Raw genomic sequence first — 72,089 nt, forward strand, 5'->3', positions numbered from 1 at the left:
GGGGTGAAGTGGTATTAACGATGAGGGAGTGGTGGATGCTATGAGTCGAGGATAACTCATTGTGATAATGATGAGGGAGTGGTGGATGCGGCTGGAAGAAGAAGAAGATCGGACTCTATTTTTTGTTTTGTTTGATTGGGCTTTTTTTTAGTTTTTAGGCCCAAGTCGTTATATGTAAACTTTGACTTGGATTGGGTCCGAAACAAAGTAGGATTCTAACTTACTAGTTCGAAATAAATAGAGCTAGTCCATAATACAGAAGAATTCCACCTTACTAAAGCACAACTTAACACATATATGAATCACGCATACACTTTAAAGCTTCTATTAATTTAATTTTTTTTTTTTTAATAAAAACAATCACTCAATTTATAAACTATTGATATTTTAAATAATTAAAAGCAACTAATCTCATGACAGTAAGAAATAAACTTAACTATACTTAGCTTCTACCATCTTTCTAATACTATACCATAACGACTAAAAATAGATTAATTCTCCGTACTCTTGATACTTCAAGCTCCTTCCCGAACCTTTTGTGGTGATGGGATAGAGAATACATAGATATAGAAAGTGTTGATGTAGTGAACGCAGGAGACGCTACAAAATATAGCTTTATAGGAAAACTTTCAGAAGTGTTCCACGTCTCTACTAGTCCTAATTGTAAAGCTACAGCTTCCTGACGCTGGGCAAATTCTAACTCCTATCTTAACTCAAATTCCAAAATCTAATGCACTCTCCTTCTTTTGCCTTGCATGAACTGGATTAGTTTTCCTGGTTATATTGGAACTTCCCTAGTCCTCTATCATTGTTTAGAATGGATTTGGAGAAAGCTACTCACAGTTAGAATGGAAATATAAAAAGCTCAAGAATTTGGTGAGTTTTTTACTTTATATCTTAAACACAAGTTTAGGTACACATTTATTTTCTCAGTTCGATTTCCTTGTCATGAACTACTGATTAAACTATATATTTAAACTACTTGGGTTGCCTCCCATAAACGCTAAGTTTAATGTCGTCAGCCGACACAAAGGGGGGAAACTTAATTTTCTAACTATCTTAGGTAATTAATTTTCTAAATTTGTGGGTCTTTTAGTCAGATTCCCTAGAATTAAAACTTGTTTGTAATATGATTTTTGCTCTTTTTATCTTCCTCCTTTTCCATGCGTGACCTATACATTTTAGTAGAGGGCGAGCCATATTAATTAAATCTTGGATAAATCTACAATTAAAACTAGCGTGATATAAAGATGCTCGAATGTCTTCTATTTTTGCATGAGGTTGACCAGTGTCTACTGGATGGGTTGCATCTAACAATGTATTAATATGGTGTATAAGACTATCCTTGTTATAATTTGTGCCTAATTGTGATACACATAATAAAAGTGGATCTTTGTAGTGAGTGTTCCTAAAACTTTTATTCGCTATTGTGTCTACTGCACATAGATCATCTATCTTTTCAGTATCATCGTCAAGGTTTCTAAATAATGTAAAGATGTTTATATCTACTCTCATATTCTTCAAAGTGATGGACATGTTCCCATTCCTACAATTAATTAAAGCTTCTGCTGTAGCTAAGAATGGTCTACCCAAGATGATAGGAATTTGGTTTCCATTTGTAGGTAAAGTGTCAAGAACTATAAAATTAACGGGGTAATAAAAATTAGAGACCTTGATAATCACATCCTCTATTATCCCTCGTGGAATCTTAATAGATCTATCTGCTAACTGTAGTATAACATTTGTTGGTTTCAAGTCTTTTAACCTTAGTTGTTTATAAACTGAGTAAGGTAACAAATTCACACTAGCACTTAAATCCAATAATGCTTGATCAGTGTAGTCCTCTCCTATTCTACACGTAACTGTAGGACTTCCGGGGTCCTTATGTTTTACTACGGCTTTGTTCTGTAGAAAGGATGAACAACTTTGTGCAATAAAAGCATCTTTAGGAATATTTGTTTTCTTCTTTACTAGGTCTTTTATGAATTTAGCATATGAAGGTATTTGTTTAATTGCACTTATAAAAGGAATATTGATATGTAGATTTTTAAAAATATTCATGATCTCATTATATTGTGCTTCCTTTTTGTTATTTTTTAACCTAGAGGGGAATGGTGCAGGTGGAATTTTTTCGGTTACCTACTTTTTGGTTTTCTCAGTTTCAACTGGCTTTTCCTTATCTTTTGTTATAACAACTTCATCAGAATCAGGTATGTCAACTTTGTTATCTACTTTCTTTCCTGACCTAAGGGTAGATATCGAGTTAACTCCCTCTGTGGGTGCGAATGAAGGGGTGGTTTCAACTTGATAAACATTTCTACCTTTTGGTTTTTGTTCAGGTTGGCTTGGTAAGGTTCTTTTGGGTCTGTCTTCTAGACTAGCTAGTATCTGATTGAATTGTTGGCTCATCTGTTGAGTTACCTGAGAAATTTGTTGTGTTACTTGTTGAGCCATAAATTCAAATTTTTGGTCAATTCTTTTGAATTCATTCTCGGTTTTGGTGGCTAAAGCTTTTATGGTTTCATCTGTGGTGTTGGGTTGTGTTTGGTAATTAGCCATATGATCAATAACTAATTCTCTGTTCACGTTTGGCTGTTGTTGTTGTTGTGGGTAATACTATGGAGAAGGTACTACTACGCCTCTATTATTCATGTATTGTTGCCTATTGTTCCCTTGATTACCTTGAAAACCATATTGGTTTTGCTGTAGAGACATGTTCTGTCTCCATTGATAATTATTTTGTGGATCTTGGTTATAGTTATTGCTAAAGTTATGGGCAACAAATACTGGACAAACTAGTGTATCATGGTCTGTGGCGAAACAACTTTTACAAAATTGATTGGCACTCATTGCTTGTTGAGGTTGATTATTCATTGGAGGGTTTGAAGTAAATGAATCAAATTTCTTGTTTAAGTTTTCGATTCCTGTGGTTAAACTAGCAATGACACCTTCAAGTTTCTCATTGAGTTCGTTTTTAACCTCATACATACCTGGTTTACTAAAACTCATCCCCCCTATCTACCCGTGCCATGTCCTCATGGTCACTACTATTGCCCCAATCCTTAGAACTCTCAAAAAAGTTTTGCAAAAAGTGTAGGCTTCATCAGGAGTAAGACTTGCAAATCTTCCTCCATTCATTGATTCAATTAACTGACGGTTCATAGGTGAAAGACCTTTTATAAAGGAATGTACTATATTAAGTATGTCAAAACCATGATGTGGACAACGGATAAGTAAATCATTAAATCTATCCCATGTTGTATGAAACTCTTCATTAGGTTTTCCTTTGAAGGTTGAAATAGCCAATTGCATGGCTTCAGTTTTACGTAAAGGGTAATATTGTTTAATAAATTTTTGTGATAGTTGTTCCCAAGTAGTTATAGAATTAGAGGGTAGGGATCTATACCAACGTAGTGCGACATCCTCAAAAGTCAAGGGGAACAACCTTAATCTAATTTCTTCAGGGGAAAGATGAGGTGCTTTAAAAGTACTTAGTATGCTCAAGAACTTACTTAGATGATTATACGGTTCTTCATTTGTTTTGCCATAATATTTTGGCAACATATTAAGAATGGTGGGCTTAATCTCATAGTTATTGTTATTGTCGGGCATCACTATGTAGTTCGGTGGTTGAATCGCGATAGGTTGAAACAAGGTGCTAAGAGTTCTTTGATCAGCCATGGCGGCTAATGGTACTCTCTCTGGTGTATCTTCTAAGTCTACTAGTGGTGTGTGTGTTTCAGATTCAGAATCAGATCCTGAGTTGGATGGTGTGTTCTCCTCCAAAACTAGAATTGGAAGATTGTTACAAGAATTAGCTATTCTGATTAAACGTTTACGAGGTGAATCACAAAACCAAGTTTTCATGCACTAGACAATGAAGCCATATATAAAATAATCTAATATGTACTTAATTATATTATTAAACTATATGAGACTAACTATTAATGCTAATTATGAAACCGCTAATAGGGGATTCACGGTGGAAGAGAAGTACTTACTATTATAGCAAGCAAAACAAGTCTAAAAATTTGGATATTTTTACAGAAGCTACCTGATACGTCCAGTATGTAGCTTGCATAATTTTAGAATAATTGGAGCTTGCTAAGTTCCTCTTATGTACTGTTTAATCCTGCAAAGTCCAGTGAAGAAGTTTTCTGCACACACTGTAAACAATCGATTGAATAAATAAGTAAAAGAGCACTAAAAATCACGAAACTTTTACTGGAGTCTCCTGATGTGTCAGGGATGATCTTGTAAAAAGTTTGGATTATTTGGAGTTATATAGATCCTTCTTCTCGACTGTTCTTCCAGAGACCTTGGTTATGAAAAACTGCAACAACACACTGAAAACAAGGAACTAGTTAAACAAAAGTAGTCAAAACAGGTCAAACAATACCCAAATTTTTACTGGAAGCTCCTGATGAATTGAGGTTACTCCTGCAAAAAATTTAGAATTTTTGATATTGTGTAAATAACTCTGCTCGACTGTTTTTATAGATGCTTGCGTCCTAAAAACTGAAAATGAGGTACTACAAAGACGATGTTAGTTACCCAGGTAAGACAAGTACTAAAAATTCGAAAAAATTCCAATAAATTACCGATACTGTACAGATCAACATTGTAAAATTTCAGAATTGTTTGAAATTTATAAATACATTTTCTGTATTGTTCTTTTATGTTAAACAAATACTAAACTTTATGAAAATATTTTCTACTATGCAAATCTAATTGAATTATGCTAAATTAATCTAATTATGCTAAATATACAATTTAAACTATATGAATTCCTAAATTAAAGTAATCTAAATTAAATATTCTATCACCTAATCAATTTAGAGTAGGCAGCGTGCCATTGAAAAATCACGCAACATGTAATTATTTGTATGTTGTTGTTTGTGTTATGTTTCTTTTGCAAATCTTACTTAGCCTATTATATATTGATTAGTATAGTGGCTAGCAAGGTATCAATCCTACCCTAAATAATTAGTTGATAGTAATAAAAATTCCTAATCTAAGTTACTCTAATGGATGCAAGTAAACGATGTGGCTAAGTAATGATGAATATATAGTTGATTTGATTTGAGATGTAAACTAAGCATAAACTAAACTAAATTAAATATATAAATATGAATCAAGAGAGGGAATATCTTGGGATAGATGAATCCACCAAAATCATAGAATTAGTCTAATAGATCTACCTATCATGCTTAATATAAATCACCAATAGAAACTCACCATACCTACAAACCTTATACTCATAACTATGATGATAATATGTGGCTTTCAATGTGCTTTCTACCTTTCCATCAAATACTTCTTCAATCTCTAATGATATCTTCTATCTAACCAAATTATGCTTTAAGTGACATTTAATATACAACTCTAGGTGCCATGGAAAATCCACATGTGGCATTAACCATACAACTAATTGAGGTTCCATAAAGAATCCAATCATCACACTATAACACTAAAAACTAGAAGAAAAGAATCTAGGGTTTGTGGTATTTGGCTCTACACAATTATGAATTACCCTAAGACCTTCTAACCTCCACAGGAGCATTAGATCAATGGATAAATAAGAAGAAACTCAATGAGGGATTTAAACTAAAATATGATAGAAGAAGAACTAAACTGAAACATACGAAAAAGGCTTCATCTCCCTCCCAAGAGAAGGGAGATTAGCTCCTCATACTATGCTATGAACACAATATGAAAAGGAATAATCTTTATAGCTATTAATGGTGAAAAGGTCTGAACTTTCTTCTCTCTTAATTCTAGATCTAAGATGCAACACTAAATTTCCTAGATGATGTAAACTGAGGTTTTTGTGCCTTATATATTGGCTTACATGCTAGTCTGGATAAAAATCTGAATCCTATGTTTATTTGGTGTCAAACTCTCTGTAATCTTTCTAGAAGTAATCTTGGAAAAGTTAGATTCGTTTGCACAAAAGTGAGACGTGTCCCACTTTGCCCTACATGTTATTTCACAAGCTGCAGCTTCTGACAACTTTCATTTTCCTAATTCTTGTGAAACTCTGACTTCTTTTCCATGTTGATCTCCTCTTCCTATAAAGTTGAAATCAAGGCTTTGAGATCAGATTTAAGACTCTTCTAACTCAATTATTATCCTCTTTTAGAGTCCCATTAGGCTTGGCACTTATGGAGACAAATACGACGTTTTTGCCCTAGGCCTTCAGCTGTAATTCCCAGTGACTCCTTTTTAACTTCTTTGACTTCTTTTCCCTCCATATTTCATATTTAGGTTCTTTGACCTGCAAAAACTCAAATTGCATCATATTAGAATATTTAAATATAAAATGGAGATTAACATACACATAATTGGGGTTATAAATCATTACTTTTGAGCACTTATCATTAAGTACAAGGACCCTAGTCGTCCTACTGTACAATGCACCTTGGGGGATACCCATACGACGACTGTACTATTAGACCTGGGGGCGAGTGTTAACATACTCCCTTATTATTTATATAAACAAATAGGTCTACATGAAATGCAACCTACTTAAAATGAAATTGTAATTAGCGGATCGGTCTATTAAGTATCCTAAGGGTGTTGTTGAAAACGTGCTGGTTAAGGTTCAAGATTTTTACTACCCAGCAGACTTCATTATCCTAGACACAAAAATCGCTAACGACTCTGTTCCTATCATTTTAGGGTGTCCTTTCTTGGCAACTGCCAACGCGCTCATAAACTGCTGCGATGGTCTGATGTCTATGTCCTTTGGTCATCTTTCTGTTGAGATAAATGTTTTCAAGATGATGAAACAGTTACCAGATTCGTCTATAGATGGGGAAGTTAGCATGATTGAGAGCCTAGCTCAAGATTATTTCAACAATATGTTTCCAGAAAATTAGATGCACCAGTTCCTTTCCTTTGGTAGTTCCGACTTCGATGATGACTCTTACTTAGAGGAAGTCAATGCCCTTTTCGATTCTACCCCTATTTTAGATCCTTCTGATGCTCTACCTTTCGAGTTTGAGGACCTCTTACCTAAACATGTCTTCACTACTCAAGACAAGGATCCTCCGGAATCCTTTTTACCCATTCCTCCCACCCCTGTGCTTAAACTTCTTCTTTCCGAGTTAAAATATATCCAGCTTGATCCGGATGGTAGTCATTCGGTGATCATATCTTCTCAATTATTTGCTGATGAAGAGGCCCGTTTGATTAGGGTGATTGGGGAACATCATTCCACGATCGGTTGGTCTCTGGATGACATTAAAAGGATTGACCCTGGTGTATGCACGCATCACATACATTTGGAGGATAATGTGAAGACTTCACGCGAACCTCAGTGTCGCTTGAACCCTACCATGAAAGAGGTGGTCAGGGAGAAAATCTTACGGTTACTCGATGCGGGGATCATATATCCCATTTCCGATAGTGAATGGGTAAGTCCTATTCACGTAGTCCCTAAGAAATCGGGGGTTACCATTGTTCTTAATGCTGCGGGTGAATATGTTTCCTTACGTGTTCCTATGAAATGGAGGATCTGTATTGATTATAGACGCTTAAATGCAATGACATGAAAGGATCACTTTCCCTTACCCTTTATAGATCAGATGCTCAAACGTCTAGCTGGTCATGCTTATTATTGTTTTTTAGATGGCTATTCTGGCTATTTTCATATCATTATTAATCCTGATGACCAAAAAAAGACTACCTCCACATGTCCTTTTAGAACATATGCGTATAAACGGATGCCTTTTGGTCTCTGTAATGCTCTTGGTACATTCCAGCGGTGTATGCTTCATATCTTTAGTGACATGGTGGAGCGCTTTTTGGAAGTTTTCATGGATGATTTTTCTATCTATGGATACTCTTTTAATGAGTGCCTGTCTAACCTTTCCCAAGTGTTGACACGATGTGAGAAGAAAAATCTAGTTTTAAATTGGGAGAAGTGTCATTTTATGGTAAAGAAAGGGATAGTGCTAGGTCATATTATATCTAGTGACGGCATAGAAGTAGATAAGGCTAAATTGGATAAGATAGCGTCTTTACCTATACCATGGACTGTCCGTGACATTAGAGCCTTCTTAGGCCATGTTGGTTTTTATAGGCGTTTTATCAATGATTTTTCGAAAATAGCTAGGCCTTTTAACTAATATGCTTTTAAAGGATGCCATCTTTGATTTCAATTTTGATTGCAAGTAGGCTTTTGCAACTTTAAAAGCCACTTTAGCATCTACGCTAATTATACAGCCTCCCGATTGGTCTAAACCTTTCGAGCTTATGTGCGACGCTAGCGACTATGTTGTTGGTGCTGTGTTAGGACAAAAACTAGATGATAAGTCAACTGTGATTTATTATGTTAGTAAAACTTTAAATGATACTCAACAAAATTACACTACTACTGAAAAGGAATTTTTAGCCATGGTTTATGCTTTAGATAAATTCCACCCTTATTTGGTTGGTTCTAAGACCTTAGTTTACACCGACCATGCAACTCTTAGGTACCTTCTTGCCAAGAAGGATGCTAAATAGAGATTGATCCGATGGATTCTTCTCCTGCAAGAGTTTACCCTAGAAATTAACGATGGTATGCCGACATTATGAACTATTTAACTTCTGATATTATTCCTAATATTTGGTCAAGAAATGAACGTAAAAAGTTTTTGGCTAAAGTTAAACTATACTACTGGGATGAGCCCTACCTTTTTAAGTATTGTGCGGATCAAATTATTCGTCATTGTATTCTCCAGTGGGAATATAATGAGGTTTTATCCTTCTGCCATGACAAAAAGTGTGGAGTCCATTTTAGTGGTATGAAAACGGATGCTAAAGTTTTTCAATGTGGTTTTTACTGGCCTACCCTTTTAAAGATGCCTAAATTCATTGTAAGACGTGTTTCATTGCCAACAACTTGGGTGTATTACTAAATATAATATGATGCCTTTAAATCCCATTTTGGTGGTAGACATTTTTTATGTCTGGGGCATTGATTTCATGGGTCCTTTTCCTGTTTCTCACAGTTTTGTTTATACTCTTGTTACCGTGGACTACGTTTCAAAATGGATAGAGGCCATGGCTTGCCGTAGCAATGACCATAAGACAGTTGTGTATTTTGTTAAGGAATACATTTTCTGTCGTTTTAGCATTCCTAAAGCCATCATCAGTGATGGTGGAACGCATTTTTGCAATAGAGTTGTTGTTTCTTTAGTTAAAAAGTACAGTTACCCACAAGGTGGAAACTCCTTATCATCCACAAACTAGTGGCCAGGTAGAAATCTCTAATAGGGAAATAAAGAAAATATTAGAAACAATAGTAAATCATGATAGGAAAGATTGGTCTAAGCGCCTTACTGATGCCTTATGGGCATATCTGACTGCTTTTAAAACTCATATAGGTATGTCTCTCTTTAGACTTGTGTTTGGAAAACCTTGTCACTTGCCCGTTGAATTAGAGAACCGTGCTATGTAGGCTATAAAAAGCCTTAACTTCAATTATGATGAGGCAGGTGCCAGGTGCAAATTGCAATTAAATGAGCTTGAAGAAATCCGTAGTGATTCTTATGATCTCGCAAAGGATTATAAAGCTAACATGAAACGAGTTCATGATAAACAAATTTTGCGTAAAGAGTTTGTGGTTGGTCAAAAGGTCTTACTTTACAACTCCCGTTTGTACATTTTCCCTAGAAAATTAAAAACCCGTTGGTTTGGTTCTTTTATGGTTACTGAAGTCACCCCTTACGGGGCAATCACCTTGTTAAATCCCAAGGACAATAGTACCTTTAAGGTTAATGGCCAACAATTAAAACATTTTCACGAGTTAATGTCCCAAGATGTGGAGGATGTCCTTTTACAGGACCCTGTCTATAAGGACTGACCTTTGTTGTTGGTGTACTTTCTTTCATTTCCATATTTTAGTTAATGCACCATTCAAGTAACCGAGCCCTCCCTTTGGAGTGTGTGGCTATAAGTACCGGATCCTAAGTCTATGTTTAACATAATTCACGTTTTCCACTCTTGCATGTTTTCTAGGTTTTTGAGTCATGTTTCTCAATGGTGTGAATTATGTCTTTATTGCTTTATTGCTTTCCTTTATTTTACAACTTATTCATAAAAAATAGAAATGTTAAAACCATAAAAAAAAAAATGTAATCTAGCAAGTCTCGGGAATCTGACTTTAAAAGACCCACGTGTTTAAACAAATTTCTAAACCCTGTTTTCAAAATTTGTTTGGGGGTGGGTGTTAGTTTTTCTATTCTTTTTCGCTCAACTTCCTATTCTTGTTGTTTATGCCGTTTAGTCATATTTTGATTCGGGTTGATACTATCTATGAATTTAGATTCCTTGTGCACACATAACTTATGTCATGCACGCACTTCGAGGTGTTTTCTATTTCTTACATGTCAACCACGGTTAGATTTGAGTTTTTTTTATAGATCATTGAATTGTACTCTCTTTGATGATCGTTTTCATAGCTCATTCGCAAAAATCGGACCGTTAATGAATCGGGAATTTTAGTTTTAATTTCACGCTGCATAAGACGGAATTGGTATTTTTGAATTTGTTCTGGACTTGGGCCCAACCGGTTAAACCCACGCGTTTAAACCTGTTTGCATTCTTCATCTTCTCTCCGCCTCCAAGAACAGCATCAAACCATAAAAAAAAAAAAAATAAAAAATAAAAAAAAAATGAAAATCCAAAAAGCCATGCACCCACTCCAATTTGTTTCAAATAGAGTTCAATTAGAACTTCTCCCCACCTTGCAATCCACCTAAATTCCAATTCCAAACCCCAATGGCTTCCCAAAACCGAAAAATTCTTTTGGAACAAGTTTTTGTTTCTAAACAATTTTCACTCTTTTATGATACTAAGATGATTAGGAGGGGGTGGAAAAGGTTGTGGTATTCGGTGAATAATTTTTATCACACCAATTTGGTGTTGAATTTCTATAAGAAGAGGGAGATTGAGGGTAAGAAGATTTTTGTGAAAGTGAATGGTACGAGGAGAGAAGTGTGTACAACTATGTTGACTAGGATTCTGGGCATTGAGGCAAGACACAACCTTGATCATAATCACAATGCAGGAATCGTAGTGGGGTGGAATCGAGGTATTAATGAAAGAGACTGTATTGGAAGGACAGTACAAAATGAAATCGCATTGTGTTCAACAGTCGTCTCTGAGAACCAACCAGCTGGTTGTAGCTCAGTGGCTTGGTAAGAACATCATTGGCACCTCAAAAGTTAGTGACATCGGTTCGTCTTGTCTGCACATCCTTTGGGTCCTTCAGGAGAAGAGGTATGAGTTTTGCATCCTCGACTTTTTGATTGCTGAGCTTAAAAGCATTGGAATATATACTGCACCCTTCCCTGTTTTGATTACTAAGATCATGTTGCATTTTGGAGCTGTTCCGAAAACTCAGCGGATTATGTTGAAGTTGCATGCAAATGCAAAGATTTATAAAGATTGTATTCAGAGGAAGTGGAAAGTGCCTCAGGATAGGGGTATCGAGACTGAGTCGAGTGAAGATGATGAGGAAGACACATCATGTTTTGAGGCCAATGCCTTGGAAAAGGCTACTTCTGATATAGAACGCATGGCATTGCTTCATCGTGGCCTGCGTTCTCTTAATACCATTTGTGATGATCTGTGGACTAGGCAGGTTAACATCCATCAAAATTTTGAGGACCTCAGTGCTAGTAACCGGGAGCTCCAGGCTAACATGGAGATCCTAGTCCAGCAAGATAAGGAGTGTGAGGAATCCATGAACGCATATATAGAGGGACAGAGGAAGTTCCAAGTCGAAGTTCTTCGATGCTTGCTATCTGATGGGGGTTCTTTGGATACCTTTGTGAGGCATGAGCGTTGTCGGCGTAGGATGGACAACTCTGGCCTATCCTCATCGCGTGGCTAGTTTTTGTTGTATTTTTGTTGTGTTAAGACTAGTTTTGTTGTTTTTCGTAGATTTTGTTTCCAAATTGTTAGTTAAGTAGTTAATATTTGGATTCTATAATCGTTATTTCATTTTAATTTAATTTGAAGTTATTTTAGTTTTCGGCATATGCTATGTGTTGTATCGTGAATTCCACCCTTTCAACTTGTTTGGGGGTGGAATTATTTATTTAGAAATGCCTATAATCATATCCACACAATTTGTTGTTGAATTTATTGCCGGTTTGATTATGATTGAGTTATGTGAGAATGTTGCTATTTTGGTGTCGCTAGAATTGGCAAGTGATGTTTGGTGCAACCTCAAGGAGTCATATGTAGATGATTGATATTTTTATTCCAGCCAAAAAGCTATTGGTTTGGTTTTGGAGTATGCCTTTTGTTTGTTTCTATTTTGGATTTAGAACTGTCTTATTCCATCATGTTGCCTTAACTAGTTGGGAAACTTGTGGAACTTAGAAGCTAGTTCTCTATAAATCCTTGGCGCACTCTCAACTTCACATCACACCTCTCATTTTGCCTTTGAATTTTTCACTTCATAGCACTCATCATACTCGGATCGCGCACACCCTCTATTTTGCTTAAACTCAGAGCATGCACGCTAAAATCACTGGACATCGAGCAAGGTAAGAGCGCACCCGTGCCCTTCCACAGCTAAACTTGAGCGCACCCGCGCCCTTCACCTCAGCAGCCACTTTCAGTTTTGATTTTTTGTAGGTTCTTCCTAGGTTGCTTCCAGCAGTTCTGGAGTATGTTGTGTGATATGAAGCCTCCCTAGGTTATACCGGAGTAGTCCTTCGAAGATTTGCTTAGAAGCGAGACCTATGGAGGATGGTTCCACGAAAGGATCGTGTAGTCAAGATGGAAGATCTACTGGTAAGTCCTGATGACTTGTACTCACCTAAACTTACTGAATATTTCTATAATAATTATGAGTTCTTTTATAGACCAGATGGAGAATAAGTGTTCTCTGTCATAGTTAATGATACGACAATGGATTTCAACAAGTTTTTGGTTGCCTTTGCTATGAAAATGCCTATGCCTGTTCTTAAAACCTCATGGGGATATCTTACTAATAATGTATACCTTTATAACTATGAGTACTTTCACGAGACTTATGGGGCAAGAATTTTTCTTATAGAGGACCGAAGGCAATATAACATAGCCCTTGGTAGCCTGTCCCTGAACGTTAGCACTACCATGTTCTTTATCATGATGAACATCTTAGGGGAGTGGCGGTTTTCTTCTGCGAATCATGCCGCTGGTGACGTTTTCCTTGCTTTAGCTGAGGGACGTTTCTTATATGACATTTGATAGGAAATTAATCGACCTAAATTAACAGGCTAATTAAATCCTATTTTACTTATAATAATACTCACAAGAGCACGAGGTCTATTGTAGTAGGTGTGCAAATACTAGGTCGAACCCACAGAGAATGCGTGTTGGATACAATTGAATATTAAAATACTACTTAACCTAATCCGAACTATATTTATTTGTAGGAATAGTAATTATTAACTAAAGCTAGTTAAACTATGAAAATAATAAAACTAATATTAAAACTATTAATGGAGAGAATACTAAGGCATTCGAATCCACCCTAAACTGTTGTAGATTATCTTAGTTCAACTAATTTAAAGTTCACTTTTAATTACGAGTAGCACGAGGGAAAGGTAACCCTAGCTTGCTTGAAGATGTGAACGTTAAGCTCTTATATAAATCTATGTATTGGTTTGATTGAATTTCAGCAAACGAGAATATAAACTCCTAGCAAAAATCGTCTTCTTATAGCACGACTTTTCACAAGTTTACGTATCGATAAAAATGATGCTTGGATAAGAACGGAATATTTATCTAACGATTAACTAGTCAAGTCATGAACTTTTAATATGCAAGATATAATTAATGAAAGTATTCTACTAATATAAGAGAAATCAATCAATGAATCTTTAAGTTTCAAGAACAGTAAACTAATTAAACATAAAAAAGCTATACAAGTCTAGGGCTTCATCTTAGCCCTAGCTAATAGTTTAGCTACACATAATAATTGAACAGTAAACAAAACAAAAGATAGAAGAACTCATTGTCACAATGAGTTTGTTTTCTCCTCAGTCTCAATTTATGTTCACAAATTCAGTTCACTATGCTGCTCCAAACCCCGGCCTCTATAAAATATAACCTGTTTTAGTTTCGGCCTCTCTCTGTCTCTCTACTCTCGAGCTATCTCTTTTTCTCTCTGTCTTTATTCTTTTTTCTCTACTGTTTCTTTTCTGCGTTCTGGAGAGCTCCCCCCAATCTCTGTTTCTCCTTGCATATATATGGTTTGTGTTTGATTCCTAATTAGAAATTTTGGAGTTTGGTGGAACATATGCGAGTGATTTGGAATCGAATTGCAAACCCAAAGATCAACTTGCTCACGTCTCTTATTATGAATTGGATACTGTTTTTCTAATAAAAATGGAATTAGAAATAAGGGTTTAAGCCAATGGGTGATCAAATGGAATAAGGAGTAAAGGATGTTTGGTATAGTAGATATGGTGTGGGCTAGTTTTTGTAAGGGGATTGGTTGGTTCGATTTTGTCGCAAGAATTCGATGGGTTTTGGGTCTGTTCGCAAAATGGAGGAGGAAGGAAACTAATCCTTAGATTCGGTGGTCCGGTTTTAGTGTAACTTGAGGGGTATTAGATCATAAGCTACTAATCTTGCTAAATCAAGTTAGTCACGTGACTACTTAAGTCCATGGGCCCAAATCCTTTTAATTCTTTTGTGTCATCTTTTACTTAGTTGGGCCACATATTCTAAACCCAACCAAAGGCCCATCCAGCAATCCAAATGCAATGAACAATGATCCAAATCCAAATAATAACCCATTTCACCCTCTTTCGCCTTTCGGGACACCTCCCATGAACAGTAAAACCAATGTTAGCCAACCAAATCTTGAACTCATGCATTTTCGTTAGTTTCGACACATTTAATCAACTTAACTTCAATTCCTACAAAATCACTAAAAACGTACTAACTAAATCAAACAAATAAAGTAAACGGATTAACTGATATAAAATTGGGCATAAATAATGTAACATTTATGTGCTTATCAACATTCCCCAGGTTTTATTGGCTAGTCTAGCAAGAGCTCATAGTATGAGGCATAAGTACCTTCTTATGCCCGTTTTAGTTTGTCGCATCATGTATTTCTTTTTCCCTGATTTTTGTACCCGTTTTACGGATTGGGTTGGGGTTGAAATTATGAGACCTACCAATTGTATTGTTTGTTCATTTTATGTTATGACTTGACTGGGATGGAAGGTACACCCTCATTGGGTAGCTCCTTACACCCCATCAGACCAAGTAACGCTTGACAGATTAGCGCGGGTTGATGATACAAGGAGAAAGGCTTGGCAAGTTATCATGGCATGGCAAGACGCAAAAGAACCTCACTGCTGTATTGAGGAGGACGACGACGACAAGTAAATGCGGGATATTGAGGACGACGACGAGTAAATGCGGGATATGAGAATTTAGGCCATTTTTGGATCGATATAGCAAGAAATTCAAACTTATATGAAATTACTTCCTCTAGTCGCCCCTCTGAGCCTTTCTTTAGCATTTCATAAACCGCAAATCCTTTACCCTTTTACAAAACAAAATAAAAATAAAAATCAGCCTACCAATTTTTGAATGAGTCTGAGAATAGAGATGAAAGAATAGGAAAGACCTTTGAAACCAAGAATTTGTTAGTTGCTTCAAATAAGAAAAGAAAGTTTCCATCCAAAGAAAAGAAAAAAAATATAAATAAAATAAAAGTTAGAACTCCAAAATAGAATCAAAGGAGTTAAAAGCCAAAAGAAAAAGAAAAAGAAAAAAATGGCTAAGGATGGAAACAAAGTGTAGAAGCAAAGTAAGAACAAGGTTTTCTCTAGTTACATAATATGAAAACTTTATTATCTCAGACAGGTTTTTTTTAATTAATATCCATTTCCTTCATTCTTAAACCATCACCTAATCCCAGCAACACCCAATAAAGACCTCTAGCTCAATTAGGAATAAGTTAATGTGATAGTAAGTGGCAGATGTGTTTGATCGACTTCGGTTTTCTTGTGTGTCATTGAGATTGTAAGGTAAAGTAAAGCCCACCCATTACACCGGAGTGAGCGAAACTTGAGTGGAAAAATCAGAGTGGTTTTTGTCTTGACATATATGTGAGGACCTACTTAAGGACGATATTCCAAAGTTTCAAAAATGGACCTGTTATTGCATTTCATAGCATAGTTCATTGTATATATGTTTATTCGTAGATGATTGATTATTATGCACGTATTAGCTTAGATTTCGACTTGATTATTCTGTATTTAGTGCTAGTGAAATGTATAGATATATGAGAATAAAGTAGCAAACAGTAATTTTATATCTTAGTAGTTGTAGTATAAATGAAGTTTATGAGTACCTTCTCTGGAAAACTCTCATGAGACTATAACTCGTCCACTAGGGAATTCCTAGTGGTTTAAGGCCTTGTTGCATATGGTCAATGCAATCACACTCGGTGAAAAGAGATTAGTTAGAACTCCATTTTTGGTAACTTATATTAATTTCTAATATTTGCTTGAGGACAAGCAAAATGCTGTTTGGGGGTGGTTTGATAAGAGCCCAAAACTGTAGTTTTAACCCCTTAATATAATTACATTTAGACCAATTATGTGTATAATAAATATGAGTTTGTACTATTTACGTGCGTTTATGTATTTCAGGCATTGGAGTCAAATATGTGAAGAAACATGTCACTTTTGCGAGATAAAGGAGCAAAGGTTGGTTGCTAAGAAGTTCTATGATTAAAGGCCAAGATTTAAAGAGAAAAAACCTTTTTAAAGCCCGGTCAAAGCTGAAAAGTCAAAGTTAACGCAGGCAAAAATAGAGCAGAAAAGTCAACAGAACTTCCGCAGGCTGTATCTCTAGACTCAGACCTTGGAATTGGGCCTATTATATGTCAAAACGGCCGGCTCGGAAAGAGATTTCCAATGGTCTAGGCCTTAACCCAATCGGAGGAGCATAAGTAGACAAACAGGCTGTTATAGTAATTTCCAGTAGAGAAACCCTTTTTGGACGTATGTAATTAGGTTTTGGGCTTGATTCAAAGGCCCAAAACATGGTTCCAAAGCCCATGCACGAAAATGTAGACCTAGCCTCTGATATATAAAGAGGACCAAGGCATAACTCTCAATATACTTAGACTTAGATAGATATAATTAATTAGAAATAGATAATTAGATTTTAGACTTAGTTATTAGTTTAAACCTTAGTTAATTATTGTTCTTCAGTATTCAATAGATTAATAAAAGTTTATTATTGTTCTTCATTATGTCTCCTTCTTATATATCTGTTTATGATAGTCTAATGACATTTAGCTAAACCTCCATTAGAATGGTTTGATGAAGATTGATAAAGACTTGATATGTTAGTTAGAATTATTGTTTCTTAAGAGTTTCACTCTAGAAGGATAGTTGATTCACCATGAGAATGTGTTGGACTTCCTCACATGCTAATTATTAGTTGGTAGAGATTGTCATGATTAATTAGGGATGAACACTTAATCTTATTTTATTAGAACTGCAATAATCAAAACTAGCATATTAGGAATACATAAAGTGGATTCAAATCTCCCTAATCCCTTCTCCATATTCACATTCAATATTCTATTATCAAAGTATAAGTTAAACATCTTAATTAAATTCAATTGCCATATTAGTATAATTCAATTCATTACTCTAAACTATTTTGTTAGTAGCGATTAGACTAGCGGAAACTTACGTTTAAAGGACTAGGAGTGGAATGAATTCTCTACCCATTTATTGCATGATACAAGAGAGTAGATAACTTTGATAGTTAAGACAGTAAGTACTATAACGTTTACTTCTGTTTAAGTCTAATTAGTTAAGTAGGAGTAAACAAAAGTTTTTACATATATCAGGAGCCGAATTGGCAAAGAACTCTATCACCGCGTCGTCAGTCTCTAGTGTAATTTTCATGCCCCTAACTAGCCAACAAACAGTAACATTTTCATCAGAGGGACATTTAATAACTTCTCGTATCCAATTAAACAACTTCGCTCTTGTCATTTCATTAAGCTGCATCTCTGGAGAATCAACAACTTGACCACCATTGTACACCCACACTTTCATCCCTCTCATCTTTTTACCAACCCAAATCCCTCCATAATGGGCCCTAATGGATTTGCTATCAAGATGAGTGGCTAAAGTGTTACCAGTTAGAGCTGTAGGAACCGTTATGGTTACATCAAATGATTTACTATAAATTCGCGAAAACCCATGCGCAGCGGAATAAGGGGTCACGATTTTAGTTAGAATCATACCTTTGATCAGCTGTGATAACTCTGAGAATCCAAGCTCTACAAATCAGCAACCTCTTGATCTTCTGTTGTATTCCTATCCTTGGAATGGACGTTGTGTGGGCAACGATCTACCAGCCCTTCTCTCTCTCTCTCTTTGCCTTTCTTACTCACAAAGTTGGAACCGAATTTGGAACTCACTTTTCTTTAGTAATAAATTAGTAATTTTGGCCAAGAGAAATAGGGTTTCTTTATATAGGCTACAACAAGGACCATGAGGAGAAATTAGGGTTAGGTCTCCTGACGGGCTTGGGATTCCCATGTTCGCCCAGAACACATGGCCCAAGTCTGTCAACAAATGGATTATTCCACTAAAGGCCATTGTTACACTACCGCCCTAATCCCAAATTACGTGTATTACGTTTATGGGCTCCATATTATATACTCGTTGATCTCCCCTTGTTTAAGATATCGAATGCCCGTTGATTAATTCAAGTTACTAACAACTACATTAATCAACTTCTTATGTCCTTAAGTAGTACCACTCAACCTCATTGTCATGTCGGATTAAATCCACCTGCAGGGTTTACATGACAATCCTTATGAGCTCCTCAAGGGGACATCATCAACCCGACTTCCTGTGGGTCAAGGATTCCTTCTATAATCAACAGCACACCTTACATACAATGTCATTACCCAATCCACCGAGTTTACTGATTCACAAATGAATCTCACTCATTGATGATTTAAAGCAATGTACAATGTACGTAAGTTTCCGTTATTATATCCGGATTAAGAGGACAAGCATCCATAATAACAGAGGTGTTTGTTCTCTTATATAGTCAGTATAAAGAGAAACAACCTCACTTGGTCTTGTTCAATACACACAAAGTGTATTAGTGTACTCCTGTAGTCAAGATAGACTAATACCAGATTATACTACAACTATAGCAATGGTTTGTCCAAATTCATCTAGGTTGTGAACGTTTACTTATACTTTATAAGGTACTGATGATATGATCTTCTGTGTGTCACCACACACCATATTATCTACAACATAAAGTATTAGACGCATGCATATAACTAATAACATATATAATATACATAACATTTGCCCATATGATTCTCAATTAAAATATAAAGAATTATAGTTAATACAAAAGTAATGCTTTTAGTATATAACCCTATCAGGAGCATCATCATCACTGTCATCTTCAGCCTCTCCGTCCATGTCACTGCCACTATCAGAGCTTGTATAAGTTGATACCAATCCAGGATCAGTTGTAGTCAGGTCACATTGCTCGCTACTCATATGTGGGTTTTGCTGTATTGAGGAATCTTTTAATATCTCCGTAAGCATCGAACACAACTGTGGAGGGATTTCTTGATCACGAGTATTTAGCAGTATTGGTTCAACAACATTTGCAAACTGAACAGAGCGCTCCTTTTGTGAGAAAGACAAAACTTACAATAACTTGTTAATGATTACATCAATTATAGAATTAACCATAACTAAACAAAAATAACGAGACTATTGTAATGACAAGTCCATCATAGATTGACAATAATAGGGCATGAGTAGGTCACCATCAGACTATTATTTGAACACCAATTTTAATTTTTTTTCAAGTCATTCATCACATCATAGTAGAAGTTGGGGTATAGAGCAAACTAATAGGTTCACAAAAAATCACCTCTCGATGCCATCTATCCATGAACAACAACTCGCCAGAAGCTAGTGGTGTAACTCGAGTCAAATAGTGATCCTAGTACCAATCCAGATACACTTCACTCATATCCTGAGGGTAGTCTACTACGTGTTCACAATGACCCATCCACCAATCATTCCACTCCCTAACACATCTTTCCATGAATTCTGATTTTGCTTCACGGTCCCATCTATCTAGTGGAGCTGGTATATGTTGTTGAAACCCAAATTGCCTCATACAACGATTAGGCATATACTTTACTACATAATCGAAGTTGATCAGCCATGTAGGTGTCGGGACCAAGAGTGAAGACAAAAAGGCAAAATCAGGAGTATTCAGCCACTTATCCCATGGCTGCCAGACAACCTAAGAAACAAATTAATATTATTAACAGTATGCCAGACATAATGTGTTTTATAAATTATTGGTACTAATAAGACGCTAACCTGATCCTCACGGAGTGTGTTCAACTCATCTTTGATAACTTGATACGATTGCTTTACTGCGAGGTCGATCCCTGGTATATTTCCATCTGCAAGCCGCAGGAAATACAACTTTTGGTTCACGACTTAATGGATACAAGCAGAACCTCTCATAAAACCAAGTCTATAGTCAAAATTTTAAAAGTTACACCAATTCCACAATATACAATTAATCCAAAAAAGTTCAACTATACCCAACAATACGTACCAACAACAATGTAGAAGAACCATACAAATTGAGTTGAAAATTTGAATTTGTTCCTCTCCCGCACTCATTTGGTGTACGGCGGATTGATGCTCCCTTTAGGGCCTTAAATAAATATGTAGGAGCAGCACTAGCATAAGCATACATGGCACAAGACTCAATATTGTTAAGAAATTGTAGGTACTTGGTATGGACACGGTTGCCCCCTCCTTCATAAAATATGGTGCTTCCAATGAGGTACAGGACATATGCAATTATGGCCCTTGTTTGATGTTCAGATCCAACATTGGAAAAGGTATCTATCAACCATCAAATATCAACGCTTTTCCCTCTTACTTTGTCTTTAGGGGGTGAAATGCCCAAATTTTTTGAGCAAGCCTTTTCTGCACTCCAATCCAAGTTGTCAACAAGGGCATTCCCAAAGATGTTCAAGCCTAATATATGACCCACATCCTGAAGAGTAATTGTAAGTTCAAACGATGGGAAGCGGAAAGAATTGGTTTCAGGTCTCCATTGGTCAATCAGAGCAGATATCAACTCTCTGTCCCCTTGGAAATGTTGAATTTTTCTAAGGTATTGAAACCCCATTTTTGAAACCATCTTCTTTTGGTCTCCAGATAACTTCCATTGATGTAAATTTTAAGTGTGCTCATGGGTACGAACCACTGGACGATCCTATTTATCATTTACACGAGTTATTGGTTGTGAATCGATATGTGCAATAAAATTAAAGCAGAGTAGAAATCGAAATAAATTACCACTCCCTCCACAAGTAACGATGATATATGGTCATCTTGCATATACAAGTGACTACTGGTCCGTGGCGGTATGACCGTTCTCATTTCATGCGGACCACTTCTTTTGGTTCTAGTAGAAGCACTGCAACGTAATCATTTAGATGTCAGTTGTAACCAAGTGAGGATCATCTCCCATCACTAGAACGTTTAAAATAACTTTGTGATGCATAATCGTATTTGTAGGTATTTACTGTTTATATAAAAACATAGTTTAAACTGTGCAACCACCTCAAATAAATAATAATTAAAAGATTGAGTATACTCCAATGAAACTATCTTAAAATGAACGATCAGTTTGGATGCTTATATGTAAGTATGTAACACAAAAAACACATTAACAGGGGCAAACAAAAATAAGAGGAAAAATAATCAACCAAATAAGTTAATAAGTTAATGCCCTCATATGTTAATAAAAACAATGCAACAAAAGAAAAAAAGAAAAGAAAAAAGGAGTTCGGAATGGTTGCAGGTGATATCTCCAAATCCCTAATTCCAAGTATATATGTTTAGAAACAAGAAGAGTGAAAAATAATTAAAAGACTAAAGAGAATACTTGTTACCTTTTGGAAGCCAGTAGAGTTTGGGGAAGAGTTTCTGACGCATAAATAAGAGACCGAGCAAAATAATCATTCCCAAACCCAAGCTTATTTCATAATCACTCTCAAGGACAGGGACGGGGAAAGTTCAAGTTTGCCCTTGAATACGTGTACACAATAAAAAACCCCCACAAATCCCCACAAAAAAACTCTTCACAAACCCCCGAAAAAAATCTAAACAAAAAACCCCTGCAAAAAGCTCTCCACAAACTGAAAACCTAAGCAAAATTTCAAATTTCCATCAAAACAAAAGAAAATGTCAAAATCACCGTTGCGGACTGAAGAGAACACATGCAACACTGAAAATTGCACAAATCTAAGTCTACAAAATCAAATTTATTGTGAAGAACACCAAGATAAATTAGACCAACAAATTGTGTTATTTTCATAACTTGAGGACGGGGAAGAAGGCGAACTACCATTACGGGTACATTTCAATGATGTTGAATTATATTTTTCATGTTATAATTATTAAAATTCATGATTTTTTTGCTAGAAAAAGATATGAACATTATTTGTTCATATCACTATTAGGATTTTCATGGTAACTTGCACAGTTTACATGTTAAGATATAAATGTTAGGAAATATATGTATGAACATTCATTGTTTATACTCTTATTGGACTATGGACATTTAGTGTTCATACTCTAAGTGGGCTATGAACATTGAATGCTCATACCTGACCATACATCAACAGACTAATGTTTATACTTTGCTATTTTTTAATTTCGATATTTGACGGTCATTTATTTGTAGGACTTACTCCTAGGGATGAAAAGCAAATCAAAGAAGAAGAACAAATCAAAGAAAAATAAGTCCCCAGGGAAAACAGCATGTTCAAAATCTACAACTAAGCAACAGAAGCCAGAATCGAGTAGCACTCCAACCAAGAAAAGGAAGAAAGAGTCTAGCAGCAAAGTAGTTCCTAAAAAGAAGAGTAGGAAAATAGTTTCTAAAAAGAATGCAGAAGAGGAGAGTGAAAAGGAGAATGAAGAGGAGGAGAAGGAAGATCAGGGAAAAGAACTAGTATCGACCAAGGCACCGACACCTCAGCTGCGAAGCAGCCCTTCTTGGATGATAATTCTAGTAAAACTTTTAAAGGAAAAGAAAACTCCAGAAAATTATGTTGAGGAAATGAAGAAGACACCATTATGGTTTTTGTTTAAAGCATTGTGGGAAGGGGAGATTGTAGAAGATAACGTAAACAAGCCCAACAAAGAAATATTTGATCTCTTGGACAAATATGATAACAACTCTAATGAATTTCAAATAGATGGAAAAAGTTTAAAGCTGACTTATGAGGAGATAAGTCTAATGTTTGGGCTGCCTGTAACAGAAATGTTTTTTAATCCAACGGAGAATATTGATTCTAAAGAGAAAACAACAAGATTCATATCAAAGTACTTGGGTGGTGGGGAGAAATCAATAATCAACAAGGTTGATTTAATTGGTGCAATATTATAAACCTTTAATGAGACAAATGATGAAGATGCAGCTGAAGATTTCTCAAGGCTGATGTCGCTTTACATGTTCACCACTTGCTTCTTTGCTAACACAAATTACAGAGCAACTTGGCCCTTAATCAAGGCTATAGAAGACTTGGAATCATTGAGAAAGTTGTCTTGGCCCAATGCCATACACGTCGAATTGATTGCTGCAGCCAAAAATCACAAAAAAACAAAGATAAAGACAAAGATAAAGAAGATCAGTGGATGCACAATAATGTGTATGGTATAGTATTTCAACTGCATCTCCTTAATATATGTTTGTATATTTGTATAACAAATGGTGGAGTATGAACAATGATTGTTCATATATGAAATCTTTATACGTAAATGCCTGTTTGTATAACATTTTTTGCACTAAATATGGGTTTCATCACACACATTGTAGTTTTGGATATGTGAGCACACCAAACTAATTAAAAAGGTGGAAAATCATGAAAGAAAATTCTCAAGGTGTATGAGATGGAATCTGAAGAAATTGATTGAACAATTCTGAAGCACAGCACTCAACATGTTAAAAGTTGATCAGGTAGATTTCAACCTATATGAAGTATATAAATACACACTATAGTATTAGTGTATAAATATATTATGGTATTAGTATTATTAAAATCCAAAAGTAGTTATGAACAAATATTGTTCATACCACTAAACTGGTTATGAACAATCATTGTTCATACTCCATTGGCTATGAAGAATCAATGTTCATACCCTCAAATATGTATGAACACTGAATGTTTATAGTCCAATAATAGTATGAACATTGATTGTTCATGGTCCAAATTTCAAACACTAATTGTTGATGCTGAACTTTATCAGGTAATTATTGATGCCGAAGCTATAACAGATGAGGAAATAACATTGCTGCAAAACATATCCAGTGACGTTGTACCCTCTGATCAGGTAGATTTCAACTTATATGAAGTGTATAAATACACACTATAGTATTAGTGTATAAATATACTATAGTATTAGTATTATTAATATTCAAAAGTAGTTATGAACAAATATTGTTCATACCACTAAACTAGCTATGAACAATCATTGTTTATACCCCCAAATAGGCATGCACACTGAATGTTCATAGTCCATTAAGTGTATGACCATTGATTGTTAATGGTTCAAATTTCAAACACTAATTGTTAATGCTGAACTTTATCAGGTAATTGTTGATGCCGAAGCTATAACAAATGAGGAAATAACATTACTGCAGAACATATCCAGTGATGTTGTACCCTCTGATCAAGAAATAATTATCTAGCCTATGACTGAAGAAGATGATGAGGCCATGTCAATAAGACTGGAGAACCAAATTTTAAGGGAGAGGTCAACATACTCGAACAAGACCTTCTGTTGTGCAAAAAAGAAAATGAACAATTGAAGGAAGAGTTGAGGGAGAAGGCTAACACACTTGAACAAGAACTTCTTTTGTTCAAAGAAGAAAATGAAAAGTTGAAGGAAGAGTTGGAAAAGAAGGTCAACACGCTCAAACAAGATCTTTTATTGTGCAAAGAAGAAAATGAAAAGTTCAAGGAAGAGTTGAGGGAGAAGGTCAACACACTTGAACAAGACCTTCTTTTGTGCAAAGAAGAAAATGAAAAGTTGAAGGAAGAGTTGAATAAGAAGGTCAACACACTTGAACAAGACCTTCTATTGTGTAAAGAAGAAAATGAAAAGTTCAAGGAAGAGTTAAAAAAGAAGGACTAGCAAGAGGGGGAAAAGCAAACCATTGCCATCAAGAATGTAAGTCCTCCTCACATTGCTCCTACTATATAGGTTTTAATTAATACATTTAATTATAGAGCCCTAATTATATAGCATAATTATATACCTATCTTTTTCACCTAATATTAACAGGGCCAACAAGCTGGTATTGTAATGGTTAAGGGAATGGATGTGGGTGAAAAGGGTGATGATGTTGACAAGCGTGATGCTGATTGTGGAATTATTGAGAGACAATTTCTCTCCAAAAAGAAAGAGCTCAAATTGGATAATATGGAAGGCTTGCTCATTGAAAGACCACTAATCAGTAAAACAAAGCAAAAACTTCTCATTCTTGATGTCAATGGTTTGCTTCTTCACATAGGTAACAAGTTTGACCTTCCTTTAGATTGTATTGCCGACAAGTTCATTTCTAGAAAGGCAATATTAAAGAGGTCGTCCTATGTTGATTTCCTGAAGTTTTGTTTTCAAAGATTCAATGTTTGTGTTTGGTCTTCAAGGACAAAATGAAATTTGGATGGTGTGCTCAATAATGCCATGGGCGATATGAAGTCCCAATTGTTGTTTTGTTGGGACCAATCCCATTGCTCTACTACTGGGTTTTAGACTATTGAGAACAATGCGAAGCCTTTGATGTTGAAACAACTTGTCAAACTTTGGGATAAGGATGACCCAAATCTTCCTTGGGAGAAGAGAGAGTACAATGAATCAAATAGTCTCCTCGTCGATGATTCTCCTTATAAAGCATTGCTTAATCCTGCACACACTGCCATCTTCCTTACTTCATTCGACTTTTGTAATAAGAACGACAATTTGTTAGGACATGGGGGTGATATTAGGATGTATTTGGAAAGATTAGCGACATCAGAAAATGTTCAAAAGTACATTTAGCAACACCCTTTTGAGGCAGCTTGCAATTACAGAGAGCCATCCATGTTGGCAACATTATTTGCAGGTTATCAATTCTTGTTCGCAGGCTCCTTCAGTAAGTGGATTGTGAAAATTGTTCTTGATGTAGAGAAAAAAGGAGATTTTTTTTTCTCTAGTGTTAGGCGCGCTCGCGCTTAGGTATGCCTGGACAAGGGCTTGCCCGCGCTCCTCTCTTTGGTGACCAAATAGGTTGTTAGGCTCACGCGCGCTCGACTTTTGCCTGGCCGTTTTTCAGCACGAATTCGATTGTTTTCGGAAACAGTATAAATATAAAGTTTTTTCTGTAAAAACTTAACCTAACCAAAAACCAAGAAAGAGAGAGATTGTAAGAGAGAAATTCTTAGTGAGTTGAGTGTTCATTCTTTGTGCGTGAATTGAGAGCTCTTGTAATTTGTTACTCTAGACATCTAGTAAAGCTTGGAACTCGTGTTAGGTTTATGGTAGAGCTTGGAACTCTGTGTGAACACCAATTGTAACATTGTGGTTGCCCCCTTGAACCAACAATCTTTCTCAATATGGCCACTTCTATTGCAATGGTAACACTTTGGTAACAAAGAATCTTCACTTCTAGGCCTTCTTTCATGATCAAATCTTCCTCGACCTCGACCTCTACTTCTTCCTCTCTAATGCCTACCACCACCTTTTGATGATTCCGGCTTGTTTTCACTTCTAAACAGTCTCTTTTCATCATTCCTTGAACTGAAATTCAGCTTGGACTAAAATGCACTCTCAACTGATTTTTCGGAGTGTCTCATAAGTCTTTATTCAAAAGATTTCAAAGAGCCTAACAATTCTTGTAAACTTAACTCAAAAATGTCTTTTGTTTCCTCAATAACAGCTACAATAGGATCAAACTTTTGAGGTAAACTCATCAAAATCTTTTGCACAATTTTTCTATCACTAACTTCTTCACCATAAGCTTTCATTTGGTTCACAAGTTTAGTGAATCTAGAGGAATACGCATGCAAGGATTCATTTTCTTTCATTTTCATATTTTCAAACTCTCTTCTTAAAGTTTGAAGTTTGATGGCTTTTACCTTGGTGTTTCCTTGAAACTCTTGTTGAAGAATACTCCATGCATCTTTGGATTTTGTTGCTCCCATGATCCTTGGAAAGATGGTGTCTCCTACACCTTGTTGAATAAAGAGAAGAGCTTTAGCATCTTTCTTCTTTGCATCTTTTAATTGCTCCTTTTGAGTATTGGTTAACCCTTCCATTGTTGCTGGTTCTACATACCCATTTTCTACCAAATCCCAAATATCTTGAGAAATGAATAAAGTTCTCATCTTTATACACCAAAAATCATAGTTATCAGCTTCAAATAATGGAATAGAAGGTTGTTGGATGTTCAAACTTGAGTTACTTGAGCTTGCTAATAAGAATCTCTCACAAAGCTTTCACCTTTCTTCTTAAAATTTCCATATCTACTTTCTCCTTGCAGATTTTCAGAAATTTCAGCTTTCTTCTCTCTTTTCTTCACTACCACACTTTTTATTTTTAATCTCACTTTGATATTAACTCTATTTTATCTTAGCTCCGATACCAATTGTTAGGTTTATGGTAGAGACAAAGAGATAGGGTTTTCACTCTAAAGAGACTCTCTCTTGTATTTCGTTCACTCTCAATAATCTCTTATATAGTGGGTACAACTTACGAGTAGATATGACACTATAATTGTCATACTTACATGTTATGTCACTTCTTACAACATACATCTGCAGACTACTCAAAACCTTCTATTCATATGAACATCTGCATATGACAACTTAAGTTACATATCTCTAACACTAACATTACATTACTTAATAACTCACCGTGTGGATTAGGCACATTGCCGAACCACCATATATCCATGTCTTGTGGTTTGTTTTCTTTTGCATTAGTCTCTTTACTTTATATGCTAGTTAATTGATATTGAGAAATGTTGGGATAGTACTTGGAGGGTGTTGAAGTCTTGTCTAGGAAGAAAGATCAATCCTTGTGTAGGGTTGATCTATTTGTAGTGGATAACGTTGTTTCCGCATTGATTTATTCACAACATCAACCAAATAAGTTAATAAGTCAATGCCCTCATATGTTAATAAAAACAATGTAACAGAAGAAAAAAAGAAAAGAAAAAAGGAGTTCGGAATAGTCGCAGGTGATATCTCCAAATCCCTAATTCCAAGTATATATATTTAGAAACAAGAAGAATGAAAAATAATTAAGAGACTAAAGAGAATACTTGTTACCTTTTGAAAGCCGGTAGAGTTTGGAGAAGAGTTTTTGGCACATAAATGAGAGACCGAGTGAAATAATCACTCTAAAACCCAAGCTTATTTCATAATCACTCTCAAGGACATGGATGGGGAAAGTTCAAGTTTGCCCTTGAATACGTGTACACAATAAAAAACCACCGCAAACCCCGGCAATAAGAGAACGAATTTGTGGACAGACGTGTAAAATATGTCCACAAGACAACAACACCCAATTGGTCCACCTCAGCAACTTAGACAACTCAGCTTTGTGTCCCACTCAAACTAAAACTAGTATATTGCTATACAGTGGGGGCGTGAGCAGAGAGGGAGAGGGAGAGATTGAGAGGGTGTGGACTCGTAGAGGCACAAAGAGAAGAGAAGAGATGAGGAATGAAGACAGACATAAACCAACCAAATGACTTTTTGTCCACATACCCCCCTCGGCCCATAACGTACGCTCCGCTCACTTGATCAAGGAATACTTACTAACAAAAACATCAAACAATCCATTGTATGAGGTTTTGCAGAAGATGGACGGACTATTGATAGAAATCATCACTGACATCCTTGCAAGGCTCCCAATTAGTTCTCTATCTCCATGCAGGTACGTTTGCTAAACATAGTGAAATATAATCTCTGATCCTTTATTAATAGATAATAACAAAGCCCAATACTTTATTCTTGTGCTACACTGGTCATACACATATGGAGAAAGACTTTGTTTATTGCAATTGTGCTACCAATTCGAAGAGCATGTTCAGATTAGTAGAAGACAATGTGGATGAGGTATGCGTATATCCCATCACCGGGGTAAAAAAACTTGAATCTCTATTTTTGAACATGGATTCTTCAAACACAGCTGTTCTTGTGGGGGGATCGTGCAATGGTCTTGTGTGTTTATCATTAATGTTTGCTTTTTTTTTTCGATAACGACCGCCCTTCATTTATTCAATAGATATAATAGGATTACAGCTACTGACAAATGATGGGATGAGCTCCTACAAGTGGTTTGTAGCCCACTTAGCAAGCTGATGCGGCTGAGTGTTTTTATCTCTCTTGATCCAAACAAAGTTACATGAAACTAATCCTGAAACACAATCTATAAAAAAATCTCTAAGACTGGATAAGTGGCAACTTTAGCTTGAAGTGGACTCTGTTAGTACATTCATAACAACTTGATTATCTCCTCTGACTTCCACTTCTCTCACTCCCATTCTCCTTAATTATGAGTATTACTGCAACTTTAGCAACTTTGAGCTCTGCCTCCTCCATATCTCTAGCTTTAAATCTTCTATAAGCTGCTCCTGCAATTTCTCCTTCATGATTCCAAAAGATTGCACCTACTACCCCTTGTCCTGTAGACCTGTCAAATGTAACATCAAAGCATACATAAGCACCTACAAAATCATTAACGTTTGATGCTCCCATGGACAATGGTTTCCGGAAACCTGTTTACATACTTAACCCCTTAACAGGAGAACACAAAGGACTTCCGTAAATGTTCATTCTACGACAGTTTTTTCTGGCTTTGGTTTTAATATCTCTACACAAGAATTCAAGATTATGTTTGTGGAATTTATGGTAGTGTGAAGAATAAAGTGGTAGTTCACACACCTGGTAATAATACATGAGAAAAAACGCTCAAAATATTATAATTAACGTGTTTGAAGAGGTCTTGTTGGCATTCATCAATGATTCCTTTCATTGGATAACAATGGAACCAATAAAACACACTAGTCATCAATCTTCCAGTTTTAGGTTGCTTATTTTAGTATGGCATTTGGGGGCCGAAGAGTTTAGCAATATTCCAGTACCTGAGTCAGTCACTATCTTGAATACTAATTTCAGATGTTGTCAGAAATACAACATACTCCGGGTGCTTGAGGGGTCTCTGTCATTGGTAAACTGCTCTTCTGAACAAGTTGTTGACATATGGTTGATGAAAAATTATAAAGTAAAGGAGTCTTGGGCTAAGCAGTTTACTATATTGAAAGAACAAATATTGCAGTCATGTTACATGATTTCAAATATGATAATTCGAACGAACGGAGAGATCATACTACTATGTGATGACAGGTATCTGGTTTCATATAGCACCGAAACTGACAAGCAGACTATGAAAGTTATTTCCAACAACAAAAGAAGGAACCAAGTTCACGTATTTCCAATTGATGGTAAATTTTTATCACTAATATATGCTTATGGAGCATAGAATAACACCAAGAAGAACTTTTAGAGGAAGATTAAAAGAAAGCCATCTTATCGAGCAGATAATAAAACTGAGAAGAACTTTTTTTGGAAGATAAAAAGAAAACGACTGCCATAACAAAGTTCTTGTTTAATATTAGCAAGTGATATCCTCCACTGATGACTAACCTATGCAGGCTTGTCATGACTTTTTCCTTGGCTACCAGCCTTGCATATGGGGAAGTCCGGAAGACCTATGTGGGTAACCTTTCGGGTGATGGAATAGGGATGCTTGATTAACCTTTATATTCATCGCCATTCCCCATTTAACTAGGTGCATTGCATTTTCAAAAGCTTCCTGTCGAACCGGCTCTTATTTCAATCCATGCTCGACCGATCTTAGTGGTCTTCTTTGTTAAGGAAATGGCTTTAAGTGTTTCATACTTTCATTTATGCAGGTACTTCAGGATTAGTAAGACTTCTGTTCATGGGATTGGGCTGATGGAATTTTTGAAGTCTCTAGGAGACTTTAATAGGACAATCCCGGAAACAAAACTAGACACCTACAATGAGAAAAATATCTACATGGATCAAACACCTTACTTGAGTAGTATCAGTGCACTGACGGATGAGAGTATAAAATAAATCTTTTCTTTTTCCTTTGGTCAAAATCCAGAGGGTTAATATAGTGTCAAAGAAGTAATCAGTTTTACAGAACAAACTCTTTTTAGCTCCCCGCCCCCTATGGCCCCACCCTAAATAATAATAATAAATATATAAAGAAAACAATAAAGAAAAAATACAGAAAAAAATTCAACCTACTTTAAGATAGGAACTTACAGAATATAATTCTATTTAGACTCCTCAGTCTTTGACAGTATAATTTATTACCAATTTGTAATGGAAAAGCATTTCTAGAAGACAACTTTCGCTAATTAACAAGTTATCTTAGATTTGAACTTGTGAGAGATGACGAAGAGTAGATACCACATAGTTCACTACTCATCAATTTTTATCTTCTAATATTTGCCCCGAACTGCATTTGCCCATTTGTTCACCATATATTTGAGAACACTACCCTCTTTCAATGCACATAGCCAATCATTTGAGATGGCTCAAGTAGGTTTTTAAACCAATTGAATCTTGCTTCCATTTTCACAAACGCTAGTCCCTCCTAAAGTTCCAGTTCTTACGAAAAATTCATATCATATTCAAAAACAGCATTCAAATTTTACACTTCAAAGGATACTATTCTAAATAATATAATTTGTAAGAAAATAACATGAAAGGTTTTTCTTGTCTTTTAATGTAGAAAACTGTACAAGCAGTTCACTAGAAGACCGAAAAGCAGAGAATGAACAAAATGAGTCCAAGAAAGATACGATAGTCTACTTGAAACAACATTACTAGGTAATACTTGTTGAGATTATAAATCCTTGCAATCAAATATATAAAGGAATCTACTAATCATAGAAAACCTATAAGCATACCTAGTGTTTTGAGATCAGCCACTCTTGATATGAGATAATTAATCAGAGCACCGTCTTCAAATTTAGCAATATGGTAACCTCTCAAAATGCTTTTTGAAGTGACTGTATCTTCTTATTGAGTTCGGCCAGCTCCTTCTCCGTACTACTCCATTTAATAGTCAAGGTAATGCCAACTTTCTTCAACACCAAAGCACTTTTTAGTAAAAACTCGAGAAACTTGAATTCGTTTTCAGACCCTTTAAAATTTTGCATCTCAATACACTTTAGTTGATGAAGATTGCAAGTAAATGATAACTCTGCATCCCAATCTCCTCTCTCATCTTCAGGCTCAATAATTCTCTAATATAAAACAATTGGTAAAGCAACAGTACAATTTGTCTTTCTACAATTTGTTTCTTTTATTTTTCTAATGTTACTACTTTTTCCCATTGTTCCAATAATTAGCAACATATACAAAAGAGGCAAACAGAATAGATGTAATAGGCATCCCTAGTGAGACTTTTTCCTTTCTTTGTCAATGGGTTATTAGAAAAAAAATTATTATTTTGAAAGATCATGATAGTGAATATTAAATTGAGTTGAAACCGTAGTTGTTAATTTGTTATATATTATTCTGCTACGTTTTGATGAACTTAGTAGTTGGTAACTTTAAGCTGTAACTGTATAACTACAACATAAGAGTTGAAAAAACATGAAATATGATATAGTAATCAATCAATACCTTGGTTCTTTCCAAGACAAGAGTTTCTAAAAATGGAAAACTTTTAACAGTTTTGCCAATGAATAGATGTAAGATTTGTCACATCATTCTGTAAGCTTCAGATACTTCAAACTTTGGATTAAAACTGGCACCCTTTCTAACATATTCGGCAATTCTTCAAAAGCCTGACAATGAAAAAGAGAGCAATCTAGAAACTACTACTTCACAAGTAAATTTTGACAGTGAGAAAGTGCTTGACAAAAGGTGTTTTTCCCATATGCTACAACTAAATTGTTCGAGGAGAGCATCTATATATCAACCATTTACAATCTAGCAAAGTTACAAACCATTGGAATTAGACACCATAGCTTTAATCAGTAGAGGGGTATTCCTCGGAGAAAGGTACCTCAGAGTATAGAGATTGTCTAAATTGGCATTTAAGTTTGTAGTCAACAAATCTATTATGTCACCCGACATACTTATTTAAAACAGTGTTAGTTCAAATTACTGTGTTCCAAACTTCTTGACCAAAAATAAAAAAGAAAAGAAACCGTAAAGCACATTTGTTTTCCCAATGTTTTGAAAGCTTTATACAATTGAAATAATTGAGTTCTCACTAATAAAAAAAAAGTACACAATGCTAGCTGAAGCCATTTTCACAATAGAGAAAGATGAAAGAAAACATACTTGAAAGCCATGTCCTGATCGAGTAAGCGACTTTGCATTTGTCATTCCTTTTAGGATGCTACTCAAACATCTACCAAATGAAATATTGAGGGTTTCCACGTAATACACATATGTCTCAATCTCAGGAGTAGCTAGAGCTGAAATATTCTCCAAGGTGTAGTCTTCGTAGGTATAGCCAATGCATTTGAGTGATGTGAGACTGGGCGCCGCAGATATCTTAATCGAGGTTTTATAATTAATTCTTGGAAAAATATTCTCCAGCTGCAAGTACTTAAGTTTAGGACCATATATTGCAAGCTTTCTAACCGCAATATGGTGACAATAATCAATAATAAAACTTTACACAATTAGCAAGTCCAAAACTAAATCCCCATGACCATTGCTTGGAAGACAGATCCCAAATAATTCCAAAGTTTTAATGCTGCCAGATAAACAGACTATTTTAAATGATAGAATAGATACACTAAGTCTAAGCACTTGAACTCGTCGTTTTTTAGCATAAGTGACCCATCTATCAATCTGTCTGGAATCATCATATTCGGCAGAGAGAAAATATAGATCGAACTTGTCTATATCAGATCCATCTAAGAGAAATAAAACAGTGTCTATAAAAAGTTTGAACTTACCCTTCTTCAGTTTGAGATTACGTCGAGTCGTCCAGGAATCTTCATGAAACTTAAGAGTTCGGACTGATCGCCATAGGTTTGTCCATCTTTTGGAAAGAAAGCTTGTTTGGATAACTTCTTTCATGTAAATGAAAGAGAGGATGTGATGAATAAGTGGTTCGTTTAAGCCACTGATTCTATCTTCATTGTTCATATTCATTAACTTCTTGTTGGCATCAGTGGAACTTTGATGAAGAAGAATTCCCTTAAGCTTCCATCTCAATATTTTCAAACTAAATCCTCCAAGGGTAGATGAACTCTGAAACAAAACACATTACCATATTACACTAGATAACTGCAAGCAGTAGGGGTGTGAGCGGAGGTGGATAAGAGAGAGGGAGAGATGGGTTTATGGTGGGGAGAGAGAGAGTTAGGTTTGGTTGAGAAGGAAGGAGGGAGAGGGAGAGGGAAGGAGAAATATATTTTGAAAAGATTTTGTATACCTCGTCAGACTTAATGGTGCCCCTAAATAAAATAGGACGCAAATGACATACCTCACCAACCTTAGCAAGTTAGTGAAAAAGAAAAGAAAAATAAAAGTAGGATAAAGTAGCCATTAGAGTGAATCATACCTAATAGAGAGATAGAGAGGTGACAGATCTGATCTCGGTGGAGAATGAAATAAATTTCTCTCTTTATCCTAAATTAGAAAAAAAAAAAATACAATGTAACCGTTTGCAGCGTAGAGATGCAACACACTACTTTAGCCACTTTAAAATCCCATGTCACAACTTGAGAAATGATATATGAGCCGCAAGATGGAGGCCCTACAGGCCCACATAATTCCTTTTTATTAGGTTACTAGGGTGTGTCTGTGCTGTACGACACTGTAACCCAACACCTTTGACTCATTCATATAGCCAAATAGCTCATCAATGTGTTGTCCCATCAAAAAGTAAATTGGATGTTGAATGGGATAGCAAACTGGATGCACTCCTCTTCAAACATCTAGATTTTGCTACGTCATATTTTGCTGAAAATGAAAAACAACCATTGGATAGGGCCCTCCGGGCTCCACACAGTTCTGTTTTATTAGATAGAAGATAGTATTTTCCCGTGTTGTATGACACAGATACGCGAGCCTTTGGCACGAAACAACTTGTCGCGTCTACAGCACACCAAAAGCCTAAAACCTAATCAAGGCTAGCCCAATTGGCCATTATCCATAACCCCAATAGCATCAATTGGGCTAGCCAATTGTGCAGTACCATGTCAAACAACTCGTCGCACCTTAGGCTTGCCAAAACCCAATTAAGGCTAGCCCAATTAGTCATTATCCTTAAGCCCAATATCATCAAGTGGGCTAACCAATTATGCATTAACATGTCAAATTTGGAGGCCCAACAGTTTTTAAGCCCAGCCGCAATTGTTGACTTTTGGTTGATTTTTGGATAGATCCCATGGTACTGATTTAGTTTAACAAAATTGCACAAACCCTTAAAACACTTGGATCTGCCAAGTCACAACTTGTGAGCAAAGATTAGAGCTGTTGGATGGAGGCCCTGTGGGCCCCACACCAACCTGTATTATTAGATAGATTAGATAGAAGATTTCTTTTTTTTTCCAATTTTAAGTAAAGTGGACCACAAGCATGACGTGGACTAAGTGTTTAGGTGGACCAATTATATTCTATTGTCCACTGGACATCTTTTTCATGTATGTCCACAAATTCGATCTCTTGGTAAACTGCTCTTCTAAACAAGTTGTTGGCATATGGTTGATGAAAAATTATAAAGTAAAGGAGTCTTGGGCTAACCAGTTTACTATATTGAAAGAACAAATATTGCAGTCATGTTACACGATTTCACCTATGATAATCCGAACGAATGGAGAGATCATACTACTATGTGATGACAGGTATCTGGTTTCATATAACACCGAAATTGACAAGCAGACTATGAAAGTTATTTCCAACAACTAAAGCAGGAACCAAGTTAACGTATTTCCAATTGATAGTAACTTTTTATCACTAATATCAGCTTATGGAGCAGAGAATAACACCGAGAAGAACTTTCAGAGGAAGATTAAAAGAAAGCCGGCTTATGGAGCAGAGAATAAAACTAAGAAGAACTTTTTTTGGAAGATAAAAAGAAAATGGCTGCCATAACAAAATTCTTGTTTAATATTAGCATGTGATATCCTCTACTGATGACTGGCCTATGCAGGTTTGTCATGACGTTTTCCGTGGCTACCAGCCTTGCATATGGGTACCAACTGTAATACCCCATAAATTTATAATAGGTTGGCCACCCCTAATATAAATTTAAGGAGCATTAATTGTTAAATATCAAACTTAGCATAAAAGAACTAAAAAATAAGATAAATATTTGCAAAACATTTAATCTCATAATTGATGATCAAAGGGTTTAGCATATAGTCTTCTCAAAAAAAATATTTACAAGTCATGGCACCTCATAAAGAAGCCCTTTCAAAAAAGACAAAAGAAGAACATATGACTCCTCGTTACATACATCTAATCAAAGGTTAGGAGTCCTTTGAGCAGAGTAGGTCCCCAACTCTCATACGTGTATCGACCTTAACGAGGCTGAGTCCAAGAATCTGCAACAACTATAAGAGGTTAAACCTTAATATAAGCAAGCTTACCCAAAAGCTTAGGACCTACTTAGCAATAGAACCATCTTTTGCATATTAGTTAACACTTCATTTAACTTGTACTAGAAAATGATTCAGAATTTATTTTTAACACCACATGATAAGAGTACGACTTATAATACTTAATATCAAAGAAAAATGGTTATCATTAACCATGGATAACAAATCCAAACATAAGAAACTAAAAAAAAACAAATATCTCAGAAACTATGATAAGCCCACGTCCCGTAGCTCTTATTGACTATGGCTACAGCGGGATCCATTAGTCAAATTTAAACCACGACAAGTCCACGTCCAGTAGTACTTATTGACATCGACTACGTCGGGATCCTTTTGCCGGAAATCAACCACATACATATAGCACACTCATTAACTTTAACAAAGATAAACGTGCAAATAAACATGAACCTATATAAAATAAAACATCACATGTAGATATTGAAAATCCATTAGCTGCAAATACAATCTAGTGTCATAACATGTAAAAAAATAAAATAAAATAAAATGACATGATCAAATTTCAGCAACGTCAGAAACACAGTTTCTGTTTTGTGCAGTCTTGGGAAACAATTCATATAAAATTGAATACAACTCCAAATCAGTCAAATCCAAATCCTATGATATTCAGACACATAGATCTAGATTTAGTCTCAATGAATTTTTATCTAATTAAGTACCTAAGTCATTGTAATACCTAACGAAACCTCAAGTTTCGGGAATGTCAGAAAAATGGTTTCTGTTTTGCGCAGTCATAGGAAACAATTCATATGAAATTAAATACAACTCTAAATCAGTCAAATCCAAATCCTGTGAAATTCAGACACATAGATCTAGATTTAGTCTCAAGGAACTTTTATCTAATTAAGTACCTAAGTCATTGTAATACCTGACTAAACCTCAAGTTTTGGGAATGTCAGAAAAATGGTTTCTTGTCTGCGCAGTCATAGCAAACGATTCATATGAAATTAAATACAACTCCAAATCAGTCAAATCCAAATTCAAAGAAATCTTGACACATAGATCTTGATTTCTTCTTAAGAGTAATATGGAAGATTCTTTCTCTGAAATTTCCAAAAGCCTATACAAGCAGAGAGTCAAAATCTAACAAGTTTCTTGAGTCATCACAATCCATTTAAGCCTTAACATGATTTTAATATATCAAAGTGAAATAAAATAAAAACTTTTAAATTATGATAATTCATAAATTGTTTGTGCAAAAGAAAGATCTAAGTACCAAGCACCTAAGCGCGAGGGTAAACTTTCCTTAAAGCATGAAAATCAATGAAGACAATGATCTCCTCCTCTTTCTCTCCCCAAAGCTTTTGCCCTAGTTTCTCTTAAAATCTTAAGGTTTACTTAGAATAAGATATTATAAGTTGTACCCACATTTTGGTTATTTACCCCCAAAAAATGGTGTAGAGACCCCCAAATCATTTCTAGATGGTTCAAAACTTTTAGGATCATATGTATGTACATATATGGACATATGTTAAAAGTAAAATACACAAAATATTTGTTCTATGGCCATAAATCCAACCAATACAATTAAATCATAATTCTTACTTAAATAAAAAGTTACAACCAAATTAAATACTTAGACAAACATAAAACAAGGCAAAAATAAATACAACTAATTAACTTTTCAAACTAATTATATATATTATATATATATATATATATATATATATATATATATATATATATATATATATAAAGGGTTGTTACAATCTACCCCCCTTAAAAAAAAGAATTGTGTCCTCGTAATTCTATCATACCTTAATTAAAAAGGTAGGGATACTTCTCCCGTATCTTGTCTTCACATTCCCATGAAGCTTCATTCACATCGTGGTGACTCCATTGCACCTTGACCAAGTGAATGCTCTTCGATCTAATATTTTGAATCTTCCTGTCTATTATACAATAGGGATGTTTTTCGTACGTTGTGTCATCCTGAAGTTCAATCTTACTAAGGTCGATGTGGTGATGGCGAGCGTCCTCTCTTAAGAACTTTTTCAACATAGATAGACATGTGAAAGACGTTATGCATCCAAGATAACTAAATAGGAAGTGACAGCATGTACGCTAGTGGTCCGACTGCCATAACAAAGTTCCTGTTTAATATTAGCAAGTGATATCCTCTACTGATGACTGAGCTATGCAGGTTTGTCATGACTTTTTCCTTGGCTACTAGCCTTGCATATGGGTTTTGGGGAAGTCCAGAAGACCTATGTGGGTAACCTTTCGGGTGATGGAATAGGGATGCTTGATTAACCTTTGTATTCATCGCCATTCCCCATTTAACTAGGTGCACTGCATTTTCAAAAGCTTCCTGTCGAACCAGCTCTTATTTCAATCCGTGTTGGACCGATCTTGGTGGTCTTCTTTGTTAAGGAAATGACTTTAAGTGTTTCATACTTTCATCTATGCAGATACTTCAGGATTAGTAAGACTTCTGTTCACGTGATTGGGATGATGGAATTCTTGAAGTCTCTAGGAGACTTTAATAGGACCGTCCCAGAAACAAAACTAGACACCTATAATGAGAAAAAATATCTACATGGATCAAACACCTTACCCGAAAGTAGTATCGGTAATCGACGGACGAGAGTATAAAATAAACCTTTTCTTTTTCCTTTGGTCAAAATCCAGAGGGTTAATATAGTGTCAAAGAAGTAATCAGTTTTACAGAAGAAACTATTTTTTAATAATAATAAATATATAAATAAAACAATAAAGAAAAATCACGAAAAAAAAAATTCAACCTACTTTAAGGTAGGAACTTACATAATATAATTCTATTTAGACTCCTTAGTCTTGGACAATATAATTTATTACCAATTTCTAATGGAAAAGAATTTCTAGAAGGCAACTTTCGCTAATTAACAGGTTATCTTAGATTTGAACTTCCAGACTAGGAAGTAGGTAGGTACCACACTGTTCATTACTCATCAATTTTTATCTTCTAACATTTGTTCCAAACTGCATTTGCTCATTTGTTCGGCATATATTTGAGAACACTACCCTCTTGCAATGCACATAGCCAATCATTTGAGATGGCTTAGGTAGGTTTTTAAACCAATTCAATCTTGCTTCCATTTTCACAAATGCTAGTCCCTCCTAAAGTTCCACTTCTTACTAAAAATACCATATTCAAAAACAACATTCAAATTTTACACTTCAGAGGATACTGTTCTAAATAATATAATTTGTAAGAAAATAACATGAAAGGTTTTTCTTGTCTTTTAATGTAGAAAACTGTACAAGCAGACCACTGGAAGACGGAAAAGCAGAGAATGAACAAAATGAGTCCAAGAAAGATACGATAGTCTACTTGAAACAACATTACAAAGTAATACTTATTGAGATTATAAAGCCTTGCCATCAAATATATAAAGGAATCTACTAATCATAGAAAACCTATAAACATACCTAGTGTTTTGAGATCAACCACTCTTGATAAGTGATAATTAATCAGAGCACCGTCTTCAAATTTAGCAATATGGTAACCTCTCAAAATGCTTTTTGCAGTGACTATATCTTCTTATTGAGTTCGGCCAGCTCCTTCTCCTTGCCACTCAATTTAATAGTCAAGGTAATGCCAACTTTCTTCAACACCAAAGCACTTTTTAGTAAAAACTCTAGAAACTTGAATTCATTTTCAGACGCTTCAAAATTTTGCATCTTAATACACTTTAGTTCACGAAGCTTGCAAGTAAATGATAAATCTGCATCCCAATCTCCTCCCTCATCTTCAGGCTCGATAATTCCCTGAAATAAAACAATTGGTAAAGCAACAGTAAAATTTGTGTTTCTACAATTTGTTTCTTTTATTTTTCTACTTTTACTACTTTTTCCCCTTGTTCCAATAATTAGCAACATATACAAAAGAGGCAAGCAGGATAGATGTAATAGGCATCCCTAGTGAAACTTTATTTATTTGTGTATATTTTAAGTAGCAATGTTGGCCTGTATAATAAAACCCCCATTAGAGTGGTTTAGAGTTCTATTTATTAAGGGGTAGTATTATTATATATAGGTTTTGTAACCTTCTTTGTCAATGGGTTATTAGAAAAAAAATTATTATTTTTGAAAGATCATGATAGTGAATACTAGAATTACTGCATAGCAGTGGGGAAGTGAGCGTAGCAAGGGTAGGAAATGAGAGGAGCAAGGAGATGAAGAGAAGGGCGGAGAACAAAGAGAGTGAGAAGAGGAAGATGAATTAGGTATTTCCGATCCGTATAGATGTATAGGAAGCAAACAATAAAAAATTAAAAACAGCAATAGGTGTTTCCGTATTTGGAATATTCGCATTGACACGAGGATAAATTTTAGTTGTCACTGTAACGACGAATTTTTGAAAGTCCGACAAGATAAATGAATGCAAAATTGTTTACATGTCACCAAACAGTATGTAATCAAAAGTTCAGGAACATAGGATGGTAAATAGAATTCACCTCTTAGGCTTATAATCAAACATGTCCTAGGGAGCTTCTAAAAATGTTCCAACTAATATACAATTTTCTAACACAAAAAAAAAAAAAAAAAATATGAAACATATTGGAAATAACATATAATAATGCTTCAAACATCAAACTTATGAATAAGACATGACCCACAATATAAAACAAATACATATAGAAAAATAAAATAGATGGAACAAATCATTCAATATACAGCAGTGATTAAACATTTAGAACCTAAGACTATCTCAAATTGTGGTGAAATAAAAAAAAAGAATCACGGCCCACTTCTTTGCAAGGGAAAATTTTCATTCTAAAATTCCCATACAAATAATGAGAGTGATAAAAATTTCAATGGAAAATCTGAAATTAATTAGTGAAAGCTGAAGGGGAATTAAAACCATATAGGACATCACAAACTAAATTTTTTGAAGAGGAGTAAAAGAAAGGATTGTACCTTTGATTGTTGCTTTTAATCACCGTTGGCTCTAAAATTGCATTGTGTTTGGCGACGGTTATATCAAAATTACCAAAATTACTAAGGGTAGGAGTTGAGAGGAGGAAGAAGATGAAGGAGGGGAGATGAAGAGAAGGGCGGAGAACAAAGAGAGTGAGAAGAGGAAGATGAAAATAAAATAGAAGGAGAAGAAGAGAGAAACTATAGGGGGGGGGGGACAGACAGACAGCAGACAAGAGTCATTTTAGACCGTCTCACCAAACCAAACTCAAGAACGTTTGCATATGCTCACTTGATTAAATTGAGCTGAAACCCTAGTTGTTGATTTGTTATATATTATTCCGTTGTGTTTGATGAACTTAGTAGTTGGCACTACACCATAATAGGATATTTTCAACACGCACCTTTTTTGATTTGCAACGCTTATTTAGCGTTAGTAAGTTTTCAACATTAAATAAGCGTTGGCAATGTTGTAAAGCGTTGCTTTATTTGGGTGAATTTCCGGAATTAATTGCTAACACTTAAAAAGCGTTAGAGAAGTGTTACAAACTTAAAAATTTTGCGAAACGAAAAAAATCGAAATATAAAACATAACTTTTTTTTTCTCTCCTCTCTCTCTCTCATCACCGCTGCATTATTTTCGCACTCCTCAAAACCTAATTTTCAGATTCAGTAAACAGTCAATCAAAGAAAGAAGAAGAAGAAGAAGAAAACAAGGAGTTTGGAAGTCCGTTTTGACACAATCCATTTCTTGCAGTTTGAGGTAATAATCTTTGATAATACCAAATATCAATATTATCAAACAAGCTGTTTGAAGTCCGTTTAGCACTTTTTAATGCCACTTGCTTGGCGTGATCGTGCATTATTTTACCTATTTTCCTATACGCACGTTGATTGGGCCTTCACTTCGTAGTGATAGGTCCACAAAGATTTCCGTTTCTTCCGCATCATTCTGTTTTTACCCCTTTCTTTGCTTTATCTTACAATTCCTATTTAGTCAATTTCTCTACAATTTACAAGTATGTGAAAGTTGCAATTCTCGATAAAGTAGACATATTTTTAATGTGATATATTTGCATCCTGATTAGTTTGTGTAAATGTGGTCTTATGATCACTTAAATATATATGGAGCTTATCTTCTGATATAATATTTATGGGCAACTTGCACCACGACATATCTCTATGATGGTTCTGTTTGTTGTTTTCGCGGTCTTTTTCTCTCTTCATGAACCTTACCAAATTGGGAAGAAAATAGACATTTTGAAGAGAATATCTTGAGACTATGTCCACTTTGGAAACTTTGTCACATGGTTGTTGAAGCGCAAAGATAACGCATCGCGCGTTTAATTAATCATTTAATTGCATGGTCAAAAATTACCTTGCAGTTTTGAGATTGATTTGATACTAAATTTTGATACCAAATATCTTTAGGCTTCTTTAGGTCCTTACAAACAAACAAGCCGTCGGGACAATCTTTATTACCTTGCCTTTGTCTCCATTTTGTAAAGAAGAATCCAGAGATAGCGGGAAAGTCTATCCGGGAGGAACATCGGAAACCTTTTAGGTTAGAATTTCATTTTAAAATTTAGTTTGTTTACAAATTGAATGCATTTTTGTCTTAATGACTTATGTAATGTGCGTTATGTTGAGGCCACACCTTCGAGTCTGATTTGTTGGATCATTTGTCGTTAATTAGGACAAAGAATCAAGCATATTAAGACACTATCAAAATCCAAGGTTTGAGTTTCTCTTATGCTATTTCACGAGATACTTGCTAATTTTGAGAATTATATTCGATGATCAAGCATTATATCACTATATCAAAATTTTGAGAATTTTGAGGCAAACTATGGCCAATAGTAATTTGAAAATTCTAAATCTAAATCTAAATCTGAAAATTCAATCGATGGATCGAGAATGCGATTGTGAAAAACAAAGAACTAGTTAAGAGTTTTTTCAAAGGTTATCCCGGCTACTAGTTGTGGCTTTCTGGTTTTGATATGATAATTTCTCTCGTGGTGCTCGAATATGTAGATTAGGTTTGATTTGTTGGCATTTATTCTAGTATGTTATTTAGAATACTAGCAAGAAATATGTATATGCCTTTGACTTGCTAGGCTTCTCTCCTGATAACTGTCTCTCTTAACAGTTTCTGCTCACTTTTCTAGAATCTGCCAAGAAGAAAGGATTTGATCAGGTCAGTGTTGGCATTACATTGCTTTACTTGAATTACAATGTGGTCTACTCACTTAAATGAATATTATACTGATATTACACTCTATATAAGACCCGAGCAAGTATCACACTTGAACCATAGCGATAAGGCTTTCAATACCCATTCTTCTTCAATAAATCTCTACTAGCCTACTAGATAAGGCATAATCTTTTTTATGCCTAAAGAGACTAAGAACATTCAAGATAAGATATGTACATACATCTAACGCCCCAATGCCAGTGAAAGAATAAAGGCGAGTAGGAGTAACAGCCATGACATAGTACCGCGTCGAATTACCAATAGCTGCTATTTCCATCTGAAAAAACAGAAGATTAATGAACCATATGGATGAAAATAAAAACATTTTGAATACTTGAATATACCTGCAAATCCATGAATGCTTCCGGGAGTTCAGTTAGCTCAAACAAAAACTTGACATACTTCTCTTTCTTATCCTTCTCGTCAACAGCAATCTCATAGAGTTGGCCACTATCAGTGCCAAGAATAATTTCCCGTGTAGCAGCTAGAGTTGGTTCAAATAAGATAAAGAAGATATCAATGTAGACTCTAAGAGAACGCGTAACAAGTGAAGCGGTGAATAATAATAATCCATTGCTACCTTCTATTATCTGTTGCCTGTTCCAGGCTACTGCATTTATTACAAGACCTTTCAATTTATTTATAATACGAGGCTTGCTCCATTTAGCATGTGTATAGTATGTCTCAGCCTCGCCACTATATCTACCTACTAGCCTACTAGCCTAGTGCCCTGCTACTGGAAAGAGAATCCAAGGGGTATGTTTTGTTGTTTAAGGGTTATTATGTCTTTGATTTATAAAGATTATATATGCATATGGGTTATTGTTTGATTTGATAAACTTTTCATTGAAATTGATAAGATAAAATTGCATTTCATAGAGCTTGATTAGGATGGTTAAGTTAAATAGTACTGACTGCAGTATGCCGTGATTGCTTTGTTTGGAATTTACATACTGGGAAATGTGTATATGGTTTTGTGTAGAGTATATATTTTTCATTGAAAGCTATTTGATGCATCAGGGTCTCTTTTTTCAATAAAAGTGTCATGTAGTCATGTAGGGGAAGAAAATTTATTTTCAGATTATCTACATAACAAGTTAGAAACAGGTGAAGTAATTGTATATGTAGCATTGTTGTTAGAAAATGAAGCATGCTAGGTTTACGGACTCTTCAAGTTTTTCATCGGTACACAATTTGACGTCGACTGAGTATTGATAGCTGCTGTTGTTTGAAGTTTTCTTATGTTCAGTGGTGAAACAATGATGAAGTATATGTGGTTGCCTAGATAAAGATATGTCGACTGAGGGTTCGACGACGGTGCCTGCCTAAGGTGGTAGTATATCCCAATGTTACGGCAGATTAAATCAATTTTTCTTTGTTAATATTCTTTGTTAATTCTATTTATAGCTATTCTTTTAATATCATAGACTTAGCTAGAATTCGAGAATACTAGTGTTGCTTGCTACCTAGGCACCGCTTTGGACCGACTTAGAAACTTACTTTTGATGTAGTTGAAGTCGAAGTTTAGGATTCAATGACTTACACAAAAGCCTTAGTACTCTGTGTCTATATTCAAGGTTTGATTGTGTATTATGTTGTATCAAATCGATAGATTACACAATGTGCTTGTTCAACCCCCCACGTCTAATTTTGCAGAATGTCTCGGCCAATTCAGAAAGAGTGGATGAATGAATTGGACAGATTTGGAGATGTGTACAAACAAGGGGTGGCTGATTTCATTCAATTTGCGACTGTGAACAACCGCGGCTCGACCACGTGTCCTTGTCCTTGTCCTTGCAGAGAATGTCAAAATGGAAAAAGCTTTGTGTTTGGTACAATCTCTAGACATTTGATTAAGTACGGGATAGATAAGAATTATCGTGTATGGGTTTTACATGGTGAGAACCCATGTACGGATCCGGTGGTGGAGCCAGTGATTGAAGAAGAAAACACTGAGGCCGAAGGGCTTGGGATGGGGAATTTTGTTGATGCTTCTTATGGAGTGCATGAAGTAGTTGCAGGTGATTTGAATGAGGATGAAGAAAATCATATGGAGGATTTTGAACCACCACCTGTTCTTGAACGTGATTTGGGGAAGAGGTACAACGAATACAAGAAAATGGCAGAACAAAAGCTATACCCTTCATGTGAGGCTCCCGTTACTACACTTTCAGCAGTTGTTGACCTTCATAACTTGAAGAAGAAATATGGTTGGTCAGGAACTAGTGTGTCTGCACTTTTGTCCCTTTTGAGGATATGGTTCCCAGAAGAAATGACCATGACTTTTCATTTTGGTATTATATTAGAGATTTCAATCTAGTCTTGTAGGTACTATTCTGTGTATCAGCCAATTCCAAACATTTGAGATACAGTTTGGTCATTATACATGATATAAAGGCCGTCGTTTTCGTGTGGGCAAGATCCAAGACAAGAGTGTCATCTATGTGAGATGCGGAGTTGGAACGGTAAGCAAATTAGACACACGGTCTATTTCATATACAAAAAACGTTTGTTCCCAGTTCCCACCTCATTTCTCTCACACTTCCACAAAACTAGTTCCCCATTAAAGGTAACTATTATTACTACTCATTTCTCTAGTAGAAATTTTTAATTTAAGATGGTTTTGGATTTATATATGTAATAATATTGGTGATCAAGAAGTAGAGTTGGTCGGTAACTTTAAGCTGTAACTGTATAACTACAAGATAAGAGTTGAAAAAACCTGAAATATGATATAGTAATATATCAATACATCGGTTCTTTCCAAGACAAGAGTTTCTAAAAGTGGAAAAACTCTAACAGTTTTGCCAATGAATAGATGTAAGATTTGTCACACCATTCTGTAAGCTTCAGATACTTCAAACTTCAGACTGAACCTGGCACCCCTTCTAACATATTTGGCAATTCTTCAAAAGCCTGACAATGAAAAAGAGAGCAATCTAGAAACAACTACTTCACAGGTAAGATTTTGACAGTGAGGAAGTGCTTGACGAAAGGTGTTTTTCCTATATGCTATAACTGAATTGTTTTAGGAGAGCATCTATATATCAACCATTTACAACCTAGCAAAGGTACAAACTATTGGAATTCGACACCATAGCTTTAATTAGTAGATGGGTATTCCTCGGAGAAAGGTACCTCAGAGTATAGAGATTGTCTAAATTGGCATTTAAGTTTGTAGTCAACAAATCTGTTATGTCACCCGACATACTTATTTAAAACAGTGTTAGTTCAAATTACTGTGTTCCAAACTTCTTGACCAAAAATAAAAAAGAAAAGAAACCGTAAAGCACATTTGTTTTCCCAATGTTCTGAAAGCTTTATACAATTAAAATAATTGAGTTCTCACTAATAAAAAAAAAGTACACAATGCTAGCTGAAGCCATTTTCACAATAGAGAAAGATGAAAGAAAACATACTTGAAAGTCATGTCTTGATAGAGTAAGCGACTTTGCATTAGTGATTCCATTTAGGATGCTACTTAAACATCTACCAACTGAAATATTGAGGGTTGCCACGTCATCTGCATCCTTATCCCCGTAATACACATATGTGTCAATCTCAGGAGTAGCTAGAGTTGAAATATTCTCCAAGGTGTAGTCTTCGTAGGTATAGCCAATGCATTTGAGTGATGCGAGACTGGGCACCGCAAATATCTTAATCGAGGTTTTATAATTAATTCCTTGAAAAATATTCTCTAGCTGCAAGTAGTTAAGTTTAGGACCAGATATTGCAAGCCTTCTAACCGCAATATGGTCACAATGATCAATAATAAAACTTTCCACAATTAGCAAGTCTAAAACTAAATCCCCATGACTGTTGCTCGGAAGAGAGATCCCAAGTAATTCCAAAGTTTCAACTCGGCCAGATAAACAGACTATTTTTTATGGAAGAATAGATACACCACCAAGTCTAAGCACTTGAACTCGTCGTTTTTGAGCATAAGTAACCCATATATTAATCAGTCTCGTATCATCATATTCGGCAGAGAGGAAATACAGATCGAACTTGTCTATATCAGATCCATCTCGGAGAAATAAAATTGTGTCTACAAAAAACTTGAACTTAGTCAACTTGTTCTTCTGCAGTTTGAAATTACGTCGATTTCAACGATTCGTCCAGGAATCTTCATGAAACTTAAGAGTTCGGATTGATTGCCATAGGTTTGTCCATCTTTTAGAAAGAAGGCTTGTTTGGAGAACTTCTTTAATGTCCATGAAAGAGAGGATGTGATAAATAAGTGGTTCGTGTAAGCCACTGATTCTGTCTTCATTGTTCATATTCATTAACTTCTTGTTAACAGCAGTAGAACTAGATGAAGAAGAATTCCCTTCAGCTTCCATCTCAATATTTTCAAACCAAATCCTCCAAAGGTAGATGAACCACAACCATAGATTCTGAAACAAAACATATTACCATATTACACAAGATAACTGCAAGTAGTGGGGGCATGAGCGGAGGTGGAGAAGAGAGAGGGAGAGATGGGTTTGTGGTGGGGAGAGAGAGAGTTGGGTTTGGTTGAGAAGGAAAGAGGGAGAGGGAGAAGGAAGGAGAAATTGCTCGAGGATGAGCACAGACAGAAACCAGCCAAAATACTTTTTGGGCCACATACCCCCCCTGTTGACCAAGATCGTTCGGTCCGCCTCACTTGACAAGATCGGTCGGTCCGCCTCACTTGATAATAAAGTAATAATAATAATAATACTAGATAACTGCTAAGTAGTGGGGGGGAGCGGAGGGTGGAGAAGAGAGAGGGAGAGATGGATTTGTGGGTGGCGAGAGAAAGAGTGTTAGGGTTTGGTTGAGAGGGAAAGGGAGAGGGAGAGAGAGAGGTAGGTGAGGACAGACAGACAGAAACCAACCAACTTAGTTTTTGTCCGCATAACCCCGCCTTCTGCCAAGATCGTTCGCTCCGCTCACTCAATAATAATAACTAGAATTACTGCATAACAGTGGGGAAGTGAGCGTAGCAAGGGTAGGAAATGAAAGGAGCAAGGAGATGAAGAGAAGGGCGGAGACCAAAGAGAGTGAGAAGAGGAAGATGAATTAGGTATTTCCGTATAGATGTATAGGAAGCAAATAGTAAAAAAATTAAAAAACAACAATAGGTATTTCCGTATTTGTAATATTTGCATTGACACGAGGATAAATTTTAGTTGTCACTGTAACGATGAATTTTTGAAAGTCCGACAAGATGAATGAATGCAAAACTGTTTACATGTCACCAAACAGTATGTAATCAAAAGTTTAGGAACATAGGATGGTAAATAGAATTCACCTCTTAGGCTTATAATCAAACATGTCCTAGGGAGCTTCTAAAAATGCTCTAACTAATATACAATTTTCTAACACACAAAGAAAAAAAAAATCATCGAAAATAGATTGGAAATAACATATAACAATGCTTCAAACATCAAACTTATGAATAGGACATGACTCACAATATAAAACAAATACGTATAGAAAAATAAAATAGATGGAACAAATCATTCAATATACAGCAGTGATTAAACATTTATAACCTAAGACTATCTCAAATAGTGGTGAAATAAATAAAAAAAATCACAGCCCACTTCTTTGTAAGGGAAAATTTTCATTCTAAAATTCCCATACAAATAATGAGAGTGAAAAAAAATTCATTGGAAAATCTGTAATTCATTGGCGAAAGCTGAAGGGGAATTAAAACCATATAGGACATCACAAACTCAGAATTTTGAAGAGGAGTAAAAGAAAGGATTGTACCTTTTATTGTTGCTTTTAATCACCGTTGGCTCTAAAATCGCACTGTGTCTGGTGATGGTTATATCAAAATTACCAAAATTACCAAGGGTAGGAGATGAGAGGAGGAAGAAAATGAAGGAGGAGATGAAGAGAAGGGCGGAGAACAAAGAGAGTGAGAAGAGGAAGATGAAAATAAAATAGAAGGAGAAGAAGAGAGAGAAACTATGGAGGGGGGGGGGGCACAGACAGACAGCAAACAAGAGTCATTTTAGACCCTTTCACCAAACATAACTCAAGAACGTTCGCATACGCTCACTTGATAATAATAATAATAATAATAATAATAATAAAGGAAAGGAAATAAAATGAAGAAAATATAAGATAAAATCCCCATTCTAACCTTCTTTTTCACAAAAGAACAGAAGAACGCTGGTTGTTCACCAAAACCATCTTCTTTTAGACTTTAACACAAATTCCAGCATGAACTCCAACGGTATGCTGTTAAATGGGGTAGATCTATAACTGAAGTTTCAATAATTGGTTACAAATGCAAGCCCAAACTCTTGCAAATATGTACATAAAGTCATTTTTATTTCTGCTTATTTTCAATTTCAATCTTAAATCACTATGAGTCAACCACTTTAGCCCAACATATTAGAACTGCTTAGAAATTAGAATGAAATTTTGAAACCAACAACCGGATTTTTAAACTTACATTCATTAAAATGGAGTTAGAGGAAGTTTATGTAGGTATTTGTTACTAATATAAATTTAGAGGGCTGAAAAGGATTAGAAGGAGTAGAATTGTTATATATTATATATCAGTTTAAATTCGGCTGGAAAAGAAGATGGGTATGATGAACTCTCGATTGGTGAAGAAGAAGGTTACAATGGGGCTTTTGTATGTTCTCTCTTTCCATTTTATTTATTTCCTTCTTTTTTCTAATTTTAAGTAAAGTGGACCACAAGCCTGACGTGGACTAAGTGTTTAGGTGAACCAATTATATTCTATTGTCCATGGGACAACTTTTTCATGTATGTCCACAAATTCGATCTCTCGCAAAAAAGAGTCAGATTTTGAGGACAGACTTGTCCACAAACAACACTTTTCTATTGGTCAAAACTATTTCCGGGCAGTTTAACAATTTTTTTGGGTAGTAAAATAGTATTTTTGGGCAACCACTTCACCAATCACCAGCTAAGGTCCCGTGGAAAGCAAACAGTTGCCTGTCCACAAACATATTCCCCGCAAAAAAACTCTCCACAAACCCCCGCACAAAACTCTCAACAAAAAACCTCCGCAAAAAACTCTCCACAAACTGAATTTAAGCAAAATCTCAAATTTCCATCAAAACAAAACAAAATGTCAAAATCACCGTTGCGGACTGAAGAGAACACATTTAACACTGAAAATTGAACAAATCGAAGACTTCAAAATCAAATTTATTGTGAAGAACTCCAAGATGAATTAGACCAACAAATTGTGTTATTTTCACAACTTAAGGACGAGGAAGAAGACGAACTACCATCACAGGTACATTTCAATGATGTTGAATTATATTTTTCATGTTATAATTATTGAAATTCGTGATTTTTTTGCTAGAAAAAGATATGAACATTATTTGTTCATATCACTATTAGGATTTTCATGGCTTGCACAGTTTACATGTTAGGATTTGAATGTCAGGAAATATATGTATGAACATTCATTGTTCATACTCTTGTTAGACTATGAACATTCAATGTTCATACTCTTAGTGGACAATGAACATTGAATGTTCATACTCTTGTTGGACTATGGACATTTAATGTTCATACCATTGAGCTATATACAGTGAATGTTCATACCTGACCATACATCAATAGACTAATGTTTATACTTTGCTATTTTTTTAATTTTGATATCTGACATTCATTTATTTGTAGGCCTTACTCCTAGGGATGAAAAACAAATCAAAGAAGAAGAACAAATCAAAGAAAAATAAGTCCCCAGGGAAAACAACATGTTCGAAATCTGCAACTAAGCAACAGAAACTAGAATCGAGTAGCACTCCTACCAAGAAAAGGAAGAAAGAGTCAAATAGCAAATTAGTTCCTAAAAAGAAGAGTAGGAAAATAGTTTCTAAAAAAAAGGCAGAAGAGGAGAGTGAAAAGGAGAATGAAGAGGAGGAGAAGGAAGATCAGGGAAAGGAACTAGTATCAACCAAGGCACCGACACCTCAGCTGCGAAGCAGCTTCTCTTGGATGATAAATCTAGTAAAACTTCTAAAGGAAAAGAAAATTCCAGAGAAATATGTTGAGGCAATGAAGAAGACAATATTATGGTTGTTGTTTAAAGCATTGTGGGAAGGGGAGATTGTAGAAGATAACATAAACAAGCCCAACAAAGAAATATTTGATCTCTTGGACAAATATGATAACAACTCTAATGAATTTCAGATAGATGGAAAAAGTTTAAAGCTGACTTATGAGGAGATAAGTCTAATGTTTGGGCTGCCTGTAACATAAATGTTTTTTAATCCAACGGAGAATATTGTTTCTAAAGAAAAAACAACAAGATTCATATCAAAGTACTTGGGTGGTGGGGAGAAATCAATAATCAACAAGGCTGATTTAATTGGTGCAATATTGCAGACCTTGAATGAGACAAATGATAGATGAACATGCAATTGAAGATTTCTCAAGGTTGATGTCGCTTTACATGTTCACCACTTACTTCTTTGCTAATGCAAATTACAGAGCAACTTGGCCCTTAATCAAGGCTGTAGAAGACTTGGAATCATTGAGAAAGTTGTCTTGGCCCAATGCTATACATGACGAATTGATTGCTGCAGCCAAAAAACACAAAAAAAAACAAAGATAAAGATGATCAGTGGATGCACAATAATGCTTATGGTATAATATTTCAATTGCATCTCCTTAATATATGATTGTATGTTTGTATAACAATTAGTGGAGTATGAACAATGATTGTTCATATATGAAATCTTTGTTCGTAAATGCCAATTTGTATAACATTTTTTGCTCTAAATATGGTTTTCATCACAAACATTGTAGTTTTGGATATGTGAGCACACCAAACTCATTAAAAAGGTGGAAAATCATGAAAGAAAATTCCCAAGGTGTGCGAGAAGGAATCTGAAGAAATTGATTGAACAATTCCGAAGCACATCTCTCAAGATGTTAAAAGCTGATCAGGTATATTTCAACCTATATGAAGTGTATAATTACATACTATAGTATTAGTGTATAAATATACTATGGTATTAGTATTATTAAAATCCAAAAGTAGTTATGAACAAATATTGTTCATACCACTAAATTGGCTATGAACAATCATTATTCATACCCCCAAATAGGCATGAACACTGAATGTTCATAGTCTAATAAGAGTATGACCATTGATTGTTCATGGTCCAAATTTCAAACACTAATTGTTAATGTTGAACTTTATTAGGTAATTGTTGATGCCGAAGCTATAACAGATGAGGAAATAGCATTACTGCAGAACATATCCAGTGACGTTGTACCCTCTGATCAGGTAGATTTAAACCTATATGAAGTGTATAAATACACACTATAGTATCAGTGTATAAATATACTATAGTATTAGTATTATTAATATCCAAAAGTAGTTATGAACAAATATTGTTCATACCACTAAACTGGCTATGAACAATCATTGTTCATACCCCCAAATAGGCATGAACACTGAATGTTCATAGTCCAATAAGAGTATGAACATTGATTGTTCATGGTCCAAATTTCAAACACTAATTGTTGATGCTAAACTTTATCAAGTAATTGTTGATGCCGAAGCTATAACAGATGAGGAAATAACATTGCTGCAAAACATATCTAGTGACGTTGTACCCTCTGATCAAGAAATGATTGTCTAGCCTACGACTGAAGAAGATGATGAGGCCATGTCAATATGACGAGAGAACCAAATTTTGAGGGAAAAGGTCAACACACTCGAACAAGACCTTTTGTTTTGCAAAAAAGAAAATGAACAATTGAAGGAAGTGTTGAGGGAAAAGGTCAACACACTTGAACAAGAACTTCTTTTGTGCAAAGAAGAAAATGAAAAGTTGAAGGAAGAGTTGAAAAAGAAGGTCAACACACTCGAACAAGACCTTCTGTTGTGCAAAGAAGAAAATGAAAAGTTTAAGGAAGAGTTGAGGGAGAAGCTTAACACACATGAACAAGAACTTCTTTGTGCAAAGAAGAAAATGGAAAGTTGAAGGAAGAGTTGAAAAAGAAGGTCAGCACACTCGAACAAAAACTTCTTTTGTGCAAAGAAGAAAATAAAAAGTTTAAGGAAGAGTTGAGGGATAAGGTCAACACACATGAATAAGAACTTCTTTTATGCAAAGAAGAAAATGGAAAGTTGTAGGAAGAGTAGAAAAAGAAGGTCAACACACTCGAATAAGATTTTCTATTGTGCAAAGAAGAAAATGAAAAGTTCAAGGAAGAGTTGAAAAAGAAGGACCACCAAGAGGGGGATAAGGAAGAAGTGCAACCTCAAACTGATAAAGCAGTCTACCATCATGTACCGAATGAGGATGCAGAAATGGTGTTCAATGAGGATGCAGAAATGGTGCCAAATGAGTCTCCAGACTTTAGAGTTCCATCATTTTCCATCGGTATTCCTCTGTTCACCTATACCCAAGGAGAAAGAAAAAGAACAGAGAAATGATTTGGAGAAAGAAGTTGAGATAGAAAGTAAAATGACTTCCTTAACCCGGAAAGTGAATAACAATAGAGATAGGAAAACTAAGTAGATGGACCCCAATTTCACCAAAGAAAGGAAGACGAAGCCACTCAAAAAAGTAATGAACCTTGACACTGGCAAAGAAGTTCTTCTTAAGGGGAAGCAAGTCAGGGATATTAACAGTGGGCTACTGCTAGACCCTAAGACAAGTCCCTACTATCATCGATTAAAAGAAAGCAATAGACAAATTACCGACACTTTCTTTAAAATGGTGGACACCAGGTAAATCTAGGAAGACTGTAAGTGTTTTACAAGTTTAAAATGACATCAAATAGCTTTTTTGACTGATGCTAATTTCTTAGGGTTTTTGAAGCACAATCGCATGGGGAGATGGTGACAATTTCCAAATAGTTGGTGCTTTAGTAGAAGACCTTTTGTTTGATAGGGAAATTGATTATTAGGTAAATTCTGATACGCCTTTCTAGACTATGAATAATGAATGTTCATACTCTTGTTGGGCTATGAATATTCAGTGTTCATATGAACAATGAATGTTCATACCATTGAACTATGAAAAATGAATGTTCATACCTGACCTTACATCAACTGAATAATGTTTATACTTTGCTATTTTTTAATTTTGATATCTGACCTTCATTTATTTATAGAACTTACTTCATTTATACTTTGTTTTGAATCTAAAAAATGCTCAATTTAACAGGTCATCGACTAGTGGTCTCTCCAACTTCGCAAAAAGTTTCCAACTAAAAAAGAAACATGTCTACTATCTGCTAACTCAAAGGTGAATTATTTATTTCAAATTATTGTTTCATATCTATTTTGTGGTTGGACTCACATTCTTATTATTTCACGCACTCAATGTCACATCATATACTGGAAGGAGGCATTGCAAAAATAGTGGACACAATCGACTTGAGTGCTAAATTCTTGGTGATTCCAATACATTCAGAAAACCATTGGACACTACTAGTTGTGGAGTTCATAATGGGACAACAAGAGAAATGGTTACATTTAAAATCCTTCAGCCACGAGAAAAAGTCATTCAAAATTGCAAAAGACATGGTAATTTCAACGCTAAAATGAGAAGAAACTTTTGTATCTTCTAACATAAATAAAGGAATGACTTATTGTTATTTTGCAGAAGAAGAAACTGGTTGAGAAAATAAATCTTCGGATCCAAAAGGAGAAAAAGACAATTCATATGCTCAGTAGGCAAGTAGGAATACATTCTCCCAAATGTCCGCAGCAAACCAATAGGTAAATGCATAATTATTCACTGAAGTTCTTATAAACTTCTACATTAAGAAAGTTATAATTGACCTGAGATTTGTATTTTCTAAATGGCAGCACTGATTGTGGACTCCATGTTTGCAAAATGATGGAAATTCTTTTTATAAATGGTCGATGGGATTTCTCTGAATTAACATATGCAAAAAAAGCACACAGCATGCGCCCTAACCTTGCATGCTACTTATTGATAGACAAACTAAGAAGCTGGACTCTAGAAAATCATTTGTTTATGGAAAATTATCGAAAGGGGTTGTTTAATGATGAATGTGAGGAAGGATAAAACATTATATTTTGAAGTGTATGAATGTGCGTGAGTGCGTCAGTATATCTGTATATCAGTTGTTATGAAAGACAAATAAAAAATCTATATATCTGTATATCGATTGTTATGAAAGTGAACTATTATTGATGTTTATCATGTGTTCTCTTAATCTTTATTCTCTTATTTGAAACTATTATAAACTCATGTCTTACAAGTGTGAACATTGAATGTTCATACTCTTGTTGGACTATGAACATTCAGTGTTCATACAATGGAACTACGAACACTGAATGTTCATACTCTTGTTGAATTACTATATTGCGGGTAGTACTGTCCTTTTTAGGAACTTTTGTCGAACCTAAATTTGTATGTTAACTATGGTGATAAGTTTTTGTAAGTTTTTCTCGTCAAAAATAGGTTGCTGAATTAGGTAATAAACATTACTGACACAGAAACCAACATAAACCTACAAAGCATAAATTCCGAAGGTAACATGAACATTAACACTTGCATAAACTAGAAAGATTGATGTCACCCTAAATATATGTAGTACATTACAAGATATTACTTAATTTTAAATAAAAATATAAGCTCCGATAAATATAACGTGAATGATGACATCAATTACGGGTTAAACCGAGTTGCAGTGAAGTCTGACATGAATGGGAGAATGGAGTGATTGCCGAAGGTTGGGATTTTTTTGACAAATACCAACTTCTCTAGACTAAAACCGTACCAAAGGATCCTGTCGTTGCATTTAAAAACTGCAATATTTTTTGTGAGTAGGTCGACGAAACACGGGTGATAGTAAGAGGAATACAATTTGTCCAATGAATACGTCCTCAGTTCACTCCATAACCTGTTGTCGTATTCATGTAAAACCCTAAGTTCTAATTTCTCAGTAGTATTGTTCTCCTCACCCCATAACCTGAACATAATAGCAATAATACCATTAAATTGAAACAGTTTGTACGACTTTGGTGGGGATTTAGTCTGCGGTAGTCCAATCCTCATCCAAGATTTGAGGGCAATGTTAAATACTAATATGCCTACATCATAAAGAAACCAGTGAATAGATCCTTTTGTAGCCATTGCGTGCTAGTTCTTGATGTGTTCATTATTAAATGACAACTCCAAGTTGTTCAACATTCTCCATTTCAAACTTTGGGAATCAAACAATTCAACATACATGATGATGCCAAATTGCTTAGTTTTACTTGCTCGGGTAGGCCTTACAGTGTTGAAGTTGGGCTTTGACAGTCGAGCTATAGTGAAACCCAGTGGTTCCATTGAATTCACCAACATTCTAAGGGATTCTATAAAGAATCTAACCCTAGGAGTATTGAGTTGATAGACCTCTCTTGTCGTTGGTTTGCAAACGTAATATTTTTGGTTTTTCTCATAAGGTGTGGTCAAGAGAACAATACCTTGCATTGAAGACGTAGCGATGGATGTATCGTATGGTTTGTACTTCAGTGTTGGGGTTGGAATAGGAGGGTTGTTGTCAATGCCGGATGCGAAAGATACTGTGGATTCCCATTACTTGTCAATATTTATAAGGTAACCAAGAAATGATCTAGTCAGTAGCGTGTTGTCCATTACAAAGGAATTTCAACTTGTAAGGCTTCCCCATTCTCTGGACAAAAAGTTTGACTTCTGGACAAATGGGAGTGGAGCACGTTTAAGAATCTCTGCCCACATATCTGTATGCAACTCCTTTCTGTTGTTGTTGTTGTGTGCAGTAGAAGAAGAGGCTGCCATTGTATGTTTGATCTGTTGGTTGTTTCTGATTTGTATGGCATAAAATGTTTCCATGACTCTGTTTTAGGATTTTATACTGAACAATTTTCTTATGTCTCGGTTATTGTAACCGTTTTCTCATGTCTCGGTTACTGTAACCATTCTCGTATTGGGTTACTTAATCTGTACATTGTCGTATTGGATTATTACATTGCGGGTAGTATAGTGCTTCTTAGGAACTTTTGTCGTACCTAAATTTGTGGTTGATTAACTGAAGGTGTGGTGATCAAATGGTATTGGGGTCTGTGTTTTGTTATGGGGAGCTGCGTTTCCCACTTCCTAAAGAGACAGAGAATAAGTATATAGATCTTCCCATAGATATTTATTGACCATAAATTGACCCCAAATTGATTGGGACTGTTATTTCATTGATTAGGCTATTTCATTAGGAGCATTATTTGATTAGGACTGCTAAAAACTAAGAAAATTGCATTCATATGTTTATTCATTACAGGGATTTGGCACTCATATCTTGATTTATTCATGCATACATTACTTAAGACTCATTTTTGCAAAGTCTGATAGTGCCATCTTTATGGTAACCGTTGGGTCAAATTTTTCAATCTTTTGTTTTGCCTCCCTTATTGCATCAGACAACCACTCAAAACTTATACATAGTGAGCATTTCAAGTACTTCCTCCTAGTGTTCAACCCATTTTGAGTAGTCTTAAGTGACCTCTCTCCACCACACATCTTGTTATTGTAGACACAATTGTTCCATGGGCATTGTATCTTCAAGTGGCGTGTATCTCCGCACTTGTGACATCCATTTGTTGAATCATTTTTAACATCTAAAATAGCCTTATCAATCCATTTTAATCCACTTTGACAGTTCCCATATTGGCACTTCAGATACTTTCTATCGGGATTTCTTGATGTTTGAGAGAGCTACAACATAAGAAACCCATTGCATTTAGGATCTTCGCAGGGGGTTTACACCCAAGGACATCTATAAGCTGGATGTCCTACTTCATCGAAAATTTGGCACTGAATCTGGAAAAATATATAATTTCAAGAGAATTTTAGATGCCCCCTTAAATCACCGAAATCATTTGAAAAATCCCCATGTTGCAGAAAAACAAAAAAGATGACAATATTGAAAATGATGAACTTACCAACATTAGTTGAAGAAGAAGACATCAGTTTCTGAAATTTTGTTTAGTTTTCACTCACTTTTAAAGGTTAGATTTGAAGCAATTGCTGACAAAGATGACTGCAACGACTCTCCAACGGTTACTCAATGACAACCGTTATATTAATCTCATAGTGATAAATGTGAGTTAGTTGCACGTGGACTAGTGAAGCAACGTTGGAAGATGCAAAACTAGATTAAAGGGAAACAACATCTAACACTAACACTTAAACAACATCTAACACTAACACTCAAACAAAAAAGTACTACAAAACAAAGTGCTTCATTTACTGCAACAACATCTAACAAAGTACTTAATCAGACAAGTACTTCAACAACATCTAACACTCAAACAAAAAAGGGAAACAAAAATTACAACAGTATATAAGAATAAAAATGATTCGCCAATTTTCACAATCTAGGGTCTGAAGGAGCATGCAAACGAGAATTGATGAGTTGCAAATAATGTGGCCAAGATAGATTGCTCTCCGTAAGAGCTTGCTGGCCAAAAGGATGTTGTTCGATGTACTTTTGGAAATTTTTACTTGTCGCTAATCCTTCGATTCCAAATACATCCTAATATCACCCCCAGGTCCTAAGGAATTATTGTTTTCATTCTGAAAATCATATGAAGTCGGGAATATGGCAGTGTGTGCGGAATTAAACAATGCTTTATACGGAGAATCATCCAACATCACTGTGTTTGATTCATTATACTCTCTCCTCTCCTAAGGAAGATTTGGGCCGTCCTTATCCCAAAGTTTGACCAGTTCTTTTAACATGACAGGCTTGTCAATGTTGTCAACAGTGTGCAACTCAGTGGTAGTGCAATGGGATTGGTCCCAACAAAATGCCAATTGGTACCTTCTTTCGTGCATAATGAAATCGAGCAGATGAACCAAATTAAGTTTTTTCCTTGATGACCATACACTCACATAGAACCTTTCAAAACAAAACTTTAGAAAATTATCACAGAATGGCCTCTTTATAATTGCCTTTCCTGAAATGAATGTGTCGGCTTTGAATCCGAGTGGCAGGTCGAGCTTGTTAGCTACATGAACAAGCACACCATTAAGATCAATAATTAGAAGTATTAGGTTTGGTTTACTCATTGGTAGTCTATGAATGACCATGCCTTCTTTACACAGAGATTGGATGTCTTCCTTTTTGCTGAGAAACTGTCTCTTTGTAATTTCACAATCTAGAAGGTCCTTCGCTATTGTCATTCTAATATGGGCAGCGTCCCTTCCAAATTGGACGTGTGCACCCCGCAGCAACTGATCTGTATAAGCTAGTACGAAAACACCACAATTCCATGAATCGTGTTGTTTAGTGTAGTTAATAAGAATAATTTTCCATTGTCTCTGCAACTGTGACTGATGTATGCACTGAGGATCATGTACTAACAACCCATAAGGTAGCACTACACCTATCATCTTCAAAGTTGGTAGAGTGTCAAACATTACTGATTTTAAGGAATCATACAGAAGACACTTCCAAGTAGAAAAGTCAAAAATAGCAAGAACCTAGTGTTTGTTCATTCCCACACTCAAAGCCATCATTACTCCTTTAGATTTTGTTGCGTGGGGTACATCACTTTTTTCTGAAACCATATCTCTGAAGAGCATGCTCAGGCTCCATGGCATTAGGGATGGAGTTTCTGAAATCTTTTGCTCTGTAGTCAGACTTCCATCATTTAACTTGCCCTCTAGGGTTCCATATAAGGTAAATAGGGAAACCTGTATAACTCAAAAATTCCAATTGTTAAGTAATACAGTTGGTAAAAATATGAGAATGAGGTGGAGAGTGACATAACTAATCGGAATGAGTGTGTCCGCAATAATAGTGTACTTTCCTGAATCCCGAGTTTTATACCGAGATTGCCCCTCCTTCAGCTGCCACCTTATGAGTAATTCCATGTAGATGGAGACCAACCTTAAAGGGAAATTAAAAAAAGAAAAGAAAACGGTGGTAAAATAGAGGAAAAGGGTGACTAACTGGTAAAAATCAACAACATATATATTTTGCAAAGCAGTATAGACCTCATTGTTCAGCCATCCTTGGTGCTTGAGAAAGGAGAAGCTCCTCAGATTTAGTTCTAAACCATGTCCATAGCGCCTGACTATGACAGTGGATGCAACAGCCCTGACCCTTTCGTCTTCCTCATACTAGCTCCAGTAATGTGCAGTCAGTTCTCTAGACGTTGTGCATTTATCGCGGTCACTAGGCAATTCATTCACTGTGGGTATTGAGTAGTTCCTCCCTGCCAATAGAATTTCATCAAATTTTGCATGAATTTTGTCTTTGCAAATGGTATATATTGCTTCTTCAAGGTGAGAAAATTTGTTCCACTGCTTAATCTTCGAAGTATACCATTGCTTCCCCTGCAGAAATCACTCGTCAGAAACATCACATATTCTGTACAAATGGATGGAAAAATAACTCCTACAGGCAAATTTTATACCGAGATTGGCAACTGTAGATTACAATGTTTAACAAACGCACCCTGCAATGTTAACTCTTGCAAAAATACTTGTAACTTAAGATAAAGGTGTTCAAAAAAATGTAGAAACCACTTTTCCATCAGTTGTGTTAACGTCCAAATCTTCTTCAATGGTTGTATCCTCAATTTCAAAATTTGTTGCATTTTCGGATGGGTGTACAATATCGTCTGGATTCTGTAAGAGCATATTCACACCATCTGCCAATGTTATGAAGTCAAGCTCTGCTATATTGTCGACCACATCTAGAAGTTCCCCATGGTACTTAGCAAGTGCGGGAATGTTGGCTGCCCCATCATTTGTAAACACACGCTGATCACATAACTCTTTCTCAAAATTTTCATTCCTCAAAGAGTCCAGTATTTCAGGGTCAAAACTTGCTACATCTTCGGGTAGGTGTACAATATCGGCTGGATATTGTAATAGCATATTCAAGCCATCTGCCAAAGTCATGAAGTCATGCTCCACTATATTGTCGACCACATCTTGAAGTTCCCCATGGTACTCAGCAGGTGCGAAAGTGTTGGCTGCCCATCATTTGCAAATAGCAGATGATCGGATGTACTATTAATTTCATTCACTGTTTGCATAACCGTGAACTGTGCCTCTGCCACTATCACGTCAGATTTTTCAGGAGTCTTTTCCGAAAAGTAAGAAGGCCCTAGCAGTTCATGACTGTTCCCCCCAATCCGCTCGCTACATTATTGGTTCTCCCACTGCTTGCTTGTTGGAATAGACTTTTCTTTGGGACTGTTCTTAGTTGAAGGTTTGTTGTGGTTTTTGGTTGGTGGTCTTGTCTGTTTTCCGCTCTTAGTTGATTTATTCTCACATAATGCTATTGCCCTCCTCTTTGGAGGCTGAACAAAATCATTATCACTACTATTCTCATCATCACCCCTTCTTTTAGCACAAGGCCCGCTTCCGTTAATTAACTACAAGTATGAAAGTACATATAAATTTACCAAGACACTATATCTACTTCCAAAAAAACATTTAAGGGATGGGCTGGAGTACAAGAGTACTTAATTAATTACCAATGGTTGTCGATCTTCTACAGAATATTTTCTTATTTTCGCACGTTCCACTAATACCTGAAAGGGCTGAATCCAAGGGAAAATTTTATTCATCTTGAATTTTTGTAGTGCAAATAATAACATCCATTCAATAACAGATAAAATCACCACATTTTCTTCATCATCCAGGACCAAATTTATTCCCGTTTTAGTAGGCATCTTCCTTACTTCCTTAGCAGGCACCCAATTTAAATTCTACCAGTACAGGAGCACAAAACATGAGGTTTACTCATAACTACATTGTGGCAATATGAAGATACATCGCAGTACACATTACCACAGTTCGTTGCTCCACATGACCACTTCCAGTATTATGAGATTGCTCTAAGAACAACTTTGCAGCCTGGTTTACGACCTGCAATTACGAGATCACAGATGACAAGCTTTGCCAGCATTGAAATTCTCAATATCAATAAAAAGTGTAACACGCAAAAATTAACCTCATTCTACTTCTTTTGTTCACAGAAAATGTCCAAAGAAAGAAGCTTCTTATCATCAGGTTCTTGCTGTAACAAACCATGAAATTCAGCACCAATACAACAATAAAAATAACAGAAAAACCATCCATCAAATCCAAAGTAGCAAGACTTATAAACCTTTAGCGCCTTTCTGTAGACGGTGCAAGCAGAATATGTATCTTACCCAGCACAGTCAGTTTCTGGGGGTTATTTAATTTGGTCTCCCAAGTTCTCCCACGAGTGGTTTTCCCAGGGGAACCCACCCAACTTCGAAACCAGGGGAATATCTCCCCATCCACCCGTTGGACATTCAAAGCGGGCACATGAAGGAAAGCCCTTCGAACCGCTTGGCAAGAGGAAAGCCCCGAGCACAAACAAACGGTTAAGTCGGTGGATGCCGTCATAAGTGTTCGGATCGCTATGTACCAAAACACTCTTAGCTTTTTTCCTTGCTGCCGCAAAATCGTCCAGCATAACGGCCCTAAGCGGAGTCGAGCGTCTTCCTTCTGGCTGAAAATACCTTAGACGAAAATCAGAAGGGTCAAACCCATCCACTTTGTAAAACCACTGAGGTGGTGGCTCTGTGGATAGACCGGTAAGGAGGGCCACATCGGAAGGATTGAAAGTCAAATATCGGTTTCCTATTTTGAAAGTCATTGACAAAATCTTCTTTTCCAAAACCTCAACAATCAAATTTGGGTGGGTAACCAAATGAGTTTTCTTATCGCCTTCCACATCAACTGAATTCGTATCAAGGAGAAAACCAAATGGAGACTTTTTGAAATGTTTGGTTTCATCTTTGTCGAATGTGGAAAATAATTGCTCTTCCAGCATTTTTGGAGAACATCGACAAGTAACCTTGATGTTTCTTCGTGGGGGAGGTTTCGGCATTTCCTTCTTCTTCAAAACAACCTTCTTCTTCACCTCCATCTCTTTATCCACATAGTTCCAATTGGGCACTACTTTCTTCTTGCCCCCACCCTTTTTCATTCTACACAAGAAAATTAAATTTTCAATTTCAAACATTGTAACCTAAATATGAGAACGGCCCTTGTGATAATTTCCAAAACTAAAAGTAGTAACGGAATACTCTGTTTCAAATATTTGAGTCAATTACAAATTTTCAACTATAGAAATTAGGGTACAATTAAGGAAAACAAATATGGTCAAATTAACCGATATAGTTCGGTAAAGTTCATACCTTTAAGGAAAAACCAAATCAAGTTGTTCCAAAATTTAAATCCGATTTAAACGACAGAAATTTGGGTTGAAATGTTGGTTGAAAAGTTGACTTCAATGTTAAGCTTTCGAGAGAGAACTTACGAAAAGACAGATGGAGAGAGGAACAAAAACTTTGCCTACTTCTAGTTCCCCCCCCCCCCCTCCCCCCAAAAAAAATTAAAGGAACTAAATATTTGGGATTGCTGAGGTGGTCCCCATGAAGTAGGCAGAAACTGAGTCCAAATTTGTTAACCACCAATTATGCTACTAGATTCCATCAGCACTCTCACCAATTAGAGCATTCTCATTATTTTCTAATTAATAATTAAAAGGTAATTAAAATTATTCAATTTAAAAAGTTTAAAATTAGTCCATCTTCTTCTCCACAATTAAGCGAGCTCTCTATTAGACAATCAAGTCTGAATAGTTGTTTGAACAACGAGTTACAACAAAAATGGATACATGAAGGTTTAATTATTGAATCACTTCCCAATGGTCTGTTTCGAGTTTGTTTAGATAATGAGGATCTGCTTCTAGGTTATGTTTTAGGTAGGATCCGACGTAGTTTTATACATCCTGTTTATAGTCTTTACGATTACTAATTATGAATCTAGGTAGAAATAAAATGGATCTGGAGGAAGTAATAAAAAGTTATTATCAAAAACTTCGGATCCTTTATACTTAGAATTTGATTACTATAAACTAAATACTTATGCACCTCAAAAAAACTGAATTACAACTGCTTAAGAGACATTGTGGACTAAACTAGATTTAACACAGACTAAACATTCTTCTCATCATCCTCTTTTATAAATTTTACAAGGGTATCCAGTGCCGATGCTTCATTTCCAAATCCAAATGAAACATCTTGACATCAAAGTTCTTGTGCTCTTATCCTATTTATTGTTAGTTGGTACAATTACAGTTCTTGAAAGCTACCTAATTTGCGGGTTGGTGTTTGAGCGGTTATACTTGCCAATATAGCCTTATTAGGACTTCTGACAGTGTTCAGTATCAACAAAATATAATTCTTACCTCAGTTCTTAAATATAAGGATAAAAATTACAACAATATATAAGATAAATATGAGTTAGTTGCACGTAGAATAGACCTTATACTACATTGTCGCACAGGTAAACTACATTGTTGCAGAAAAGGGAAAATATTTGATCTGCATATACAATTGGTTTCGAGTTTGTCCCAAATTGTACAGATAGTATCATGTCCTAGTTCTTCAAGTGTAGCATTCCTTCACTTGTAGTACAAATCATCCATGAGAATAGCCTGTTGCTTTCCCCTCGACTGAGTCAACGGCTATGAAATGGTAGCTGCGATAAAATAGCTTCATAACCAGCCTACACTACATTGTCGCATACGTACAATATAGTGTCTCACTTAAAATTTACCCACCCCTCCATGTTTTGTAACAAAAAATGTAACACACAGTAAAGTTTACTCTTAAATATAAGGATCCGTAATTATAATTGCATTTGGGAACTACATTATACGCATACTTAAAAGTGCTTCACTTTTAAACAAATATTTTCGTATTTTCGTTGTCAGCATCATCACGGTTGTCACCATCATCAAACTTTTCAACTTCTCTATCCTGTTAATAGATGAAGAAAATATGGATACAATTAGTACAAATAAGTGCATGAGTCAACACTACACACTCTAAATAGTGGAAAAAACATTAAGTTTCAAACAAGTAACCTTATGTCAATCTAGAACTTTCGTTAGCCAATGCTTCGTACTCACTTTCTTTAGCCAATCATTGCAACATACATAACCCTTTCTTTTTCATAGGGAATATCATGTTATTTTTCCTGCATACTCTTACCCTGTACAATGTGCAAAGCCGTGTAAAGGCCACTTTTAGTTATGGATTCATTCCTCACATGTTTAAAAGTTCACCTGCATACTCTTACACTGTTTATTGCAGCATCAAAATTGATTTAACAAGACATACTATCTCTACCCACACTCAGCTTAAGCCAATTTTGTAATGCGCACTCTAACTGTACAGACGAATCGTTAGCAGTATCCATGTCTGCACTCTGCAAAATCAACATTTAAGTTTACAACAGTTGAGGTCAAAACAATTGAATTTACACTTCGCATAACTTGTAAATATTTAAGACAAAAGTAGATAGAATCCTTCGAACACAATAAACTACCCACCCCTTCATCATAAATTGACTTGTTCAGATCAATTGAGATTTACCCTTCAGACTGCCAAAAAAACAAGGGAAGAAAGATGCATCTAGTATTGCAATCTACCAACAACAGTGTACAAACAAAAAAGATAAAAACATGGAAATACCAATTTTGTAATAGTTGATGTTTGTACTCCGCGACCACTGTTATCAACCACTACTTCACCGCAATTATTCTCAACAACTCCACCATTGGTGTTCTGAACATTTTGCAGTTGAGAACCCCCAACGGACTCATTTTCCAATGAACTTATGCTTAAAACTTCAGTGGGCAGGTCTTCTCCCTCTTCACGTTCTTTTTCAATTTTAACAACATTCTTCTTTGCAATTTGCTGAGATAAATCATTATCATTAGAAAGTTTTGTCTTTTGGGTCCTGGGCTTCTTAGTAAAGGGTAGAATCTTCAAACTGGACTTGTGTGTGGTCCTCTTCTGCTTCACTAGATGTTCATGTTGTGTGACTAAAGGTTTAGTTGATGGTTGCCTCTTCCTCAGCGGTTCAGGGTTGTCTGAAACTTGCTTGGTGCCTGATTTTCTTTTCTGCTTGGTAAGACTTCTCCCTCTTGGCAACCTCTTTGCCGACGATTCTACAAACACATCATCACCACAGTCCTCCGGTACCACAGTTTGCCCTTCAGTTCCCTCAACTTCCATAACAGGTCCAGCAGCTTTGCTTGAAAGCTCCCAAAACATCTCCTCAACTGTTTGTTTAATCACCTATCATTACAACATGAGATTCATGCCAACATACATCATTGATACTTATTAGACTGATGGACCAAAGAAACAGAGGAAGATAAAACATTACCTCTGTTTGCATTGCTTGATGAAAAAAATTGTCCAGAGGAACCTGGTTATCAGCAGCTTCTCTCTGTAACAAACAACCCAATCAAAAACACTTTTAATAGAAACAAACAAGGGATCCGTACTAATAAAACAAATTTACAACTTAACCTGAACTGCATCTCTGTAGACTCTCATTGCTTGCACATTCTGTGGAACTTGTAAGTCATTCACCACATGAACTTTTCTCATCTTCTTCAAACTCGGGTCCCACTTACTATCCCGCATGGTTTTCCTTGCAACTTTAACCCACCCTAGAAACCAAGGGAAAATGTTCCTATCCAATCGGTATGCATCCAAAGAGGGAACGTGAAGGAATATCCACAAGGTGAAAGCAAGTGCACACCCGTCTAGGGTGTGTGTAAACGACTTCTCCTAAAAACTGTTAAACTGCTTCTCCATTTCAGTGTTTAGAAGCTCCACACTAGCTTTAATGCCTTCGAAAGTAAGAAAGCCCCATGGAAATGCATCAAACTGTTCCAAAGCTTGTGCAATGTCGACATGAAGTACACTAACTCCGTTCGTAGACATTGGAATCAAAAAAGCCCCGACCACAAACAATTTGTTCAGGCAGTATATGTCATTCCTAGTCATCTTATTCCTCCGTACTGACTTTGACTTAGCTAACGTCCTTGCCGTCAAAATCTCCGTTAGCAAAATATCGTCATAGTAACTCCGCCGAAGTTTGGTTGTCCTAGAATACCTTAACCGAAAAGAAGTAGGCACCATTGAATCCATCCGAAAATACCAGTCAGGAGGTCGATCTGTGGATAGTCCAGTAAGAAGTGCCACGTCTGACTCCTTGAAAGTTAAGTATACCTCTTTTATTTTGTAAGTCAGTGGTAAAATCCTCTTTTGCAACACTTCCACAATCAGATTGCAGTGGACAAGCAAAGTATACTTTTTACTGTCAGTCGGATCTCCTGTATTAATATCTAGAAGAAAACCAAAAGGTGATTTCCTGAAATCAACCCTTTCATCTTTATCAAATGTCGAAAACAACTTATCCTTGAGCATTTTCGGACAACATCGACTGGTAACCTTGATACCACCTCGAGGTCGACCGTCTTCAGCTTTTTTAGGCTTATATTTATACATATCTTTCTTTATCCTAGACAAAATAATATAAAACATAATAACATTTTTCTTCCTAATTACCCAATAGTTTCACCAATCTAAAATAGTAAACATTGTTTCCCCAGTCAAAATACCTTCTCCACCTCTACCAATAACTACAATAAGATATCTCATGATCAAATGTAATTACCAAATTCGACAATGAAAATAACTAAAGCAGCACTGTCTTATATGATGTATCACTGTGTGGCAGATATTTATTTATATCTATGGAACAACCTTGTATCCAAATTGAAAGTTGTTTTCAAATTGAGAAGACCATAACATAACACCCATCGGGATAGCCAACTCTATCATAACCTTCCTTTCAAATATTTTCATATTACTACATGACAAAAAAATATCCGAAAAAAGATTAAGCATTGTGACAAAATATCTAGGGAATATCATAAACACCAATAGAGAAATGTAAAGATATCAATATGATTTAGTGATATGTCTTGACATTTTACTGTTTAAGATTTTTCCCTTATTGAATTTGTCACGATGCTAAACCTTTTACCCAAACTTCACCTAAAATGTAAGGAAATAATTGAAAAGTTGGACATGAAAGAGTTACCTACCTCCGGTGGATGTATAGTTATAATGATCTATCCTCTCAAATTGAAAGTTTTTTTTTTTCAAATTGAGAAGATAGATCATTATAACCGAATACCCACCGGGATAGCCAACTCTATCATAACCTTCCTTTCAAATATTTTCATATTACTACATGACAAAAAAAAATCCGAAAAAGATTAAGCGCCGTGACAAAAATATCTAGGGAATATCATAAACAATAATAGAGAAATGCAAAGACATCAATATGATTTAGTGATATGTCTTGACATTTTACTGTTTAAGATTTTTCACTTATTATATTTGTCACGATGCTAAACCTTTTACCCAAACTTCACCTAAAACGTAAGGAAATAATTGAAAAGTTGGACATGAAAGAGTTACCTACATCCGGTGGATGTACAATTATAATGATCTATCCTCTCAAATTAAAAGTTTTTTTCAAATTGAGAAGACAGATTATTATAACCGAACACCCATCGGGATAGTCAACTCTATCATAACCTTCTTTTCAAATATTTTCATATTACTACATGACAAAAAAATATCCGAAAAAAGATTAAGCATTGTGACAAAAATATGTAGGCAATATCATAAACAACAATAGAGTAATGCAAAGACATCAATATGATTTAGTGATATGTCTTGACATTTTACTGTTTAAGATTTTTCTCTTATTATATTTGTCACGATGCTAAACCTTTTACCCAAACTTCACCTAAAACGTAAGGAAATAATTGAAAAGTTGGACATGAAAGAGTTACCTACATCCGGTGGATGTACAATTATAATGATCTATCCTCTCAAATTAAAAGTTTTTTTCAAATTGAGAAGACAGATTATTATAACCGAACACCCACCGGGATAGTCAACTCTATCATAAACTTCTTTTCAAATATTTTCATATTACTACATGACAAAAAAAAATCCGAAAAAAGATTAAGAATTGTGACAAAAATATGTAGGGAATATCATAAACAACAATAGAGTAATGCAAAGACATTAATATGATTTAGTGATATGTCTTGACATTTTACTGTTTAAGATTTTTCCCTTATTATATTTGTCACGATGCTAAACCTTTTACCCAAACTTAACCTAAAACGTAAGGAAATAACACTACACATTTGTTCAAGAAAAAAAATATGGGAAAATGGTGAAAATAAAAGGGTTCCGAAAATATAATTGCACATATACGAATACAATCACGTCAAATTAAAATCAAACTTGAAGTGTACCTTCCATTGCAGATGCAAATTGGGTATACAATTTCGTTTTCAATTTAGGGTTTGAGTTTAGTGTTTGAGGCTTTCTTCTTAAATTGAAGAGAGAAAGCCTCAAATAAAGGTTTTTGGGTTGGAGAGAGAAAAGGTCCTTTAGGACATTTGGAGAGAGAATATGCGAATCAATTTCCCTTCAAATTGACTTATTTGGGTTACAATTTTCAAATTTTATTGGGTCCCACAAAAATTACTTTTTATTCAATGCGCAGTACTATAAATGCACTCAATGTGCAGTGTTCTGCACCGTCGATTTCGAATCTTTCATCAAAACCAAATAAGGGTAAAATCGGTAGATCAGTTGTTTAACTGGCTACACCAAGTTACCAAATCTGTGTTAGAAATAAAGCATTGGTTTTGATATTGTAGAATAGAATTTGAAGCGATTAATATAGAAAGAAGGAGCACTGAATCTTCTTTCATAATTATTGATTGAATTGAATTGAAATTTTTATGAATGAATTCAAATCGCCTAAGGAAACTCTTCGGTTATCAAATCTTTTGTATTTTGCTCTCTTTGTATTTATCCTCATTCTTGCTCTCTCTGTCAATTCAATTTCCAATTACCACAATCTCCATAACTCAACCAAAAATAATCCCCAACTCAGTGGGTTAACTTGGATTTTGTATTTGAAATGAGATTTTGGGATTTCGTTTGTCTCTTTCTTCGTTCCAATCAAGGTCAGTTATCGTGCTTGATTTTGACTTTATAATGATTAATAATGGTAGGATGAATCTTATGTTTATTGTACCTACCACATGCACAAAGTTTTGATGTCAGATGCCTTGTGAGATGGTTTTTTGCTTTTTCCCTTATGACTTTTAACTTTTTTTTTGTCAGATCCTACTTCTTTTTAACTTGGTGCAAAAAAGTTGTTGACATGGATTTTTTTTTCGTCTGATTTGGAACACCCCATGGTTTAATTGAAGTCATGATGGACACAAGTGGTACATTCTCGACTTTTACATTGTTCAAATACTGGGATCAATTTGGACATCCACGATACATATCAAGAAATTGAGTATCGATAAACACCCATATCCTGATATTTTGTACTATGTGTGTAGGTATTCCAGATGAATGCATGCATAAGAACCGATTGCAAGAGTATGCTCAGAAATCCAAACTGCCACTTCCAACCTATACTACTAAAAGCTTTGGAACTGTGCCACAATTTAGATCTTCTATTTCGGTTGATGGGGTAAATTATATGTCAGTTGAGACATTTCTACATAAGAAAGAAACGAAACAGAATGCTGCTAAAGTTTATTCCACTGCATTCAACCCTAAACACATGTATAAATTCCGAAGCACTCATTTACATTATGGAAAGGGGAAAACATTAGGGATTTACGTTACGGACCCAAAACATTAACACTTGCATAAACTAGTAAGATGATAACGATAGTAACCATCACATCTACAAATATCCCAACATTAAATAAACAAGTAACATAATCCCACAACTAAATTGAATACTTTTCTTCCCAATGGCACCGAAGAGGATGTCATGTTACACATTTTCAAGATTCACTATCTGCTGAAGTGTCGTCTGATGAATCTAGTATAACATCTTTTATCTATTTTAATTTGCACTTCTGTTTACGACAGCACAAAACCAACCGCCTAATTTTTTTTGGCGGTGATATGCAAGGGCCAACTCTGCCCCCGTCAAAACCAACCACTTAATTTTTTGGCAGTGATATGCAAGGGCCAACTCTTCCCCCATCTCTATATTTTTTATCATCATATTGTATTCACAGAAAAATAAATCTAGCTTGGCATAGAGAATATCTAACTCCATTTGTCCTTACACACTCAATTCCTTCTTCAACTTGTTGATGTACAACAATATTTCTTCTAAAGTTTCCACCATCCGATTTGGTGGAAGAGATG

The 72,089-nt window shown here is 35.5% G+C and overlaps 2 protein-coding genes and 1 non-coding gene across 3 annotated transcripts; 1 reads left to right on the forward strand and 2 right to left on the reverse strand.

Annotated features, from left to right (window-relative positions):
• The first annotated feature begins 3,208 nt into the window (after positions 1–3,208).
• Positions 3,209–3,317, forward strand: LOC147509557 (small nucleolar RNA R71). Its single transcript, XR_015219658.1, has one exon. It is a non-coding gene; the product is annotated as a small nucleolar RNA R71 (small nucleolar RNA).
• A 23,654-nt stretch (positions 3,318–26,971) lies between these two features.
• Positions 26,972–27,496, reverse strand: LOC147509558 (uncharacterized). Its single transcript, XM_086597850.1, has one exon. It carries the CDS (start codon positions 27,494–27,496, stop codon positions 26,972–26,974), a length of 525 nt encoding a protein of 174 aa, XP_086453976.1.
• Positions 27,497–44,054: 16,558 nt separating this feature from the next.
• On the reverse strand, positions 44,055–45,146 carry LOC147509559 (vacuolar sorting protein 18-like). The gene is made up of 4 exons (XM_086597851.1): positions 45,127–45,146; positions 44,544–44,677; positions 44,308–44,447; positions 44,055–44,240 (listed from the first exon to the last, which is right to left on the reverse strand). The coding sequence occupies exons 1-4, from the start codon at positions 45,144–45,146 to the stop codon at positions 44,055–44,057; spliced, it is 480 nt and encodes a 159-aa protein (XP_086453977.1).
• Between the last annotated feature and the right edge of the window lie 26,943 nt (positions 45,147–72,089).

The sequence above is a fragment of the Coptis chinensis genome, chromosome 3, assembly GCF_015680905.1.
Source record: "Coptis chinensis isolate HL-2020 chromosome 3, ASM1568090v1, whole genome shotgun sequence".
NCBI lineage: Eukaryota > Viridiplantae > Streptophyta > Magnoliopsida > Ranunculales > Ranunculaceae > Coptis > Coptis chinensis.

Excerpts from the sequence above, each read along its gene's own strand:
- LOC147509559 (XM_086597851.1), bottom strand. The coding sequence starts at position 45,146 with ATGAAAAACTTGAAGAGTCC. Across the intron at positions 44,678-45,126 it reads ATGAAAAACTTGAAGAGTCC|GCTAGTAGGTAGATATAGTG; the intron begins GTAAACCTAGCA and ends CTAGGCTAGTAG. Across the intron at positions 44,448-44,543 it reads CAGGCAACAGATAATAGAAG|CTGCTACACGGGAAATTATT; the intron begins GTAGCAATGGAT and ends AACCAACTCTAG.
- LOC147509558 (XM_086597850.1), bottom strand. The coding sequence starts at position 27,496 with ATGAGAACTTTATTCATTTCTCAAGATATTTGGGATTTGGTAGAAAAT.